Below are 72,089 nucleotides of genomic sequence, written 5' to 3' on the forward strand. Positions count from 1 at the left end.
AGTCCAGCTGACTAAGACCCCGGAATCTGTAGAGCGATTGCAAGATGAACTACAAGAAAAACTTGATCTTGAAGGTAAATTCTCTGTACAATATGAAGACCTAGATTTTGGTAATGCACTTTGTAACCTGATGGACATTGATGAGTTGCCTGTAGAAAGGGCCGTCTTGCACATTCTTTGGAATAATGATGAGTCACAAACACTGTCCCATGAATCCTCCATCTCTTCCCTTGACACAGCCAGCATCAGTTCACAGGCCTCTTCCCACAGTTCCTCCTCAATTATTTGGAGTTATATGTGAAACATTTCACAGTGGCCTACTCCATTTCTGGTCCCCCCTTTCTCATATGATGTTGAGTTAAAGCTCCATGAGGGCAATGATGTATATGAGAAAACTGGAAAAGGTCTAAATGTAACATGAGACATGAAAATGGAAATTCTAGACAAGCTGGCACAAGAGATATTTTTCCAGAGAGCCTACCCTGACAAACATCAAATACAAGCGGTAGTCTCCAAACTTGTCAGCAAACATCCATGCCTTACGGAGCCTGGTGGTGGCACAGGATATGATGGCTGTACAAAAAGTATAAAGTACAAGCTTGGCAACTACCGATCACTGAGGGATGAAGATGTAGATGCGAGAAGGTTTTCCTTGAAAAAGCCAAAGCAGGGTGAAGTCAATCACATTCATGATCATCCTGAAAATTATGATGATGAGGAGAAAAGATGGACCTCACATTCTCCCTTAGGAGAAAAGAGATTGTGGAATGTTGCAATTCATTATTAATTGTCTTTGTGTTTTTGTTTTTGTACTGCTTTTGTGTTTACAAATTTGCATGGAGTTCTTCTGTGTCCCCACCAAGGACCTGTTGAGGACATTTAGATCAGCCTTAGAGAGCCCGTGGTCAAGATATGGAAAACCTTGGATAGACCTCTCTATTAAACAACTTTTTCAAATAAATATCCACATGTCCCAGGCTGTTTCTTTTATAATTGCTTTTTAAGGATGATAAGATTTTTGAACGTGGGCCTTAGTTCCATTTTTGGGTGTAAAATTGATGGTGACAATTCAGCCTGCAATGTAATGAAATGGTGTATTTGTCCATGCCACAAATTGAATAAAAAATGCAACTTAACTTCAAATCTGAAATTCTCTTAATTACTGCCTTAATCAAAAGTCTATTGGTTTCCTTTTCTGATTTTCAGTGCATCAAAGGAGAACAAGTCTGGAAGGTCTTCCCATACTTATTTGTGACAATTCAGAGAGGCTTTTCCTGGCAGTTCCTGGTAAGTACATCCTGGGGCTTTCCCTTTAGTCATGGGTACACTTTAACTGTCATGTTCATACTATTAATTGTCTTCTATGCCTATGAGCTTGGTAAGAAATAGTAGTAGTAGTAGTATGTGCTAGCTGAAAGCTAGAAGAAAGCAGAACTCCCACTGTTGAATGTTCTTAATTTTCATTACAGTGATTGCTGTGATTGCTGTGATGCTGTGATGTTAATATTTATTCTGAATTTGGTACAACTTCCTGTTTTTAACAGGACACTGATCCAGATGATAGGCAGGCCAAGGTTGTCATAATGGGTATCCTCACTGTTCTCAAAGATGATGGTCCACCTTCCTTGCTGCCCACAGTCAACAATATTGCCACTGTGTTAGAAGAGGACATTGTCCTCATAGATCTTCCAGACCTCCCCACTGCATTTGCCTACCTCTTCAGCCTGCTCTACCCCTTGAACAAGGAGTTCCCAAAAGAACATAAGTACACTTCTGAAGCTATTCGGCACATTTTCACAGCACTTTCTACCAGTTGCTCGCAACGTGTCAGAAGCTTGAAAACCAAACTCTTACTCTCCTAATTGAGATTTCAAGGACTTGAGGAAGGAATTTTTGCATGGTCCAAGTTTTGCATTTAGTTATTGTTATGCAGTTTTTAAGATTTTTTAAGACTTTTTTGATGAAAAGGGATGAGAGCTTTCCACTGTACTGGAGTAGATGAACATTTTGGGACCCCTCAAAGAGTATTTGTTTACTCGCTTATTGTTTCTGTCATGGAATATTGGTAAAACATTGCACATAGCACAATGCTAGAATAATTGATGTGAAAGATATCAAACATGGTAATGTTCTATGTAATAGTTAGGCATTGCACATCTTAATGGTAAATGAAATGTCTAAGAAACAATACATGTTGGAGCTGAAAAACTTTTTACCAAGAGTTATACTGTTTTCTCTTTTTTAATTTTATTTTTTATTTCTACAAGATAATGGTTGAGGATTTTCAGTCAGGATTTAGATTGTATCATAGCACAGAGACAGCACTCTTGTTGTCTTGTTAGATCTCAGTGCTGCTTTTGATATGATTGACCATCACATCCTTTTGTAGAGACTGGAGCATTTTATTGGCATTAAATGTACTGCACTAAACTGGTTTAAGTCCTATCTATCTGATAGGCTTCAGTTGGTACATGATAACAACAACTCCTCCATGTACATAGAAGTTATAGACAGAGTTCCACAAGGATCAGTTCTATTCACCCTGTATATGTTTCCCCTGGCCAACATTATCAGGAATCACAATATAAACTTCCATTGTTTTGCAGATGATACACAACTTTATCATTTTCTAATGATGTAGTTACATTAGATGGCATTGCCCTGGCCTCCAGTGCCACTGTAAAGAATCTTGGTGTCAGGGTGTCAGCTCTGAGCCAGGGCTTTTTATTTTTTAGTTCAGTTGTGTTTGTATTATTTCCTGTTTTATTTTGAAATCACTGACTTCCCTCTTGTATCAGGTGTCTTGTCTTCCCCTTCCTTCTGTGCTCCCTCCTCCTGGTGATTACCTACCCCGCCCTAATGTGGTTCACCTGTGTCTCATTGTCTGCCCTGCTCCTGTGTATTTAGTTTCTGTGTCTCCCTGCACTCCCTGCCAGTTCGTCTTGTGCCTTTGCCAGACCTACCAGCCTTCACGTGAGCAACCTGTTCTCTAGTAGCCATAGTTTTCTGACCCTTGCCTGTGTGTTTTGACCTTGCCTCAGCTCTTGTCCTTTTGTACCGTTGCCTTCTCTGACTGCCTACCTGTGTACCGACCCCGCTGGAATAAAGAACCTTGTTTTCTTGTAAACTCTGCCTCTGCCTCCTGTCTGCGCCTGTGTCCACACTGCTACACTTGACACTTGGAGTTATCTTTGACCAGGATATCTCCTTTAACTCACACATAAAACAAACTTCTAGGACTGCCTCCCTCATCTGCATGATATCACAGAAATCAGACATTTTCTGTCTCAAAAGGATGCAGAAAAACTAGTCCATGCATTTGTTACTTCCAGGCTGGACTATTGTAATTCATTATTATCAGGCTGCCCCAACAAGTCTCTAAAGACTCTGCAGTTGATCCAAAATGCTGCAGCAGGATTACTGACAAGAACTAGAAAAAGTGACCATATTTCTCCTGTGTTAGCTTCTCTACATTGGCTCCCAGTCAAATTCAGAATAGAATTTAAAATCCTCATCCTTTCCTACAAAGCCCTTAATGGTCACCATGACACCTCAAAGATCTCATAGTCCCCTACAATCCTACTAGGATATTGTGCTCACAGAATGCTGGTTTACTGGTGGTTCCCATAGTTTCCAGGAGTAGAATGAGAGGCAGAGCCTTCAGCTATCAGGCTCCTCTACTGAACCTTCTGCCAGTTAGGTTCTGGGAGGCAGACACCCTCTGCACTTTTAAGAGTAGGTGTAAGACTTTCCTTTTTGATAAAGCTTATAGTTAGGGTTGGCTCAGGCTTGAACCATCCCTTAGTTATGGCTTCACTCTCTCTCTCTCCATGTTACTAACTCAATATCTTCCCTTTCCCATAGTTTTGTGCTCTTTTCTCTCTCTCTCCTCCTCTGCCACTTTCTGCAGGTACTTCTGCCTCTGGAGCTGTAGAATCTGATCTGTGATGACAAGCCTCCTGCTGCTCCTTCAACCCCGCTCAACACCTGCTGCTATAATTAGAAATTACTAGTACTGCTTCTAGTATTATTGCTACTTTTGCAATTGCTACTTTAATTATCACTGCTATCATTACTACTTCTGTACTATTGGTATCACTTTACGTTTTTTGTTAGGAGGTGTAGATAGGAGGTGTATAAAAACCTCCTATCTACATGTACATAGATAGGAGATTTTGGCATTGAACATTTTGAACTTGTGGTTAGAGGTTGTGTGAATGTCATTATTAATTGTCATTAATTGCTGGTTAATGCTAGACATTTCAACACCATGGCAGCCAACAACCGGCTCAGGTCAGGCAAAAAGAGGCCTCTGTCAAGGGGAATGATTATGATGGAGTTGGCTCTCAAGAAAGGCAAGTAGTGGTACTGATGCATTTTTGAGACCAGTTCCAGTGTTCTAACATTATGATGGGAGCAAATAGGGATATTTGAAACAGCTGAGAATAGCCTAAAGACTGTTTTTGGAAAAAATATGAGGTTTGACACTGATGTTATGTGAGGGCATTATTTAGAGAAAAACTCTGTGTGTCTTGATGGACAGATAACACTGAAAGTTTCAAAGATGATTTAGCACATCATAATACTATTGCATTTCATTTATAGGAAAAAAATGTGATCCCCCTGATGGAGCCTGGTGGAACCTCTGCAAACCAGCGACTGCTTCAGCCAGTCACCCGGTGACTGTGGGGGACCCTGGTATAGCCACCACTTCAGCCTGCTGTCCAGTGACTGTGGGGGACCCTGGTATAGCCACCACTTCAGCCTGCTGTCCAGTGACTGTGGGGGACCCTGGTACAGCCACCACTTCAGCCTGCCACCCAGTGACTGCTGGGGACCCTGGTGCAGCCACCACTTCAACCAGCCTCCCAGTAGCTCTGGGGGACCTTGGTACAGCCACTGCTTCAGCCAGTCACCCAGTGACTGCGGAGGACCCTGGTACAGCCAGTGCTTCAGCCAGCTGTCCAGTGACTGCTGGGGACCCTGGTGCAGCCACCACTTCAACCAGCCCCCTAGTAGCTCTGGGGGACACTGGTACAGCCACTGTCTCAGCCAGTCACCCCGTGCGTTCGGGGGACCCTGGTACAGCCACTGCTTCAGCCTGCTGCCCAGTGACTGTGGGGGACCCAGGTATAGCCACCACTTCAGCCAGCCACACAGTGACTGCTGGGGACCCTGGTGCAGCCACCACTTCAACTAGCCTCCCAGTAGCTCTGGGGGACCTTGGTACAGCCACTGTTTAAGCCAGTCACCCCGTGCCTTCGGGGGACCCTGGTACAGCCACTGCTTTAGCCAGCCACCCAGTGACTGTGGGGGACCCTGGTATAGCCACCACTTCAGCCAGCCACCCAGTGACTGTGGGAGACTGTGGCAGGCCTACAACTACCTTGAAGGCAGGACCCAATGCTAAGGATCTGGTGATTGCAAAACCCCAGACAGCTAGAACTACAGACCTGCCAGTAATCACAGAGGAATTTTGTGGTGAGGAACTTGTGATATTCACATCCATCACTGATTCTGATTTAGAAACATCTCCAGTATCTGATATTGAGTCCCCTCTAGATGAGTCTGACCTTGATGAAACAACCCTACAAAATACAAGCAGGAAGAGACTGAAAGCTCTAGTAACAGCAGTGAAAGTGGGCAAGAGGAAGAACTAGCGGATCAAGTACCTGAACATATTGTGGAGGAAGAAGCACACAGTAGACCTAAGAGAAAGAAAGGTGTCAACTACAGAAAACAAAATGTGGAAAACAGACGGCTGGGAAAAGAGTACAAGGGGAAAAAGAAAGTGGGGAGAAAAACCATTGAGGTTACTCGAAGTCCACGCTCCATAGGGAACAGATGTCATCATGGCTGCAATGAAGGTCAAATCAGAAACAAGGGAGGACAGCAATGTGAGAATAATTCTGAAGAGCAAAGGCAAAAGATCTTCACAGATTTCTGGAAAATGACCTGGGAGCAAAGGAAGGTTTATGTGTTGTCGCAGGTTGAAGCATGCACTACAAAACAAAAAACAAGAGGTGGTCAATCTCGGAAGAACCGAACATATAAGTACAGAGTGCAGGTTGATAACAAGCAGGCACCAGTTTGCCAGACAATGTTTCTGTCCACACTCAACATTGGAGCATGGAGTGAATACCAGACATACTGTGGAGAACATGGTCATGAAGCAGCCAGTGATTGCACCCTCAGAACAGTCTTCAAACAAATTAATCTGAGCTTATTTAAGCCAAAGAAAGACCAGTGCGATGTGTATGTTCAATATGAGGAGGGCAATATGGACAAGGAAGCATATGAGAGGCATATCCAACTGAAGGATATGGCACGCAGGCAGAAGACACTGGACAAGGAAAGGTATGCAGAAGACAAATCAACTGTGGTATTAACAGTGGATCTTAAATCAGTACTGTTGGCTCCAGTACTCAAAGCCAGTGCACTGTATTACAGAACTAAGTTAGCCTGTCACAATTACACAATCTACGACCTTCATTCCCATGATGCCAAATGTTACTTTTAGCATGAAGGTGAAGGGGGGTTAGATGCCGGCACATTTGCAACTTGTCTTCTGGATTACCTGAACAACAACGAAAGGTGCAAAGCAGCATCCACTATAATCATGTACTCAGATGGATGTTCTTACCAGAACAGAAACTGATTCTGATTTAGAAACAAAGTTCTTGCTAATGCACTGTATGACTTCTGCTGCAAGACCAAGAGGGGTAGAGAATAGCGAACGAAGAACATAGCATAACACGGGTTCCGTATCAGGTGTAAGATGAGGCCAGTAATACAGCAGTAGTAATGACAGTAATTATAATTAAAGTATTAACTGCTAACATAGCAATACAACTAATAGTGTAAGTAATTTCTAATTATAGCAGCAGGTGTTGAGTGGAGTTGTAGGAGCAACAGGAGACTTGTCATCACAGATCAGACTCTACAGCTCCAGAGGCAGAAATACCTGCAGAAAGAGACAGAAGAGGAGAGAGAGACGGGAGAGCACAATACTACAGGAAAGGGGACATACTGAGTTAGTAACACTACAATGCTTAAAGGAACAATAGTGTGAGACAGTACCTAAATGGATATGAAGTTAGTATAGGATTTTATGCTAGTCTGTAAGTACTAAGCTCAGGTTTTGAACAGTACTATGTTCAATTTGTTCAGTATTATTGGAGCTTTTGAATAAAATAATAAAAATAGTATTGCATACAACTGTTTGTAGTTGAAAATTAATGTTTTTGCTTCTACAGAGTTTACAGCCAGTACTCATTGTCATTATTATGCAATTAATGAACATTATGGGAAACTCAGCCACATTAATTTCCAGTGGACACCAGACACCAAATTTAAGGAATTTCTCACTTAAGGAATTCTGACCCTAGTATACCACAATGTAGTAACTATTACAGTTACTACAGTTTTGAACCTCTTCCAACTTGCACCAAATGCAAAAGCTCCTATCTACAAAATGATTCAGAAAAAGTGAGGAAAAACCTCCTATCTACACTTTGTAAGGCACTAATACTTAGTTGGTATTGATAACACATTCTACAAGAAAATAGTAAGTTTTTTTTAGTTTTCTCAAAAAAGTAAATTTTTCAGATAGGAGGTTTTGCTCTTCGGCCATCGATATGGGACTCAGGCTTATCCCCACCTGGGTCTGTCACATCATCTTTTGCTTATACTACATCCTTGTTATACACTAAAAATAAGGACTGCTGGGCCCATGGTTAAAACAGTAAGAACGTGGCCTGAGGATGCTATCCCTAAGCTCCAAGACTGCTCTCACCATAAGAACTGGTATGTATTCCGAGGCCAGGGCATGCAGACGCGTGAGTCCCTGGATGAATACACCACAACAGTATTGGACTACATCAACTTTTGTGTAGACTGTGTAACATCCTGGAAGCAGGTATACATGGTAATTAAACTGGTTTTGTTTGTTATCTACAGAAAATAATTAGTTGCCACTACTTAAGTCATTTTGAATCAGCCACCACATTTGACACTAGAGTGTTGTTCCATACACTGCCAACTATTGGCCAGTTAATGTAAGTCTAACACAAATTTCTCAAAACCAAGATGGCCAGACATGCTGAGTAGCTCGCGATTATCTTGCCAATTCTTCTATAGTAGGAGACCCCTGCAGGTAAAAAAAGGTAACATCAAGTAACATTTAAGGAATAATAGCATTGTTAAAATTTCCAAATATTGATTTTATATTAGGAGGAAATTACAATTAATCATCCACTAGATTGGATATCATCCATCACTGGCTATATTTCAGCTACATTTCATACTATTACTGTGACAATATAAGATAATCCTTTATTAGTTTCACAGCAGGGAAATTTACATTGTTACAGAGGGAGCAGGGATTGTAAAAAAAATAGAAAAAGGCATAAATACAAGTAAAATACCAAACAAGATATAAACAAGACAATATTATAAAAATACAAACAAAAAACAACATACACGGGACAATTTAATAAAAATATAAACAAAAGAACAATATACATAGGACTAAGGAAGTTTTTCCTTGCCACTGTCGCCTAGTGCTTGCTCATGGTGGGATCTGTTGGGTCGCTCTCTTTAATTATGATAATCTAAAGAGTACGGTCTAGACCTCTACATGAAAAGTGCCTTGAGATTACTTTTGTCGTGATTTGGTGCTTGTAACAGGCAGAGACGTCCATCAGTACCCCTTCCTCCTCGGCATCCGAGAGGGAGTCATCCGAGACAGAGTCATCTTCATTGGACGATGACCCCTCCTTGTCTCAGCTAGTCGAGGGAGGAGGTGACAGATTCTTTTGTAGGGTTACCCCGGCAGGTGTGGAGGTGTTGGAGGGATGGTCAGGATGGTGACAGTGGAACTCAGTGATCAGCTGCTTGTCCATGATGTGTTGAGCTGGAACCCAGGACCTTTCCTCTGGACCATATGCCTCCCAGTTGACAAGATACTGCAGGCCTTTACCCCGACGGTGGGAATGCAGCAGATGACGGACAGAATAGACCAGCCCTCCATCAATGAACTGGGGTGGTGGAGGTGGATTTGCCAGCACAAAGGTGCTCTCCCGGACCGGCTTGACCCTGGAGATGTGGAAGGTTGGATGTATACACATGGACCAAGGGAGCTGGAGTCTAACAAGTTGATGACCTTCTGGATACAAAATGGACTAATGAATCGGGGTGCCAGTCTCTTGGACTCCGCCTGCGGTCGTAGCATACCAGTCGCTGCTCTGGCCTGGACCCAAGTTCGACGGCAGCAGTGGATGAAGTCCTGAACGGACAGGCAGGAAGTCTCTTTCTCTAGAGCAGGAAACAGCAGTGGCTGGAACCTGTAGGCACATTGGAACGAGGATAGGCCTGAGGCGGAGCTGGTCAAAGTGTTGTGGGCATACTCAAACCACAGTAACTGCTGGGACCAGGAAGATGGATGTTTTGAGACCATGCACCATAGAGCAGTCTCCATTTCCTGGTTTATCCTTTCAGTCTGGTCGTTGGACTGGGGGTGGAATCCAGATGACAGACTGATGGTGGCCCCTATGAGTTTGCAAACTTCCCTCCAAAAAATAGATGTAAACTGAGGTCCCCTGTCCCAGACTAGATCAGTGGGGAGACCATGAAGTCGAAAGATGTGCTTGAGGCCACTGTACTGTAACAGTATTGTACTGTAACACTATAATCTGGTCAGAGACAAGCTACAGTACCGTTGGGGAACAGGCAGGGGATGTGGTTGAGGAGGCAGTAACCGGTAACCAGCAGAACAGGCAGACAAATCCAAGAGGGTCAGGCAGAAGGAGAGTCCAAAGACGGAAGTTAACAGGCCATAAACCGGAGAGTTCTGTCCACAAATATAACAAAATCCATAGGTGACTGGCAGGCTCAGAGTCAGGGACGGAAGGCAGGTTGGCTTACCAGGGAGTAGGCAGAGCGGGTAGGTTGAGAAAGGCAAAGATGACTAGAGCTTCAGCAGAGTCCAGGGAGGCAGAGGCAGGACAGCAGCTTGTGGCTGCAGGCAAGGAACTAGAGAACACAGAGAAATGAAATGAGTCCTCAAAAAACACAGAAGGCTCCAGATAAATATACTAGTAGAATTACTAGAGATGGCTGTAGTCATTACCACTGTAGCAGAACAGACAATCTGGCGAAGAGTGAGGGAAGGGCCAAAGCTTATATCCTGGTACTGATGAGGTGATGAGAAGCAGGTGTGCCACCATGACCACAAGCTATACCCCGTCTCTGTCAAGAGAAAAAACACACAGGGAGGAGATGGTAAAAACGCAGACAAGGAAACATTAGGAAAACACTGGGAAAACACAGGTGGCCACAGGCAGACTGTGACAAGTTAGTGTCTTTTATATTTTGTAGAGCTCAAGTACAGTGCATGATAGAAAGGTCTACAGGACAGTAGAGCAAATACCACCTCAGTCAAATGAGGATGACACTAATGGCAGTGATGATGAATGGCTGCCAGTAATGACAAATGCTAGCAGTAGTGACAGTGGAGCTGAGGATGCTGAGGGAACTGAGGATGCAAAGAATCTAAGGAGTCAGGAGCAAGGTTCAATATTTTTAAATTGCACTGAACAGTATTAAAATATGTGAACACATCAGTTTAACATTATTACAAATTCATATTATTAACATAATATATAATTGTATTGATTGGTTTGTTAAATACATAGCTCCTCAGTTGAAAACTCAAATGCATGCAGTCTACCTGAGTGGATGTGAGAAACTCCTTGAAAAAAATGTGTTTTAAAAATATGAAGTTCAATTTTTTTTTTCATGCCTAAAGAAGAAAGGGTTAAGTAAATGTACTCAGTTACTTTCCACGACTGGCCTTCAGGTTTCCAACATCCTGATCCGTCAGTGCTTCACCTGAACTAAGTTGCTGAGCATCAGAAACACAGAGGAGACTGAAGAAAAAGAACCTCACACCTCACAGTAAGGACTCCTCTGGATTCAGACTGAAACCTGTGCTGCCATCTAGTGGTTGTTACAGGCTCTGCTACACCCTGTACAACACACAGTCGAACATTTCACCTGTCTGAAATATCACAGTACTCATAGTGGTGAGTGGAGCTGCAGTATGTTGGACTAACACACAGCATGGAGCACCACATCATCTACAGCACAGACCAGAGCCACCACACAGGAAGCCAGGATATATACACTGAGTCCTGTACTATAACTTCCTCTGAATGTGAACAGAAGTGATAAATGTGCTTCTGAGAACCAGCAGAATCTGGAGTAAACCTGTGTGTGTTGACCGTCATGGTCCCTGCAGTTGTCAACTAGTTAAAATGGAGAAACTATGGGAAATAAAATGTTTCCTGGTCATTTCACTAGTTTAAAGTCTTTACCTTTGTGCTGTGGAGGTGTAATGAACCCTGATAACATGGGAGGAAATGAGGGTTTCTCAGTCCCTCTGTGTGTCAGGCTCAGAGTGAGCTGAAGTTATGGACTAACAAAGCTCTCAGTGTCGCTCAGAGGGAGGTGGTGTTGGTTGGTGTTTGTGAACAGAAACATTGAGGAATAAGGTTGCAAAATTCTGGGAATTTTTAAAATAGGAAACTTTCCATGGGAATTCAGGGGAATATATGGGAATTCAAGGGAACAGATGGGAATCAATGGGAATAAACTGGAAATTAGCAAAATTGCAGGTTAGCCTGTAACGAGGAACTTAAATGTAGTTGAAAAAACAAGCATAATGTTGGTTAGAACAACCAGATTTAATGCAAATTCAGGTGAATCTCCCCTGCACTGTGTATTCTTCCATCACATGCACAGATCGTTTCTAGAATCCTGCTCACCACAGCAGGACTACTGCATCTGAGCCCATGGACCACATCCAGTCAAGTCAGTTTGTGCCTTGCAAAAGTATTCACCCTCCTTGGCATTTTTTGTTTTCTGTTGCCTCACAACCTGGAATTAAAGTGGATTGTTTGATGGTTTGCATCATTTCATTTCCAGAACATGCTTGCAACTTTGAAGATGTGATTTCTTTTTTATTGAGAAGCAAACAACAAATATCTCAAAATAACAGAAAACTTCAATGTGCATAACTGTTCACCCCCCTAAAGTCAGTACTTTGTAGAGCCACCTTTTGTGGCAATTACAGCTGCAAGTTGCCTTGGATAAGTCTCTATGAGCTTGCCACATCTAGCCACAAAGATTTTTGCCCATTCCTCAAGGCAAAACTGCTCCAGTTCCTTTAAGTTGGATGGGTTCTGCTTGTGAACAGCAATCTTCAAGTCTGACCACAGATTCTCTATTGGATTAAGGTCTGGGCTTTGACTAGGCCATTCCAACACCTTCAAATGTTTCCCCTTAAACCACTTGAGTGTTGCTTTTGCAGTATGCTTAGGGTCATTGTCCTGCTGGAAGGTGAACCTCCATCCCAGTCTCAAATCACTGGCAGACTGAAACAGGTTTTGCTCAAGAATGTCCCTGTATTTAGCACCATCCATCTTTCCTTCAATTCTGACCAGTCTCCCAGTCCCTGCTGCTGCAAAACATCCCCACAGCATGATGCTGCCACCACTATGTTTCACTGTGGGGATGGTGTTCTTGGGGTGACAAGATGTATTGGGTTTTCGCCAGACATAGTGTTTTCCTTGGTGACCAAAAGGTTTAATTTTAGTCTCATCTGACCAGAGCACCTTCCTCCATACATTTAGGGAGTGTCCCACATGCCTTTTGGCAAACTCAAAACGCTCTTATTTTTATCTCTAAGTAATGGCTTTTTTTCGTCACTATTCCATAAAGCCCAGCTCTGTGGAGTGTACAGCTTATTGTGGTGCTATGGACAGATACTCCAGCATCTGCTGTGGAACTCTGCAGCTCCTTTAGGGTTATCTTTGGTTTCTGTGTTGCCTCTCTGATTAATGCCCTCCTTGCTCGGTCCGTGAGCTTTGGTAGCCGGCCCTCTCTTGGCAGGTTTGTTGTGGTCCCATGTTCTTTCCATTTAATGATGATGGATTTGATGGTGCTCCAGGGGATCATCAAAGATTTGGATATTTTTTTGTAACCCCATCCTGACTTGTACTTTTCTACAACTTAATCCCTGACTTGTTTTGAGAGCTCCTTGGTCTTCATGTTTGTTTGTTTTTTTTAGTGTTGCCTGTTGCTTAGCGGTGTTGTAGCATCTGGGTTCTTTCAGAAAAGGTGTATATATACACTGACAGATCATGTGACACTTAGATTGCACACAGTGGACTTGATTTCACTAATTATGTGACCTCTGAAGGTAAATGGTTGCACCAGAACTTTGTAGGGGCTTCATAGCAAAGGGGGTGAGTACCTATGCACACACCAATTTTCAGTTTTTCATTAAAGGAAATAGACAATATACATATTTTTTTCTCAGTTCACTTCACCAACTTAAACTATTTGGCGCAGATCAATCACATAAAATTCAGATTACAAAACATTTAATTTACAGGTTGCAATGTAACAAAATATGTAAAATGCCAAGGGGAGTGAATACTTTTGCAAGGCACTGTATTTGATTTATGGTATTAAAGTTTAATGAGCAAATTAAAATAAAATTAAAGAAAGAAAAAAGAAGAAGAAGAAAAAAAATGTGTTTATACAATAGCTGGCTGGTAAATCAGAGATGCTAAATGTGAGCAAACTAACACCATTTCATTAACAGTTTAAGAGGCTAGCTGTCAGGGTGCTAGCACAGCTGGCTCAACTGTGATGCCGTTTTCTGCCTTCTGTCAGTGTTCTGTTCATTCAAGAATGTAGGTTATAGTCTGATTTAGCAGCTGACTGAGAAGTGTTCATCTGCTCATCTAGTCTGTTTTTATTTATTTATCCAGCATCTATCATGAAATATTTTACAAATTTCTTACCTACAATATTTTCAGAATTCCTCAGCTTAACTTCCCAGGGAAAGTTTCAGGAAAGTTTCCACAAATGTACCCCTTTTTAACCCTACTGAGGAAACAAACACATGAGCATCAAAGGAGAGTTGGAGCATCGTGTTGGGCTGTTTGACAGCTGGAAATGAAAACACTTTCAACTGAGATGTAAGAAGGCTGTTAGGGTTGGTTTAATTAGTTTAAAGGGAAATGGCTCAGACACACTTAGAGCAAGGTTTGTGATAAGTGTTTATGTTGAAGCTGTGAAGAAACTCTGAGACTGTAAACTGTTTTCATAATGTGACACTGAAAGTTCTTGTGTTTTGTTTCTGTTAATGGAAAGCTGCACACCCAGCAAGCTTAATACACAATTTGTGTAGTGTATAACTATGCAAACACAGCGGAAAAGGATGTTTACACCTGTGTGCAGCTCAAAATGACACCACGTATCCTGATGATAAAATAATGTAGCTGTCACAGCCTCTGCTGTGACTGATGACAGGGACTGTTACAACAAGCACGAAAATGTCAGTAATCTGATTTCCTAAGGCAGCTCCATAAAAAGAACACTTCAGGCTTCTTCCTGTACATTGATCTAATCCACAGAGACTGGAAGAACTGGACTGAGGTTTCACTGACTTTCTCCATCAGCACTGTAAATGGTTAGTGAGTGAGTGCAATAAAGACATTCAAGGTTATAACTGTTTGTTCAGCTGAAGCTCGTTGTGTTTGTCTGTAGTTGTGACTTAGATGATGATCCTGTCACATTTTATGACCAGTTAAAGCAGAAAACCAGGTTATTCCACAGGATTCACTGACTTGCTAATTAAAAAAAACCTTCTCCAGTGCTGTTTATAAATATTTTCCTCTGATCAGCAGGAGTAAAGACTGACTGGAGTTAAAGAGAAAGAGGGGTGATGTAATGAAAAGTGCTGCTATGATGCTGTTTGTTTCCCTGTTTCAGCTAAAGTTGATCTAGGGTGTGTGGTGTGTTTGATTTATTGTTATGCTCATGAGTGTATAACTTCAGTATTAAGTGAATTGGTGTGATCAGCACAGGGTGTCCCCACTGAGTTTAATCAGGATTTCTCTGAAACAATTGAGTTATGGCCAGTTTCGGGTTAGGGTAACCCTAACCCTAACTTGGTGTGTATGTTCAGGAGACAGAGTAGGATGTCCCCAGTGAGTTTAATCAGATTTTGGTTAATACCCCAGATCATGTGCACTGACACTTTAGAATTTCTGTCCAAATTGGTTTTAGGTGTTTGTAGGTTGGACTCAAAATGCTTTGGTAGACCTGTTTCCAAACACGGACTAAAATTATCTACCAAGATTTCTGATGATTGGACAATTTAGACAATGTCCTGCTAAGCCCCGCCCTTGGCAACATTTCGTGATTGATGGTGGCCATGGGGCTCCTTCCAGCACATGACAGTCAAAAAGACATCAGATAATAATAATAATAATAATAATAATAATAATAATAATAATAATAATAAATAGTGAATTTCAGGTGATGTGAATTTTGTCCCAACAATTCCCACCATGAACAGTAGTAGTAATAATAAAGGAAAGAACATTTGAATATTTTACTGAGCAGAGTTTTAAATGATTTATATCCCTGACCCTGATCTGGTTTAAACTTGCTCCCTATGAAAACTTTACAGTAAAATGTATCTAACCATCACTTCCAAAGTTCTTATTGTTCAAGATGCTGCATGACAATCATCAGGCCCACTGACACCAGCAGAACTATCTTGCCTCCCTCCTCCTGAATTTTAGGTGCTGTGAGGTTTATAACAAAAGGGCTGAGTTTACACCAGAAGAGAAGTGAGATCAGTGCTCTCTGACTGTGTGACTCAGGATTCAGGTCAGACCACAGCACAACTACATCATGTGGACATATTGTTCATGTTCTGGACAGCCATCAGCATTGTGCCACACTTTGGATAGAAACTTCTTTTCAGGAAATACCAAGTCTTCGTCAAGAACTGATGAACAGGTTTTATTTTCTGGGAGTATTCCTGAAGGTAGTATGGGAGTATCTCTCAGCTGATGAGCTGGGACAGTATAAAGACAGCTGCTTGTTTCAGGAGGAGCAGCAGCACAGTTTGTTGGCATAAAACCATAAATGATCCTGAGAGGAAGGCACCTTTGTTATTTGGAGGTTGAAATCATTAATGTGTTTTTATGTATTAAACCAGGACCTGAACCAAGAGCTGTGAGAGACTGAACAGAACCAGAAAACACATATAAAGCTATAGTCATTACAAGAGGAGACTGACTCTGACTACATGTCCTACCTACTTACTGACTGGTATGAACTGTAGGCCTGAACTGGGCTGTAGATATAGAACTAGTCTGAAGTAGAACACAGGAGACTGCTGCAGGATGGAGCTTTATTCAGATGGCAACATACAGGGAATGTGTGTGTGTGTGTGTGCATGTGTGTGTCCACCACAGTTGGTTAATGAGAGCACACTCCTTTGAATGCTACCTTCACATTCTTCTTCTCTTTCCTGCAGAAAAAAAACAGCAGATGACATTAGAACATTGTAGTTTGATGTACGTGTGTGTGTGTGTGTGTGTGTGTGTGTGTGTGCGTGCGTGTGTGCTCGCGTGTATGTGTGTGTGTATGTGTGTGTACTTATAGATGTGTGTTACCTGTTGTGCAGGCAGAGAACACACTCTGTGCCATAGGTGGTCCCATCACTGCCACAGACTGGATCAAACTCCTTGGTGCAGGGTCCTTCATACTTGCCGCAGGCAGCCTGGACACAGGCAGGTGGTCACATGGTTATTGATGAGCCACATAGTTATTGATCAGTCACTCAGATTGATATCAGCAAATATCAGAAACACCTCTTGGATGATGCAGTTCAACTCAGCAGCAACTCAGACTGGATTCACCTGAGGATTCATTACAGGATTGACATAGATTTAATACTGGCTGCACCTAATAAACTGACCACTGACTAAATGCACAACATCAGTGGAGGTTAAAGGTCACTGAGAAGAGCCAGGTGGTTACATGCTGGATCAGTTCAGGATCTCAACAGTTTAAAGCAGCAGTGTGTAGGATTTAGTGACCTCTAGTGGTGAGAACACAGATTGCCAACTGAATACTCGTCCCCTGAACTTTCCCTCTCTGAGCGTGTTGGAGATTCTGCAGTGGCCGTCAGGTGACAAAATGGTGTCAACTTCCATGTCAATTACTCTGTCAAGAAAACTAAATATTTTATTGATGTTATTATTGATGTGAGGTGGTGTCACATTTTGTTGTCACAGCTGTGTTCATCTCTTCTCCTGAGCAGAGGAGACAGGCTGACGACTTGTTATATTAAGCCCATGAAAATCTCCCATAACTGTTATTAAGATTTTAAATCATAGATGAACAGATATTGACCCCAAACGTCTGAACATGATGACAGTGTCTCTGACGCTGATGACAGGGAAGCTAGTCCGAGTTCTCTGCGAGTTTATAGTGGATTATTATCAGTTATTATACCACTACATGAACCCACCCTGCAAGAAAACCTACCACATCATAACAGTCACCCCAGGTGAAACACTGTATATTTAGATATTGCATTTAGTTGTCTGTTGATTGTGCTGACGTGCTGACATGCTAACGTGCAGCGTGACGTGCAACGTGTTTCAGATTGCTGTCTGTCTCAGTTTATATCATTTTTCTCTTACCAACACTACATCTGTGTCTTCATCACCAACTTAATCTGCACATTCACAGAAGTTGCTAATTCACCCTCAACTCTTTTATTCTGTGCGACTCTTTCGCCACTTCTACACCGATTCACACTATCCTCTGCTAGTGACTTTAGCTGAACTGCTAGCCATGGCTTCTTGCTCTCCTTCTCCCTCTCCTGCTCTCTCTTGCTCTACGTGTCAGATGCTCAGTTACTCCTCTGCCTCATTTAATGATGATGGTATGTGTAATAAATGTAGTTCGTTTACTGTGCTTGAGGCAAGGCTTAGTGAATTAGAGACCTGGCTCTGCACCATGGAAGCAAATTCAGTAGCTCGTGCTAGCCAGCCCCCCATAGTCAGTGCAGACCAACCAGGCATAGCTCCTGTTAGCATTGCTGCGGCAGTTCCTGAGCAGGCTGGCTGGGTGACTGTTTGTAAGGACAGGCATAGTCGGAGGCAAAAGCCCACTGCTGATCACCATTCAGTTCACATTTCAAACAGATACCCCCCACTTAGCGACACACCCGCTAAGGAGCAAACTCTGGTGATTGGCAACTCCATTCTGCGGAACGTGAAGATAGCGACACACCAGCAACCATAGTTTAAATTCCTGGGGCCAGAGTGGGTGACCCAGAATGATATCTAAAGCTGCTGACTAAAGATAAACATAAATATGGTTCGTCTGCACTAATGACACCTGACTATGCCAGTCAGAGCTCACTAAAGTTAATGTTGAGTCGATGTGTAAGACAACGTCGGACACCGCAGTTTTCTCTGGTCCCCTGCCCAATCTCACCAGTGATGACATGTATAGCCGCATGTCTTCACTCAACCTCTGGCTGTCGAGGTGGGCTTTATAGAAACTTGGAGCTCATCTGAGGGAGTCATGGTCTGGTATGGTATGGAAGAGACATTATTCATCCCACTTTCAGTCATCCCCTCATTACCCCATAGAGACTGTACCTGCCCCCCCCCGATCACTTAAATTAACTAAATCAAGGCACCGGCCATGGAGATGGGGTTGCAGCCATTTTCGACTCCAGTTTACTAATTAACCTAAACATAAAATCAATTATAACTCATTTGAAAGCCTTGTTCTTAGTCTGTCACACCTAAGGTAGAAAACACTAATTGCTATTAATTGCTAGTAACTCTCGAACCTGTACACTAAGACAAATATCACACTTGAAATGGCATACTACCAAACTGAAGGAATCCTGCTTCACCTGGCAAGATAGCATTAAAATGTGTAAGAAGGCCCTCTGTAATCCCAGAACTGCCTATTACTCATCATTAATAGAGGAAAATAAGAACAACCCTAGGTTTCTTTTCAGCACTGTAGCCAGGCTGACAGAGAGTCACAGCTCTATAGATCCATATAGATCTAAAATGTTTACTATTAGAAACAACATTCATCACCGCCTGCATTCAACCAGCACTGATTTATCTCAAAACACAGGATACCTAGTAACAGCTGCGAAACCTGACCTAGACTGTTTTTCTCCCATTTGCCTCCACCAGCTAACCCCAACTATTTCTTCATCTAAACCTTCAACCTGTCTCTTAGACCCCATCCCAACTCAAGGGAGCTTTGCTCTTAATATGCAGTTCTGTATTGGATATGTTAAATCTGTGAACATGAACAAGCTATGTGCCACATCCATCTGTGAACCTCTCAAAACCTCTTCTGAAAAAGACTACTCTCGATCCAGACATATTAGCCAACTATAGATCTATATCTAACCCCCCCTCTCTTTCTGAGATCCTGGAGAAAGCAGTTGCAAAACAGTTGTGTGACTTTCTACAGGACAATAGTTTGAGGATTTTCAGTTGGGATTTAGAATGTATCATAGCACAGAGACAGCACTCAAAAAGTTACAAATGATCTCCTAATTGTATCAAACAATGGACTTGTTTCTGTATTTGTCTTGTTTGATCTCAGTGCTGCTTTGGATACGATTGACCATCACATCCTTTTACAGAGACTAGAGCACTTTATTGGCATTAAAAGAACCACACTAAACTGGTCCTATCTATCTCATAGGCTTCAGTTTGTACATGTTAACAACAACTCCTCCATGTACACAGAAGTTAGACACAGAGTTCCACAAGGGTCAGTGCTTGGACCAATTCTATTCACCTTGTATATGCTTCCCTTGTGCAACATTATCATGAATCACTCCATAAACTTCCATTGTTATGCAGATGATACAAAACTATATTTATCAGTGAAACCTAATGAAACCAATCAGTTAGCTAAACTTCAGGCACGCCTCAGGGACATTAAGACTTGGATGACAAGCAACTTTCTACTACTGAACTCAGACAAAACCAAAGTTATTGTACTTGGCCTCAAACACCTCAGAAATACATTTTCTAATGATGTAGTGATGCTAGATGGCATTGGCCTGGCCTCCAGCTCCACTGTAAAGAATCTTGGAGTTATCTTTGACCAGGATATGTCCTTTAACTCACACATAAAACAAACTTCTAGGACTGCCTTTTTTCACCTGCGTAATATTGCCAAAATCAGACATTTTCTGTCTCAAAAGGATGCAGAAAAACGAGTCCATGTATTTGTTACTTCCAGGCTGGACTATTGTAATTCATTATTATCAGGCTGCCCCAACAAGTCTCTAAAGACTCTGCAGTTGATCCAAAATGCTGCAGCACGATTACTGACAGGAACTAGAAAAAAAGACTGTATTTCTCCTGTGTTAGCCTCTCTACATTGACTCCCAGTCAAATCCAGAATAGAATTTAAAATCCTCCTCCTCACCTACAAAGCCCTTAATGGTCAGGCACCTTCATACCTTAAAGATCTCATAGTTCCCTACAATCCTACTGGAATATTGTGCTCCCAGAATGCTGGTTTACTGGTGGTTCCCAGAGTTTCCAAGGAGTAGAAGGGAGGTAAAGCTTTCAGCTATCAGGCACCTCTACTGTGGAACCTTCTTCCAGTCTGGGTCCAGGAGGCACTCTCTGCACTTTTAAGAGTAGGCTTAAAACACTCCTTTGTGATAAAGCGTATAGTTAGGGTTGGCTCAGGTTCGACTGCTGAGAGATTTCCCATGACACACTGAGCTTCTCTCTCTTCCGTCTCTCTCTCCTCTTCTGTCTCTTTCTGCAGGTATTTCTGCCTCTGGAGCTGTAGAGTCTGATCTGTGATGACAAACCTCCTGCTGCTCCTACAACTCCACTCAAGACCTGCTGTTATAATTAGAAATTACTATTATTGCTACTTTTGCCATTATTACTTCAATCATCACTTCTATTATTACTACTACTGTATTATTGATAGCACTTTTTTTACATTAAATCCATGTTATGCTATGTTCTTCTGTCACTATTCTATCTATTTGTCCATTCTGGGTTACTGTAGAAACATGGCAGCACAACATGGCGGACTCCATGGAAGAGGACCCACTCCCTATGTAGAAATAACCTGCTCATTCTAAGTGAACGAAAACACAGTGATGATCAGTTTTAGGTGGTAACATACTAATAAAAACAACACAGCTCTGCTCAGGTCCTGTAGATGTCAGTGATGACCTCACTTCAACACATCCTCTGGCTCATCTACAGTGTTTTACCTCTTTACTCATTTTTTAATAACTGATGTTCTTACTGACTGATTGATCTTCTATTTATCAATGGATTAATATTTCATTTGTAAATTCTTTTTACACTACTCTTTTTACTCCCCAGTAAGTATCAAATCATGAATGACTCTGGAAACAAATGTATTGATGCCTATTTTCATTGTACAGTTAACAATGAATTAAGTAAATACTGTATTACTGTTTCTATGACCCTTGTGATCCTCTGTAGCAGACATTGTGCAGTAGTGAGAGCAGTTTCATTCTGGAAACAAAGCCTCTCTCACCTCTCTGAATTCAGACTCGGGTTCTGGAGCTCCAGACATCATGGTCTCATCACTGTCTGCAAACTGGGCCACGGTCTCATCCTCCTGGGAGAGGACTACACACACATACACACACACACACACACACACACACACACAATACCAGTTTAAAGTCAAAACCTGGAAAGTCCCCCACCACCACCAGCAAAACCCCTGAATATGATCTGGTCCAACATGTCACCTTCACACAACTAGGTTGTAATGTAACAACACAAGAACAACACCAAGTGGGGGGTGGGGGGAGTGAAGTGAATACTTTTTCAAGGTGCTAAACACAGAATATCTGCTGTCACACCCCTCACACAAAACAAGTCCATTATTTGAGGTTATCAAGAGAAATGTGGTCCAGCCAGGTCTCAGCTTCCTCTTGTTGTGTTTTCCTTTTGTTGTGTTGAATAACATGGAAACTGAACATTTCAGGCTGCAGGGTAACTTTAGTCCTGGTACACCATGTCTGCTGCTGATAGAAGTGGTCTCTGCCAACAAACCAGAGCCTGACAGTACACAGTGGGTTTAGGCTTCATGAGGACCTGGTCTGAGGTCTACATGTCTGTTTGATAAAGGTAAATAACACCAAGCTTAACCAGCTCTTATCAGCCGTGAGAGGACAACATGTGAACCACAGCTGAAACCCTGATCCAGCTCAATCCATGTTCTCTGTCCTGCCACAGCTCCAAAACACATTCATTTCTTTTTTAAAATAAAACAAACACCACATCAGCCCCTCCTCTGACAGAAATAACATCCATCTGATGTGACAGAGCAGTTGAATTCATATACAACAACACACTGACAGAAACTCATTCTGACATTTTTATTATTATTCTAGACACAGAGTTGTCTTGTTGGTGTCTCTTTTCTAGAAAATCCTGTTTAATAAGAAAACCGCCCCAGGAACAGTGGAGCCGTCATCCACTTTGTTCAGAGGAAAACTAACTGATTTACTGTGTGAGGTGTTGGTGAACTCACCAGAGGCATAGAGCAGCATAGAGACACAGCTCAGCAGCACAGTCAGCTTCATGACTCCCAGTGTATGAAGGTCTTTCTGTGGGCAACAAGTGTGTGTTTCACACATCATGTTTACCTTTTATACACTGCCTGTCCAACTGCCTGAAGCGCTCCTCCGATTGGCTGCCTTTTAAAGACCAGGTGACAGCCACCAGATCATCTGAGCCACAAGATTACACCAGAGGATGAAATGAATAACAGGAGAAACAAACAGCAGGCGGAGACACTGACAGCAGCCTCAAAGTTCACCTTTAACCTTTAATACTTTAACATGAGTAAAACAATTTTTGACAAACTATGTTAAAGCTGAAGTGAGACTTTTACACATGAATAAAGATCCACTACATTCAAACCCCCACTGCTAGACCAGTTCACATGATGCTGATTTAGCGCTGAACATATTGTTATTTTGGCACTTGGAGTTGCACTTTGACTTTCATTTCACAATAGTGCAATGACAGTAAATGAATTGAACTGAATTTAATATTATAGTATACTACTATATACTGTATTATACTACTCCATGCTACTATGTACTGTACCATACTACTCTGTAGCTACTATACTATACTCTACTATACTACTCCATGCTACTATATACTGTACTATATTACTCCATGCTACTATATACTGTGCTATACTACTCTGTAGCTACTGTATACTGTACTATACTACAGTCTTAACCATCACTAACTTTACAGGCAAGGTGCACAATATTATATAGTTCCCGTTCCAAATTAAGAAACAAAATATAATTTTTATGGCACTGTTGTTACCCTTCATTAGATTATACCGATTCTCTAAATAAACTTCAAAAGATAAAATAATCTACAAAATAAATCTTAACAAAAATAAGTGTCACTGCTATATATCGTACAATACTACTATATCCTTTACTATACAACACTATACTGAATTACTGGTGATTTATTTGATACTATACTACTGTATACTGCACTATACTAGTATATACTTTACTATTCTACTCCATACTACTATATAGTGTACATACTACTATACTGTACTATACTACTCCTTTTTATGGCTTCACAGCTAAAGAATCAGAGTCAGTCTGTGTATTCCTTGGATATTCTTTAAAACTGCCATAGTGGCAGTCTTATTTTAGGCCTTGTTGATATCGTTGAGGACTGCACCAAGGCAACACAGCATCCTGTTTCATTTCTGTTACAGAATTGAAGGGGGCTGTAGTTAAGGGAGGACATCTAATATCTGATACTTGTGGTGAGTACTTAAAAGGCTTATTACAGTACAAGGTCTACTACTTTCAGGGCAAATAAGGACATTATAGATTTGTTTTGTCCCAACCACAGACCCAGAGAGGGGTTTGAAAAATGAAATGGTTGTTTAGACCTTTACATTGGGAAATAGCATTCAGACACAATATGATTTACAAGTTAACAGTACATAAAATGTGTAAAAAAAAAAAAAAAAAAAAAAAAAAAAAAGTAATTTATTTTTTTAAATTAATTTTATTCTAGTCTGGTCAGATGTTTTGGAGTGGGGGTGGAGGTACTCAAACCACTATAATCCACAGCCTTGTGGTGTGATGAACTTCTGATAAACTCAGTGTTCTATTGCTCAAACTGGACTGTCTGGATTGTATGTGATTTTCTCACTTGTAGGCTACCTGAAGCAACATGCCCACACCAAAGTACCTACTCCACCCTTATGTTGCATTCATGCAATGTCGACAGAATTAGAAAAACAGGAAAAACCTCCCTTAACTCTGACTTGAGAATGTTCACACCTTATTCCAACATGGAAATGTCTGGTCACACTTTCTAAATCAGCCTAAGTTATCAGTGAGTGAGTATATAACCCAACAGAAGTTCAGTAACAAGTGCAATCAGACACTTTAGGCCTATAGCTCATTTTTACTAATATTAACACTGGGTCTTATTTAAACTGCCAGTGACAGTAGCTTTGCTGAAACTATGGTTGGTCTCACCAAATTAAAGACACTGCTGAAAATTTCTCCAAATTTACTGAATTTCAGCCAAGAGGCCGTGGTCCTGCTTCTAGTCTCGACCTGAGGTCGTTCTCCTGCTTACCCTGTCTACCCATGAGTCACATTTATTAAATGTTGATAAAGGTGCATGTCCAGGCCTAAATTTCCACGAGATACCGTGTAGTCTAAACGGCCCTTTGTATTTGTTATGTTGTCACTGTGTTAATAAAACTATATGTATATTGCGGGGGTTCATACATGAAAAACAGATGAAGAAAAAAGAGGTAAAGGGTGAAACTGGGCTGCCTGTGAAACGCTGCGGTGGACGCTGATACCGGCAGACATGACGCAGCCTGACCTAACGTCAGTCGTAAATACCACCTGTGGGTGCATTCACGGGCTCTGTGGTCGAACACGACAAAACACACATCATGTACAAATAATTAGCTACACGGTCTTCGGTGGCAGTGACGGCAGCTCTCTGTTCTCATTTGACATAAAAAAAAAACGGTGACAAGGACGCACACGAGGGGAAAAGTGCAAGACAGAGTACACACAGTGGATGATAAATAGTATACTTAATAACCATTGTTAGCCAAAAATCGCTGCATAATAAATCACTTTTTTAAAATTTTGCAGGTGTTGACTACGTATACTGTGAACATAACAGAAAATACATTTTCTCTTCCAGTCACAGTTAGGCTACAGTACATGGAGTTCACGCAGCTTGATTATATTATCCCTGACAGCACTTGAAGGGGTCCTAGGATATCCAACCTTAGCTAATCGCCTCCAACGGAAACCAGCTGAGAGAAAGGGTAGAGAAGACAAGATGGCGGAGTGAGTGGGTTGCGCTTTTTACAGACGGTTGCGACCCTTGGAGTTTGTCGAAAACGACCGAAAAGGACTGGACATATTGAAAAGGGAACAACACCATCGAACGTGTAATTGAATAGGGAGCTCTTGCCTCTCAGCACGGAGGAGGTCCGGAGAGTTTTTCCGCGGCGGTCCTTGCGACGGCGTTAGCTTAATGCTAACGTTAGCCAACGTTTGATTCGACTAGCTGCTACTTCGAGGTAGCTGGGTGGTTGTTGAGGCCCCAGGTTTTGTCGGATATAGTTTTGGATGTATATACTGCGATTCAGACACGACGCTCTGTGTTTCTCGGTGGAGGTTTTATTTTAGCGGAGATCTGTTGTAGCCCGTAGCCTATGAATAAAGGGAATAACGCCAGGAGAGATCTATTTTCCAACTTGCCCGTTCCGTTCGTTGTCGATAATATCTGGAGTAACAGTTAGTCCATTTTACCCTCATCAACACATTGGTGGACATTCAGGACTCTGTATGATCTGCTGACAATCGGGCCAGACTGCCACACACATTTTCCTAAAGTGAATCGTCATTTGGTGGATATTATGGCGAGCAGCAGTGGCTCTAAAGCCGAGTTCATAGTCGGTGGAAAATACAAGCTTGTCCGAAAAATCGGATCGGGATCTTTCGGCGACATATATCTGGCCATCAACATCACAAATGGAGAGGTAATTTATTGCGTTTATATTTGTCCGTTTTCTGGTAGGGAAGTTTGTAGACAGTTTTCCTGTATGAATGCAGCGTTGGTGGAGTCGACGTATCTGAGGCAGATTTCACCATAGCTCTGTAGGTCTGTTAAATTGTTCGGCTAAAGCTGCTACACGATTACACGGTATACTAGGATTTCTGTCTGTACTGGCGCAGTGACCACAGACCTGTAAATACTTAAAAATAACCGTAACCATTTGTTGTGTATGCATTTTTTTCTTCAGGAGGTAGCTGTAAAACTGGAGTCACAGAAAGCCAGACATCCACAGTTGTTATACGAAAGCAAGCTGTACAAAATCCTACAAGGTGGTGTCGGGATCCCACACATCAGGTAAGGGGCTTTTCACGACGAGCTGTCCTTATCAACAACCAGCTTATCATTGTTCATCTGTATTAGTGTGGTAAAGTTTGCTTTGGTAAAGACACAGTAAATGTTGAAATGGCAGGGACGGTGTTGGCATGAGGCCTGCTAATCTGCCTAACATTACTCGGTCGATTCTACTAACGATGTATTTCACAAAAACGCTTAAATATCCATTCGTGTTTTCACCTAACGTCTTCCTTTGCTCTGAGTCGTCCCCGTTTAGACATTGGTGGTGCTTTTAAAGTGGCTACCAGCTGGTAAAGGTGAGGAAAGCGACTGTATGGTTGGAAATGGCCGCTCCTCTTTTGTTGTGTTAGCTCTCAACATGTCTTCCTCTACTCTGTTAGAAAATGGCGGCGGAGCACAGAAGCGAAAACAACAATCCCAGCCCCACGGTAAAGCTGTGTTTTCACCGGGTGATTTAAGCCCGCGTGTGGCCCTGCTTTATCCTGGGGCGGACCACACGAAGTGTTTCTTGTGTTGAAGTATACGTAGTTATCGGGGTAAAGTCCAGCAGAGCATGTGGTAATGTTGGAGAAACCCACTGTATACCACAACTACAGAATATATACCATGTACAACTAGTCTGTGTTACCTTTAATCTTGTGAAGAATGAGCATATAAACAAACCTGTCTCTGCAGGGCAGTTACTGACACTGTTCAAGACTGGCATTCATCTGTTTGTTAATTTATTGATTATGTACACACCTTCATCATTGGTCACTAGCTGTGGAAAAGTGGAAGTACTTGTAAACATATTGATATGGTTCAGTGCGCAGTATAACAGGGAAGTAGTACACAAGACTCACATCAGTGACAAGAAGTCAGTTGTAATTAATGTTCATGAAATGAAAGTTCATTTAGCAATTAACGAAGAAATAGTTAATATGTGTTGTATAGTTTTGACAGAAGAATTGTCTGGTATTTTAATGTGTTGTGTGAGAGGTCTCAAGAGCTTGAGTGACTGTGTGCTTATCTCTTACTAATTTTGATTACAGAACAAAGCTATAGAGAGGTATTACCGTAGTATTCATTCCCAGTCTTTGTGTCCTCCATTTATTTGGTCCTACAGATAAATCACTGTAACAATCGTCAATTCCTCTTCATTAAAAACGTATTTTTCTTTCTTTTGATGGCCACATAGAAATAACACCAGTGACATACATTACTATATGATATGTTTAGTATGTTAAGGTGATTGTTGCGATAAGGTTTTACTCAGCATTAGTCAGAATTATCATAGTGCATTTTGTGTGTGTGATTGATTTCCTTATAGATTTGTGGTACTTATTGTGTAGAATCTTTTTACTTTATATCTTTAGTACTATTTTAAGGTCTTTTTTGGTGTACTGAACTTAAATGAGCTCATTTACAGCTCTTTAGGTGTTGTTTTAAAAGTGCATATAATGTTTCTGACAAAATATTAAATATTGATATAGAAATAAACTTAAAAACTGTTCTCTGGTTGTTGGATAGATAAATCACCTCAGAAGCATATCTACTAAGACATGGTATCCTCCTGTGTATCTAATAGAATTGCTGACAAGGAAACAGACAAAAAATACCGACATTTAGCTGGTGTTGATTTTCCTTCCCTGTTCTATATCTGGCTAACAGTACTAACATGCACAGCCATATACAGTATACAGCACAGATGGCACATGGCTGAACAGAGACAATGACTGTGGAGCCACTAAGCATGGTGACTTGGTTGAAACCCGAGCTCTGAACACACACACCTTCTTCACAAATTAGACCTGTTGTATAATAAACAGCAGGAAAATAAAAAAAATAACTTAGACTTGCAAGGTTACTTCTGTCATCAATATGAGCACACATGGCCTCAGAGCCAATTGTGCGTTTTTTGTGTGCACCTCTTCAAGAGTCCTTTTGCTGGCAACTTAAAAGACTTGTAGGCACCAGGAAGTAAGTTGTAATAATGGGTTGTAAAGCTACTATCACCTGATGAATATGTCAGGGTTTCATCTTTGACAGAGGGCAAGTGGAGAAAGAAATCAGATTAAATCTTTTACATGCTACACTTTTTCTTGTCATGGGTTGTGAAAAGGTTTACTCCTCTGGTTTGGGCCTGTTTAATCTGATTGAGGTGTTTATGTGGCGCAGTTTTATTCTGTTTGGGTTTTTAAACAGATTATAATCAGAATAATTGCCCCTTGACACTAATGGGAGTATGGATGTGACCTGTATTCAGGCACTGCTAATGTACTGCTGCTGTTGTCAGCATGCTGGATAGACCAAGTTTCTTCTCACAGGACAGTGAGTATGAGCTGAGGCTGAGAAAGTCAGTTGTGTTTGTGGTTATTTTGGTCCATTCTTTCTCTGCAGACTTTTAAAGCAAAGCTTTTTGAGCTTTACCATTACACAAGCAGGGGCTGTTGATTGAATCTTTGTACTGTGTTGGCTTCATGTTGCAGAAGTCTTGTTAGAGCCTGTCCAACCTGCCAGTCCTGCTGCCCCTCCTCCACTTTGACTTCAACCTGAGTTTTAATACAGTCACCACCTGTCATAGCTTCAGCCTTTTAAGAAACTGGGCCCTGTGTTATTTTTAATTTTATGAAGATAAAAGTAAGGTTGTTTATATGGTGTAATGCACCTTTAAAACAGTGCTGTCCGTGTGTGAGTATGGGTGAGCTTCCTTCTCCCCACACATCAGCAGACTTGGATATTTTAGGTTGAACATATTTACCATGTTTGAGGGAGGAGAAGCTGTACCTTTTGTCTCACTGTGCTAACAGCTCAAAGATCATGTACAAGTTGTACCAAGCAAAGCCCCTCCCCCTTATCCAGCTATATTGGTGTTACGAAGACCCCTCATTACACATTATGCTTGTTCACATTTACTTCACCTTTATTCTTTCTAATGTGCTGTGTGCTGTGGAAAATGACAATCTGTGTGTTTTTCTAGATATTATAGGGATAATGGCCCAGTGTATATTTTTAGTTAAATAAACCCACAGGAGGTTTTGCATCAGCTCAACCTCACAGCGTTGAGGGTGTTCATTACACATCTTGAAGAATAATGTTTTACTCTGTCATCTTGTTTGATGTTGTAGTGATGGTGAAACTTGCTCCAGCTGTTGTCTGAGCAGCCGTATCGGTCACTGCCCTGTTCTGCGTCTTGTTGATGTCGTTACTAATGCTGTGTTCAGGATAACAGATACGTAGTAGTCTTTGGCCTCTCATGAAGCTATAGCTCTGGGGGTGTTTTGTGTTGAATATACCACCTTTACACACTCACTTACACACAGCTGTTTTCTGGTTAACTACAGACAAGGAAGTAGTTCATTTCTTGTTGCACAGGTTGTGTTTTTGTGGTAAGTGTTGTTGAAACTGTTATAGTACAACAGACTCATCAGCACTGTGGTTCTGTATCTGGGCTAGATGTGATCCTCACTCTCCCACACCTCTGTGCTCCAAGACTGGTCTCAGAATGGACTGTCTCCACTGAGAACAGTAATAATGATCGTATATCATTAACAGACTACACACATCTCTGTGTAGACTGTGTAATTCCATGTAAATCTATTAAATGCTAATAACTAGGAATGCAACAATATCACTTTTTTCAAACCGATACAATACTGATACTTGGATCTGAGTACTTGCCGATACCGAGTACCAATACGAGTACTTATTAATGCCATTACACTTCGTACATTTACTTGAAAACGTGTTTTATGTTCATCAGATATTGTTTTATTCTCTGGCTGTAAGAAATTGCTGTGACTGACATTTGAACATTCCATTATATATGGCATTGCCACACATTTTACTCAAATAGAAGTACTGTTAAAATACTATTATTGACATTTTAGCATTCAACTGCATCTTTTTTTAGAGAATATCTTCAAGGCAGGAGTAGGCCAACTATTTTCTGTCCGACTGCCACAGCATCAGCCACGATCCTCTGTGCTAAAAGCCCCTCATTAACAGCCAGCTGGAGGGTGTGTGCACTCATGGCTTTGATCACATTTTTCGCATTATCACGTACAGAACTTTTAGGGACCCCCCATGTCTGAAGCATGTCATCAAACACACCTGTGATGGCTTGGCTGGTGTGTGAACCCCTAAATTGTTTTGCATGCAGGACGACTCTTCGCAGAGCAAAATCCTGCCAATCTGCTGTGCAGTTAAACTGATGAGGGACACTGGGCTAACGCTGCTCGTCCAAATATCAGTGGTGAAGCTGAGGGCCGAAATGTCTCGCAACAGGCTGCGCATGTGCCTCTTCACAAAGTCATGTAGCTTTGGCAACACTGTGCCAGTGATGTGGTGTCGGCTAGGGATCTCATACCTCGGCTCCAGTACGCTGAGAAGCCGTCTAAATCCCATATTATCAACAACCGACAATGGCTGGTCATCAAGAGCAATGTACTGTTATTTTCACTGCGCGCGGGTTGTCTCTTAACATCTTCTCCCTCTTCTCCAGAGTTTGCTGCAAAGTTGGTTGTTGCTGTTTGCCATTATTAGCAAAGTCTTTGAACTCAGCGTCGTGTTGTTTTTTTAGATGTTTTATCAGATTGCTTGTGTTGAAAGTACTCGCTTTCGTCCCTCTTCTTGACAGCTTTGCAGAGCATAATTTGCAGTCCACTTTACTTTAGTCACCATCATCCACTTTGAAATACCTCCACACCGCCGACATTGCTCCTCCTTGCTCTCAATTAGCATCCGACCACCCAAGTGAACGTCACGCTGCCGTAAAGTGGTATTGGGTGCTGTGGTATCGGAACACTTTCACGAGTACGAGTACAGGGACGGGGTATCTGACCAGGTACCCAATGCTGGTATCAGTGCATCCCTACTAATAACAAACTGCCATTAACAGGAACATGTCAGCATTTGTTTGTAGAGTTGTGAATATTATTTAAAATGTTCAGGGAATGAAAACGGCGTCTGTAGACTCTGTACTTTAAGATGTATATCGATTGAAATTCTATGATCAACAACAGTTTAATTATTTTGGAGGTCAGTAATATATTGGCCACTGATATATTGTGCATCTGTGAACAATGAATTTGAAATATAGAAAAATTGTTTTAATTCCTAAATGGATAATATGATATTTCTGTTTGCATGTGGTAATTTAAGAGGCTTTATTTCACATGTATTGCCTGTGTTATTGGTCCTGTTTTTGGTGGATCTCTTGTGATGGGCTTTTTATTTATTTGATTGATTAATTGATTGTATTATCACATCGCCTTTTTGTTATTGCTTTCTTCCAGTTATTGACCAAGCAGCCTCCTGATCTCCACTAATGTCATCTTGGAGTTTGTGATAGTTTGTGTGTTGGTGTTATTAGTGTGACATATCTGAATCTGAATAGTGTAGTTTTTGTCATTGTGTGTTGGCCAAACTAGTTTCCCCTCTGAGGATCAATAAAGTTGCCAATCTATGCATGTATTGATAGATTCCTTTCCTTATAAATATTTGTAAATCCTTTCATAAGAAAGCAGAGCAGCGTGAGATCTGTGTTCAACCAACAACAAACCCTCCCTCATAACATCACTACTGTGTCATCAGGTGGTATGGCCAAGAGAAGGACTACAATGTCCTAGTCATGGACCTGCTTGGACCCAGTCTGGAGGATCTGTTCAACTTCTGCTCTCGCCGCTTCACCATGAAGACTGTCCTCATGCTGGCAGACCAGGTAGCTAACACCTACACACACCCACTTGTTTAATCTTCTGAGGCAATGAACATGCCTGAGGAGCATAGTTAAACTCAAGTAGGGTGGTGCTGCCCCTCAGCAACAAGGTCCTGGTTCCAACCTGCTAGCTTTTGTCTCTGTGTTGAGTAAGTGGTAGTAGCAGCACGTCATAGCAGGAAAGCACAAGTGTAACATAAAAAAATGCTGTGTTGGCTGTGACGTTGTGCATGCTGCTCTATTGGCAAGGCTAACTGAAAAACTTCAATCAATGTCATTAGTTAAAGTGGCAATGATAATTTTTTCCTACATTTCCAACTGACATTAATGTTGGTGAATATAGTTTCACCACCGCTGTGGCAGCTGTGGCTCAGGAGGTAGAGCAGTCGCCCACCAGTCGTAAGCTTGGTGGTTTCATCCACAGAAGTTATTCCACTGGTGTTCTGGCAGAAAATATGAAAAACCAATGACAATGAGAAGAGCACCGTGCCGAACCAATCATGTGGCTGGAACAGAGTTAGGGACACATCAGGTTAGATTGCACACGCGCACAGCAGAGAGCGCAGGAGTAACAGAGGAGTAACAGAGGAGTAGCGAATGTGTTAATGCACTGCAGCCGTGCGCAGCAAGAAGACGCCTCAACAGACACAGCCCCAAACAGAGGACTAATAGGTACAGAGATCCGGTACAGACAGACACAGCTGATAAAAATCATGTGTCATTTGTCCAAGTAGGAAATACAAAATACATATACAAACCTGACTTAATGTTAGCTACTATTTGTTCTCTGTCTTTTATTTCTCTCTCTCCCTCTCGGCTCATCCAAGCATTTTGCAAATTTATAATAGGCTATTGCAGCAGCGGCAATAACTGTCCCAAGGCAGGCCGCTATAAAATGTATGTAATGGAGACACTGCAGGCATTAAGTTCTAACTCCACAGTAAGGTACGTGGTTTGGTCATCAAGATCTGATTGTAAAGTTTACAGCCTGTCACTCTGTTGCTCCTGCAGTGCTGTGTGTGAACTGTGAGGCAGCTAAAAAAGGCTAACAACTTGTCCACTTATATTCTGTGACTGGAATCAGGATCTTCCCAACTGATGCATCAAATGGTCGCCATTTAGGGGGCAGCCCTAAAATTGACCTTATGGTATCTTCACATCTCACTCAGGAGTAAAAAGGAGCCTCTAATTTCAACAGAGAGATTTGATTTATATCAAGATATATATATATCGACCGATATGAATAGAACGAATGATTTAAGATATCCCAGCCTTACTGCTAGGAAACCTGTTGTTTGTTTAGATTATCAAACAGGCAATGAATCATTTGTTTGCTTCTGGCTGCTAGCGTTAGCATTAGCAACATAGCTACCGCTATCATCCTAGCTACTGAAGGCAGAATAAAACACGTGGTTGTATTAATAAGTTGTCAGGTTTTGTTACTCACTGATTTAGTAAGAATATTCCAACTGACTGTTGGGTTGGAGCTCTCGTCTGGCCTTAAGAACTATAGAGTGGCGAGCCAGTGGACTGTAAAAAATCCGTAAAGTCAGTACCAGAAGTCTAGGTCTGACCACAACACTCTACATGGTCAGGCTCTAGTTTTACTGTAGTGGTGTGCTTTTGCTTGGTGGAGTTCCCAGTTTCTCTGGTTATTCCACTGACCACCATCTGCTCTATCCAGGAAACGTTTCTGATGGCTACAGAGGAAAACAAAAGCTCTGTCCTCTCTGTTTTGGTTCAACGGTGACACTTTCTTTGTGCTGTAAATGCAGGCTTCGTTTTTCTGTGAAGATTCATGCTGGGTGTTAGACAGAACTGCAGAACTTTTTTTTTTTTTAGGGAATCTGTCCTAACAGTATCACTCATGCTGTAGCCACTACACTGTGTAATTAACATTTATTTCATAATAAATTGTAACAAAAAGTTGTTTATTATCATTATAAGAGTTCATCCTGCTTTAACACATCCAAAGGTCTGTTGCTGACTCCTAATTGCACATATTTGAAAAATGTCATTGGGAAAGCATCCTTCTGTAAGCCCCTCCTACATCCACAAGCAGGATAAGCTGTTTGTCTACAAGTTGAATTGATGGGATCATTTTCATTATTTGAATTAGGGTGGTGAATAACTCTGAAATATTTAACTGTGGCCCTTTTTTCATCTTCAGATGATCAGCAGAATTGAGTATGTACACACAAAGAACTTCATCCACAGAGACATCAAACCAGACAACTTTCTCATGGGCATTGGCCGTCATTGTAATAAGGTAAGATCTGTCTGGATCCTGTAGGTAATGTACGTTTGGACTTTTGATGGTGTGTGTAGAGCTCTTGGCAGACAGCTGAATGTCATTGTAGCCATGTTAATTCCACAGTCCTAATCCTAAACTGACCTACAAATGTAGTTTCAGCCATGGTGATGTCATATCTTTACTCAGTGCCTCTAAAAGAACCTTTTCATGGCTCTGACTGGACCCACCTTCTAAATGGCACATAATCCACGGTATTTTATTGTAAGCATGCAGTAGTAACTAATGTTATATGTTGTACACTTCTTTGACTGAAAGCAACATTGTCTGGTCTCAACACAATGATAAACAGTTACAAGCTTGTATAAAAAATAGTCTAGTATGGAGAGAGGACATAACATGTACTAAAGTATATTAATCTGCTCTTAGAGGAATAGAGGAATTCTGAAAAAGTGCTACATTCATGGTCCACTGGAGAGTTTGAACTCAAGTTAAATAATACTACAGAGTAATACTCATTTGTACGGTTTTATTTAAAACTAAAATCTGCATTATCAATGTCTGTATCATGAGTAAGGTTTCCACAGTTTCTCTCGCAAGTTTCACGACCCTCAGTTTTGTAATCTCAAAAATCTGTCACATCAAAGTGTTAATGGATGCCTGAATGTAAATCTTGAACAGATGACAATTACAAACCCCCTGATCAGCCACTTCTCAGTAGAATGGATTCAGAGTTGCAGACTGCGGAGGAACACTGATAGATACATGATAGATGTAGTGAAAGTCATCATGCAATGTGTGATCAGTCAGAGTGGAACAAACAAGGCCTTGTGTTGGTAACTTTACCTGAAAAAGTTTGTTAGCCACAACTAATGTAATGACTTGAGCAAATAACACCATTAAGACTGAGCACAGTGTAAACTCTACAGCATTAATATGACATAAACAAAACTAACTGTTCTGAATCACTTTAACAACATCACTTTAAAGGCTTAGCTTGTGCACCGAGCTGTTCATGGACCGGTGTTAAAATCCAGTTTAATCAGACTAATAATTTAGAAGACATAGCTGCTCTCCAGTGACACAAATCAATGATGATGAATGAAAAGAAAATCTAAATCCATATTTGTGTGGTAGTGCTTTGGGTCAGTAGAGAAAATGTTCTGGGTGTAATTGAGTGAACAGGACTTTTAAGCATGTCCACACTAATATAAGGTATATGTGAATGTACACTCGTCAAAAAACACCCAGTCTAATTAACCACAGATTTTGTGATGAAGTGTTTGGTTTTCAGTACAGTGGGTCACACAGCACACTGAGCTCCCCAGTTTCGTACACAAATGTTGTGTAACCCCCCCCCTTCATTTTAACCAGAATAGTTTAGATGTAATGTAAAGGTTGCAGGGCGGTGTAGCCCAGTGTCTTCATACTGGATTCTCACTGGAAAAATTGATGCATGATGGACAATGATGCTGGTTTTCTCAATGCCCAAACAACAAAAACACTCAAGTGATTTTATCTCTTTGTGATGTCATTTGTTTGCATCTGGTTAGAGGTGTGTATAATCAAGTTGCCTGATATCAAAATTGAATATTTTGTGCCCATTATTTTGAGCCCTTGCAGACAGGCAACGTTTGGTTAAGTTAAAGCACGGGGTTTAGATTTCACCAACGTCCCTGCAGAGCAGGTGTGCAACCCAACTTCCATTTCCTGCTTCCTGACTATAGATGCAACAGCCTTACATCCCTGACAGTGCAGTAAACATTAAATCTAATATGGAGTATCTCAAATAAATGGCGTTGTTCTCAGTTAATAGTTTAGAGGATTATTCCATCCCAGAGTCAAGGGGTAAAAATCTTGGTAAAATGATTCGATAGATCACTTTACAGTTATATATCAGAATATATCATATTACAAGTGTTTAATTCATCTTTAAACCCGTATGCCCATTGTATACCGTAAAACAGTCTATCTTAAAGCATATCAGAGGTTACAGGTTTGAAGAGAAGTCAGCCATCATGTCCCTTTCAGACAGAGTTCACAGGCCTGTTGGCTATCAGTGTTCAGTGTTCAAGTCAAACTGTCAACACCAGACCCAAGGCAATGCAAAGGATCAGTCAGTTAATGTTTAGGGGAGATTTTAATTTTTATATCACAGATATCTGACATACCATAATGGTAAATCTCTCAGCTAGCTAAGCCCATCATTGGATGATGACCTGTTGTGACTTGAGTGTGTACTCAAAAAAATTAATTTTCCGCTCTATGAATTAACCTGTGTGCCAGGTGACACAGGGTGTGAATAATTGTAGTTTTAGAATTGAATTGCAACAAGTTTCTAAATGAAAGCAGTTCTACTGCAGAAGCAAACAGTGTGTTTGGTGTCTCTACATATTGTAGGAATTGAAGCCAGATGTGGACATGCAGCGTTAAATATAGAGAGAGCAGAGCTGTGTGTTCAGTGTGGTGTGGCTGTGTATGAATCAAATGAATGTTTGTGGTTGAAGAAGGCAGAATATGACTGTTTAACCCCATTGAAGGGTTAGGGTGTGAAATGCAGTCAGAGGGCTGATTTGTTGTCATGAGTAGATCATTTTTAGATAGAATAAAATAATCCATTGATAGAATGTCCTTGTTTTACTCCAAACGTCTTACACAGTTGGTCATAAACCCCAGCAACACCACCAGTGACTTTTGGATGGTGATCTCCATTGTCTTATTGTCTCAACTGTATAATAGTTGAAGAGCTGAAGTGAAAGTGGAACTCACATATAGTAAAACAACCTCATTCTAAATCCCACTGACGTTTTTAAAATCCAGTCTTGGAACAGAGTTGGACCACTATGTTCTGTGACTTTCTTCATTTATTTGGATAAGGACAGTAGTTTTTCTTAACAAAAACACCATTTCCTATAAGCCCTAGATGTTCTTGTGGTAAACATCATGGCTGGAGAGAAGAGGTGAGTCCATCAGTGAACTGAGGGGTTACGGCTAGTTCATGTCTGTGATTGCTGCACAGTTACAGTTGAACTTTTGCAGTGTTTCTGCTGGTGATTTTTTTCTGTGGGGGCCCACCATGCCAAAAAAAAAAAAAAACACCAATCAATCAGTCATCTAATCCAATAACTTGGTGACTTACTCAGGTAGCCCAATTCTTGCCCCAGACCCTGTGCACGTATTACTTATAGCTTAATTCAGATTTTAGTTAGGTTGACACATCTCTCTCCTGGTCCACGCTTGATTAAGATAGCTCTTACCCTGACTTTCCTCCCTTTCAGTAAGAACTACATTGTAATCTGTGGGTTTACCTTCACACAAGAAACATCAGTGACGGTAATGGTGTACACTTCTCTGTGTCTGTGGCAATGTGCTGGTTACACTGACCTAGGTGCAGTTAGGCTATAGTTGAGTTGTTGAGTGAAGCCCTGGAGACAGGCAATGAGTTAATGTATTAACTGCTAATAACTAGCCTGTATTAATTCATTCAGAACATTTTAAGAGTTTAACTCCATAGAAAGAGAGGGAACATGGATTACATACGGAAGATGAAGCTCATTTTTTTCAGCTGCCACATCTGGTCTCATTGCCCCCACACCAGACCTCTGTATCCACAGGAAAACTGGGCTGTGGTTAGTTCAAGTGTCTGTAAATCAGCAAGACAGTCCAATGTCTGTTGTAAGTCCAGGTGTCTCCAAAAACAGTTGGACAGTCCAGCATCAGTGGTTAATTCAGCTGTCTTTAATAACAGTGGGACAGAGGATTGATCAGTGTAGAAGTTTGCAGACAACACATTACAACTGGAAAGATGAGTTAAAGGAAACCATTCGTAACTGTTATGAATTTGGATAAAAGGTTTCTTTCAGTGGGAGAAGTAATTGCTGTTTGGAGATTGTATTTAGTTACAGTAGCTAATGGAACAGGCTAGCCCAGATGTCACAACATCTCTCTATCAATCATCCCCTCTTTTCAACGGAAACTCGCTCATGATTTTCCAGTTGAAGTTCTTAATTTGTAGTGAGCACTCTGCTGTGTTTACCTGTAAATGTTAGCATTGCAGATAAACAGCAAACAAGAGGCAAGTCTCTGTGGACTCTTGCATTTAAAAATATATTGCTGGGTAACCCATGTTATTTCATATAGTCTCTCTGCCGTTGGTTTTTACCTTAACATGTACACATACAGTGATTGTTGTCATGATTTTCATGTCTGCCTCTGGCTTAGGTTAGGCTAGGTCTGAGAACGACTCAGGGCTCTCCGATGCTTCAGCTGTAAATCCATCATCCACATGTCAGACTTGAGGGGGTCTGTTTTACACAGAGACAGGGCAGTGTGAAGACCCACAGTTTTTAGTTTGGTTAGAGAATTGCAGAGCATAGGCTTGTGTTTGTCGGGAAGCTGGGACTGTTGTTAGTCTGTGATTGTGTATGTGTAGTAGGAAACCGGATATCACATATCACAGCTAACTGTGTGGAGCTCTTGTCCATCAGCAACAGAAAAGAGATCAGAGTTGGCTAAATCATAAGGCTACAGTGTGAATCAGGTGGATGTCAGTTACACACTTTACAGCTGGCTTATCATCAACTTCTCTCCAACAGTACCTCAACTGTAGTGTAAATTTAACGCATTATTTGTGTCTGTTTCGTGGCATATGATTTAAGTTTTTCATGTAAATAGGAGACAGGAACTCTCCCTATGTTAATGGTGGCCTGTGTGATTAAAATAATACTGCCTTAACAAATTCACTCCTCAGAGGCTTCTTACAGCCTTCTTAGTTAGCAGATCCATATGCAATTCTTTTGCTGGTGGAGAATGGACAACCATGGGCTCCTGACCATGTGCTGCCCCTGCCCCCCTGTCCCCCAGGTCTTTTCTGAGCCATGGTGTTGCCTGTCTGCACTGGCCTTTACTGTCTCTGTCAGACTTGATACTGAAGTTTGAATATCTCCACGTTTCCAGAGACATTTTTGGCCTCTTGGTGTACAGGGTTGATCTTTCAACAGTCGTCCCGACAGAAGACAACCACAGTCATGTGGTTTCTTCTTGACTGATGGCCTGAAGAATCATATCTGTACCACAAAGATTTAAAGTGGATTTCTTTGCCTGTGTAGGTCCAGTCTTGGAGGTGCCTATCCTAGCTGCACAGGACACTGTTAGTTGTATCAAAGGGAGCAAACCATGTGGGTGCAACCAGAAGTGCCTGTTGTACTCATGCTAACTGTGACTGAAGGTGGATAGAGGCTGTGTGATTTTGACCCCTGCCCCTCTACTGTCTGCCCTAGTGTTTAGACTCGTCAGTGGGGAAGAGGAAAAGAAGCTTGGCTGTTAGCTCTTCTCAGGACCCATCTTTCTCAGGATTAAACCAGGTGTGACCTTTACCACAACACCAGCTGCCTCACAACAGCAGTTGTCGCTTTGCAATCATACCTAACTACACTGGTTTGAAGTCAATCAGACCACCAGCACCCATCCTGCACTCAAAATACCCAAAGTATGTACTCCTCCACCCAGTGTGCACTTCATTATAGTGGGAGAGGAAAGTAGACTTTTCATAAGCATTGCCAAGGGAGTAGCTATTGTCCCTATTTGTTGTAAAAATAGGTCTCAGTCCCTCTAATCAAATGGCTTCTTCTCCTGAATCAAAAACAGTTCCTGTCTCTCTAATGTGATGTTCATGATTTATAAAGTATGTACATATATCTATTTACATGACTCCCAGCTGAGCTGAAAGCTACATGTTGGAACAGACAATACAGAGCCATGGCAGCCTGTCCTGGGCTGCTTAAAGACAGAGAGCTCACATTCAAATACCTAGTGGCAGGGTATTTCACACTGTCATGGTATAAAGATTAGAAAGCAGCCTCACCTGTATCCCTGATGGGAATATCTGAAAAAGAGGTAACGGCTGAAAAAAACAGGTAATTTAAAGCTATACAGAAGACGATCAGGTTAGTGACCATATTCATTCTATCGTTAACTATGTTAAATGTGGAAAATTAATTTTAAATAGGTGAATCACAGTCAAGCCACCACTTAGATGAAGAATCAAGTTACTCTCAAAGATCTGTCATCAGTCCCACTGGGCTTTCATCAGGCAGCTGGTGAGCATTGAGCACCACACCCACGCTTGTAAAGTTTGGTGAAAATTGTGTGATACACCCAACCACAGTACTCCCAAAGGTTTGTCAAGACTACTTTCAGGCCAATGTAAATATTGCATGCTTTACCAGGAATTAGCCTCTCACATTGGCTGCTGCTGCTTCTGCTTTTACTGCCCAGACATGGGTTGATTAGGTCCTCTTTGATTAAACTGTATATGTATTAACTGGATTTTCTGTTTAAATTTGTTTGATTTAAATTTTATTGGTGTGGTGCATGATGAGTTGGTGAAATTGTGCAAATGATTGTGCCCGTCAGCAGCACTGTAAATCCATTTTAGAAAGCCTAAATTATCCAAAGTAGAGAGCTTAACTCCACCTGGGGCTAGAAACAAACTAAAGTGTACATAGATTAACAGGTCTCTGAAGCAGCCTGCAGAGTTATTAATGAGACAGTGGTGAGTCTGGTGATGTATTTCAGGTGTAACGTGGAGGAGGTGCACCTAAAATCTCAGAAATTCAATCTATTCACACCTGTAGTTTGTCTGAATTGATGGTATGGTATGGTCACATTTGGTCGCAGTGTGTTGTAATTAGTAAGGATGGGGACGTGGCAGTATAGTTTGTGGAGAGGGGACTTGGTGATGTCATTTCACTTCTGGTTGTGTTCCCTTTGACCTGCTGGGGCTAGAAATCAGCTCTGTGCTTTAGTGTAGGCTGTCAGCATTTATTCTGTTGTTCTTAAAGATTGTAGCTCTGGTATCAAGGTTTGTATGAAGATCTTAATGTGAACATAATAGAAGATAGTATGGCACACACTGTTAGCAGTTATGACAGATATGAATAAAGTAAGACACTTGTGTGAGATTGTTTCTTCCTATTGTTTGGATTTAGGTCAAAGATGAAACAGTCACTACATGTATTTGCTGTAGAGCTCTTGTCGACCTTGTATTGATGATGTGTGACATTAATCTAAAGCTAATTGAAGGATCTGAACAGACTGTCACTGCAGAGGTCTGTTCTGCCTCTCTGTAGTACGCTGCTTCACAGTGACTGCTTTGGCAAAAATTGACTGCCTGTGGGTCATGGCCCAGTGGGGTTTGTCTTGTCTGCTGCTGGATGAGCTGAGGAAGGACAACATGAAGGCAGAGCCCTCAGCCTGTCATTCTGTGCCCTAATGAACTCCTGCCACACTGAAACCGATACTCCTGCTGTTCAGCAGTTAGCACACAGGCAGGGTGACGTGGGGCTGGGTTTAGTGTGTCTCTTCGGTTTCTGATTCATCACTGACCGTACCTTGGATGTTTATTGTGATTAATCTTCTGAGCCACGAAGACTTACACATGACATTCAATTAGATGGAAAAATTCAGACTGAAAACCACTGATCCACATAACACAGCCTGTCAAAATTAGAATGTAACTAAGCAGCGCAGCTGTCAATAACACAGGAGTCGATGGATGAAGAGCACAGTTTCAGGAGACTAAGCCGCCCAGTGCAGGGGTTTGAAACTGGGCAGATTGATGTTGAGTGTGTAACTGAGCAACCTCACTGTCATATAGTGGATCAGCACTGTTTTTTACTGCTGAATCTCTGACATGCACAAATCATAAGAACAGTCCTCTGTACCCTCTGCACCAGGCAGTTGTTTCAGCCATTAAAAAAGGACATTTCACTCGGTGTGGTCTCACAGCCTAACAACAATGAAGCTGATAACTTGAGTTTGTATTTCTCAGTCATATTGTACATTAATAAAGTTCAGATCAAACCTGTGTGATGATCTGGAGGTGGGCTAGTTTTACCACAGTGTCAGAGTACTGTGACTTCATCTTTAGGGACATAGTTGTTGACATGACACTTCTTCTCCTGTAAATGTTCATGTTGTCACAAGGATCTCCTCATATTTGTTTTACAGCAGGAATCAGCTAATGTTCTGTTGTGTTAAAGTAATTGTCTACAAGATGTTTGGTGTATCACTGACAGATAACCATCACATGTTCTCTCCCTCTCTGTCAGTTGTTCCTTATTGACTTTGGTTTGGCAAAGAAGTACCGAGACAACCGAACACGACAGCACATCCCCTACAGAGAAGACAAGAACCTGACTGGCACAGCACGCTATGCCTCCATCAATGCACACCTGGGCATTGAACAGAGGTCTGTACACGCAGTTATTACCTGATTCTAAGACACAACTTTCAAAGAAATAATTTTCTGTCTTTGTTTTAAATGAAACATGTATGTTCTTGGCATTTGAAAACATGGGAACTGGTTTCTCTGGCAGAGTTACAGTTTATCCTGATCTAAGTGTCCAGTATCCAGTGCAGCCTGTCACATCATTTTTCAGTTTTCATGACAGTGACAAATGAAATATCTACTGCGCATTAGTTAGTATCACATGTCAGAGAGGGCATGATGCCCAGTTTCCTCTACTCAACAAATAACGTTGTTGTCTGCAGTCGCCGTGATGACATGGAATCACTAGGCTATGTGCTGATGTACTTCAACAGAACCAGTCTGCCGTGGCAGGGATTAAAGGTATGAACATGGTTTTCATCCATCTCTGTTATCAGACTGATATTTGATGTCTTTTTGCATGTTCTGTTTATAGCATATAAACCTTTAATGGTTATAACCAGTGTTCATATAAGTGTTAATAACGTCTCCTGTGAGCACATTATATTTCAACTGTGTTTTACTACATTGTTATCAGTTTATACAGCAGCCTCCAGTGATTGTGGGTTTAGAGCTGTTAATAAACACTTAGATCTGCTAACAGTTACATCACAGTCTGTTGGAAACCAGTTATTAGATTATATATTGCTTCTGAATGCTAAACGGGAATTTAGCAGTTTCATTTTTATTGATTTTATTGGACCCTTAAATACACTTTCACTTCAGCGTTAATGTCAGTGACTGTCTGATACTTTTATTTTGCAGAAGCTAATGTTGTTAGTGTCATGGAGGGTCTACAAAGACGTCTCAGTGGTAGCATGTTGCATTGTTAATGTTTTGTAATGTGTTTATTAAGGCGGCCACGAAGAAGCAGAAGTATGAGAAGATCTCAGAGAAGAAGATGTCCACTCCTGTTGAGGTCCTCTGTAAGGTAAGGACATATTAAACAGGACCAGTGGTGCAGCTTATCCATCTCCTCTTCCACATGACTCAGTTGTATGAATGCACATTTCCAGGGTTTCCCAGCAGAGTTTGCGATGTATCTGAACTATTGCCGTGGCTTGCGCTTTGAGGAGGCTCCAGACTATATGTACCTGCGCCAACTGTTCCGCATCCTCTTCAGGTAAACAATACACACACACACACAACAGGAGAGAGGCCTTCTGGGTCATTCTGTGTCAAATCAGATAATGTTTGTATTTGAAGCGAAAATAATGATTAATATCATATTGATGCATAAATAGGTTTGTAACACCTTCAGTACCACTCTCATTTAGAAATGTTGTACCACTTTTATCCAAATCTAAGGCCTTAAAGAAAACCAATAGGCTGCAGTACAAACTATTAATGGTTGAGTCACTGAGAGCATGTTTGTCTTCAGGAATAACATATTAATGCCAAAACATGGCTTCACTGATAAAATGTTTTAAGGACCAAAAATATATAAAAACAGTAGAAGTGAACAGAAATGTTTTAGAGGCCTTAGTTTGGGACCCAGGCATTATAAAGATAAGCTTTGAACGTGTGTGAAAGTGTGGATTCTGTTTGATCTGACGCAGAATGACCCTCTGTGCTGAGGCCATGTTGATTCAGGTCTTTCTTCTGTACTGGTTATGACAAAATGAACCTGAGGACATGTTTACAAAGTGGAACAGTTATAGCTTCTGTCCTCACTTTGCTAAAATGACAACTGTCACTGTCACTTTGAGCTAATCAGTGTTAAACCCACAAACAACTGTAGACTACAGAGAAGTGTCTGTGTTCTGCAGTTAGTATATGTTTCCAGTAGGTTCTGCCCACCCCTCACTACAAGAGAGAAGAAAGCTGGTTAACACTGAGCCTGAATGCTTATACTTCTCTTTTTGTCACTTCTCCACTGTTGTTCTTTTTGTTCACTGCTATTTCTGGACTATAAATACATAAACCGTTCAGGCTGCTGTTTGTATACCATATAGGAATAAGTCTCTTTTCTTCTCTCCGTTCTACGTTTGTTCCCTCCTCGTCCTTCCGTCTGACTTTGTCCTCCATCTCCTGCTTCTTTCCCTCTGCCAATAGTTTCATTGCTTCATTCCTTCTTTTCTATCCCACTGCCCCTCTATTACCTGCTTCGAACAGGTGATTGTTGGGAGGATGCTGATGACATATTTGTGTGTGTTGTAGGACTCTGAACCACCAGTATGACTACACATTTGACTGGACCATGCTGAAACAGAAAGCAGCCCAGCAGGGGGCCTCCTCCGGGGGCCAGGGCCAGCAGGCACAAACCCCCACAGGCAAGCAAACTGACAAACCCAAGCCTAACATGAAAGGTTAGTAGCAAACAGCCAAGCGACGTTTTTTACAGACACCAATTGCTCATATATTCATTCAGTATTGTATTTAGGACTATTAGATATTGTTTTATTCCCTAACCCACACCCCAGTGCCCCTTTTTTAAAAGGAGTAATACACCAAATTGGAAATGAAAAGAAAAAAATTGTATTATTCCTCTTGGAATGATGAAGCCAAACAGCATTATAAGTTTGAGGAGGCACCCTAAAAGAACAGAAAATTCAAAATCCAAAAATTTGATACAATTGGTCTGTCTTGCAGAAGCAAAGACGTCCTTGGGGAATTTGACTACTAACTTTGCTGCCATGCTATTCTGTTCCTCTGTCGGGGCTGAAGGACGGGCTGTCTCCGCTGTGACTCTGTTTTAATGCTGAACACCTGACTCCTCTGCAGTTTCTCTTTATTAACATTCCTTCTCCAAACTGGATAATGTTTATTCTTCCCTTCTTATTTAACACTTCCTGTTTCCTGGTGCTGTTTAACTGAGACATTAATGATCTACACCTGGTGTCAGGCTGATGGAGACCAGGTGTGGTCCATTAGGACAACCCTATGAATGTTGCTCCCTCTGGACTGGATTAATGCATGCGATTTAATGCAGAGGTTACCACCTTCACTCTCCTAAGCAGTAAACATGGAACACATGACTGAAACGGCAAGAAACTTAATGACTGAAAGCAGCTGTCACATAGAGTAAGTGGAAACTAGTTTGTCCTGATGCTCAGTCTCTAGATCAGTTTTTGACTGTAGGGAAGACAAAAGAGAGACTAATCAGACGGCTAATTTTATGACTATTTATATTACTTGTTCAGTTAACAGTGTGAGGGTCTGTGTTTAGTGTAGGTTTGTCACTATCAGATGTCAGACAATAAAAAGACCAATGTGGATCAAGGCCAGGTCCTAAATATCACCACTGTGATTTTATTTTGAGATTGGACCAAAAACAACTACTGCCTACAACTACTGTCTTTGCTTTATTGATGAGGGTTTCCAGTTAAATGGACTGTACTCATGTAGCGCTTTTTTGGTCAAATCAACCACTCAAAGCACTCTACACTAAGGGTCTCATTCACACACATGTTCATACTATATGTGAAGCACTCTAACATCCACACCCTTTCACACACTGATGATACATCAGGGGCAACATGGAGTTCAGTATCTTGCCCAAGGATACTTCAGCACACAGACTGGAGAAGCTGGGGATCAAACCACTGACCTTCCAATTAGTGGGCGCCCTGCTCTACCTCCTGAGACACTGCCGTCTCACATCAGCTGTCGCCCCTCTGCTGGACTCTCCTCCAGATGAACCTCTGGGATGATAAAATACCAAATGTTTTTTCTTCTTGACACAGGCTGTAGCTGAATATCTGCTTCTCATCAGAAATGTTTGGTCCAGGGTCTGACCACATTAGATTTTGGAGAAGAAATGCTCACACAGACATGTAGGAGAGGTCCTCAGCTGCTTGGTGCAGGGGCTGTGGAGGGGGGGGGGGTCAGACATGTCAAACGTCCAGTCTAGCCACACCTTTCCAAAAGCAGAATGTGCACTCCTGCCATCATCACTGATAAATCCATGTAATCGGCATGTAATCAGCATCTACTGCTACCAGAAACAGAACGTTTATCATTCTAATGTTGGGATCCGAACAGGTTTCCATCTATTGTGCCTGTGCAGTGAGGGAAATCCCTGTGTCTGTCTGTAGCTGTCTTTAATGGTGGTAAATACTTCTAACATGTTTATTCTTATGATATTGTAAATGCTGAGGTAAAAAAAATAATCAGACGGATTAAGGACAAAGAAAAGTGGATCTGCAGTAGTATATCTAAAAAATCTTTAAAATATTTTCTAATGCCAGTGTTACGAACAAGAATAGTTTTTGCTTCCTTTTTCTGTCAGTGAAATGTTGTGCTTTAGGTTGTGTTGCATTTTGTCAAATGTAGCTGTGTTTTGCAGCTCAGGCCTGCCATAATTCTGTCTGTCTGTCTAAATGATACAGAATTGAGCTTTGGACATTGGTCATGTGTTTATTCCCTACTCAAACACATTCAGTCATGTGTTTGAGTTGACCATAGTTGGCCAGGTAGTTCTGTTACTGGTGTTCAGTTAAAGGACAACTTTGGTATTGCAGTATTGATCAAGAATAGTGTAGTCAGCCACCACCAACAGCTGCTGCAGTGTAAACAAATGGTTCATGGGTCCAAGTTGAGTTTTTTCCCACTGATAGGCTCAAATTGTTATTATCAATGTCTGACAACATTATGGATAGGATTCCTACAGAGAGAAAGCTTTTTATTAAAGACTAAGATTATTTTTGTTTAATCAGAAACATCACTACATATCACTACCAGACTCCATTGACAAAAACAGAACACATGAGCTTCTATTAGTTAGTGTGTGTTACTGTTTGATAACTTATTTAAAGGATCTGATTACCTCTTCCTCTGAAAGTCAGCCAGTGTGTTTTTCTGGATCAGACATGAACTATCATTGGCACACTGACTCTTCTTATAATGTTATGTACACTTTATCAGTCTTCAACTCTTCACTTATATGGTTCACTGTTTAAAACTGATGACATAAAAACAGATGCCAAAATGAGACATAATGATGAAACCAGATGTAAGTAGTGTGAACCAGTCTTAATGAATCACAGCAGAGGACCGATCTCCTCTGACTTGTAAACCTCTGAACAAAACAAAAAGTTCAACTTCACCTTGGCCTTGACCACTGAGGTGTTTGTTATGAGCTGAAAGGAAGTCATGTATCAAAACATGGACAAAATGTTGTGGAGAACTCAGCAGCCTTCAGTAGTGTAATGCAATCACGCTGCACCTGCAGACACACCTGTATTATACTGGATAAAGAATGTTGTCTGATGGTCTTTAATCATAGCTTTTTACCATGCTTCAATTTGCAGGTTGTAGCTACAGTTGGCACTGTCCCTGTTCCAACCAGACTGTGCTCCAGCAGTGTATGTGTGGCTGTACTCCTCTCAGTTTAAAGGTAGATGATGCAGGGTTTGTTGGTTGTGGTGTTAGTGACAAGAAAGCAGTGCATCAGAGAAATAAAATGTTACGTTCTAAAGAACAAATAAAGACAGCCACACCTTAATCAACCCCTGCAGGAATGTGCCACAGTGCTGTGTCCTGAATAAATGCAGCTAAAGCTCAGGCTTCTTCCTGTCAGCTGTGGCCTCAAGACACAGACCTACAGCTCTTTATCCATGACATTGACAGACAGGAGAGAGACAGAGGCCACCATGTAACCTGCTCTCTTATTATACACCCTGTGTTGTTATTGGCTGAGGGCTACCAAAGGTTTCAGCCCAGAAACGTCCCTGACAGCAGAGGGCACATAAATACACCACCACACACTTCTACTGGGTCATCAGTGATAACTGAGGGATTATTGTTGCTAGGAAATAATTTTCAACAAATCCAAATTTTAAAAAGTGACTGTGATTGTGATGATATTAGCATCTGTAATGTCTCTGCTGCCTGTCGCACAGTTCTTACTACCAGGGCTGAATGTGAGCGGAGTCCAGATCAGCTCATCTGTGTGCTGACCTCATCTGACTGACAGAAATGTGTCAGAAATAGAAACCAATGCCGAGCTGAAAAACAAACAGGACTTTACAGTGAAGTTGCTATGGTAACACTGTTTGTGTTCATTTTAGTTCAAACCTGTCCCAAGTTGTATATGCCGTTAAGAAGAAGAGGAAAAGCTATGTCTGATGTTTGTTCAGTTCATCAGCTGTTTATAATTTTTTCCATTTGACCCATGAAGACAAACACGTGATTGTTGGTGTTTGTTACCTGAGGACTGACAGCGTCTGTATATGGTGATGAGTCTGTGTCACAGCAGGTGACGTACAGCTGTGGTGATCTGTCGGTCATACTGAGTGTGTTGGTGAAGTGTTGATGTTGTGCAGCACTCACTAACAGCTGGTGTGTTAACATGCCCCCACCTTTGTTTAGGCCTGTGTACATTAATAATGCTGTTTTACATGGACTGTAGATGAGATTATGATGGAGGAGTGTTGGATGTTTCCCATGTTGAGACCTGAGGGTAGACACTAGGACATCTGATGTAACAAAGACCACACTGCCCTCTGTTAGTCTTACAACACTGATCTCAGATCACAAACCAGCTGTTAAACAGTTGGATCAGTTGTTTTCAATATAATTTGGCAATTGTTCTTCATTTATCCCTGACATAGATGAGTGTGGTTGGTTGTTGTTCTTCTCCTGTTTGAGCTCATCACGTCTCACGTTTAAAGAAACAGCGGGGGAAATGAACAAGTACAAACAGTGATGAGAATATTCAGCTGTGGCCTGTGGAGTATCTCTACCTGAGAGAGAGTGACAGGCAGGCTTGGGACAGTGGGTCAGTTTGTGGTGTCCTGATGCCGTTTCTGATCCCTGACCCGCTGTTTCTTCTGTTTGCTGGTCTTCAGTTCTGACTCTCAGACTCTAACCATGCTCTGGTCTAACTGCGAGTTAACTCTTCTCCCTGTGTCTGTGTGTGTCTATAGGTTTTTGAGCGCCCTCTGCCCAGATCAGAGCTGCAGAAGAGTTGGTGACCAGGACCAACAAGTCTCTTCTTCCTGGACAAGCGACAAACAGAAAGTCTGTGTCTTTCCTTCCATAATAACTATCTATGTAATGGAAATGTATAGATTTACACATGCCTTTGTCAGCTGTGTTATCTATATATTCATATGTATATATAATAAAACTCTCCACTCCGAAAGAGAAAGCAGTTTTTTTGGATGTGGAGGCTGTAGCCCCCTGCCCCACCCTAGACACACACACACACACACACACACACACACACACACACACACACACACACACACACACACACACACCCCTACCCCTCCCCTTCCATCCACCCCGTCTCTGTCCTTCTCTCAGTGTTGACTTTTTGTAAGGTTTCTCTGGAAACTGAATTTAAGAAGATAGTCAGCTGACCCTCTGTTTTCTCCCCCAGTGGAAACATCTCAGCATCTCTCCCTCTTCACTCCTTAATTATTTCACTCCCTCCTTTTACCAAGCAAATGTTAAAACATGTAAACCTGAGAACTGTTCTCCCTTTTTCTTTCTGAAATAATTGAATGATGCAACCCTGGATGTTATTTACTAAAAAATCAAAAATGTTTTTTTTTTTTTCTTGTTTTCTTTTTGTTTCCTATGGTGATTAGGAGTTTGCCTGTTGACAATATAAGCAGCTGATGGCAACAGTCAATGGTAGAATGATACTCTGGCTCTCTCCCTCTTTCTTTAGAGCTCTGAATTATTATTAAATCTGTTGTTAAACTTATGGTCTTCTCCAAAAATACCAATAAAAACATTACATAACTCAGACTTGAAGAACAAGTTATTGTCACACACCTGCATGATGACAACAAACTGTGGTGTTTGAACTGATTTATGTCTTCACATCTTCCCATCAGCAGCACTTAATACACTGACAGTACTGTTCAGCTTTCTAATGAGCTTCCTCCTCTTCCACTGCTGAGGTGTGTTCACGTTAAACTGTTACACAGCAGCACTGAACATTACACAACAAAAACACACCCGGTCCTCATCCTGGTTAAAGAATATGTCTGACTCTTCTCCTCAGTGTGTTTGGCTCTGAATGACATACATCAGACTGAGTCCACTGCTGCTGCAGAGGATCTGTTCAGAATTCATCCTTTTCACACTGCTGCATCATGACTCAAAACCTCACAGTACTACTGTCTACATTCACTGAAATCACTACAGACTGACAAACCTTGCAGCGACCTGTCGATTTCCTGGAGAGATTTCTCAGTGTAAACTCAGTTCATGTTGAACCAGTACAAAGTATTTATTTGTTCATTCTGATCTAGCAGGAGTTGACTGCTCTGCTCCAACACTGTCAGGACTGAGTTCATTTGAATGCTAATCTGCATTCAGTAAATGAACAGGTGTGACTCTAGCACAGGACTGTTTCTGTTCCAGCTTCAAGGCTTCTCTGGACAATACACAGACAGAGAGATGACTAAACACAGGACTCACAGTCTGTATATGAGGACAGGAGCAGGTCCATGTGGTCACTGCTGAGTCAAGATGTGTGGGGTGTTTTGGGGTGGTGTATTAGAGGTGGTTAGATGAAAGTGCATCAGGTAAACAACACACAGTTGTGTTGCTGTTCCTTCATCAATGTGATCATTGCTGTTCACAGCTGTATAGTGACAGACTGTCAAACACAGATCTCAGGTCTGCTTCTCTCAGCGTCACCCCATCTGATTTATATTGATCAATTATCAAGTGATTAATTCCACAGTGAATCATCAGTGTCCACTTTAATGTGACTGCACAGCTAACTTCATTTTTCAGACATGTACGTTGTGATATCAGAGGTTTGCAGCAGATCAGATCAGTAAAGGATCAGTTGGATGATTTTCTCGGTTCTTGTTGATTGATTGTTCAGACACAGACCAACACTGACTGTCTAACTGTATCTACCATCAGCACACACTCAGTCCACACGCACCCTGCTGCACACAACACTCACTACAGCACCAACTGTGATCCATCCACTGCTGACATAGTCCTGAAAACAGCTCAGGACGACTGAGCAATCTAAATGAGGTGGGAGGAGGAGTTGTCTTCTACCTTGGAGCGTCTGTCAGACAGAAGATGGACAGACAGACTAACACATGGATATTTTTGTCTTTTCGTGGATTTGTTGTCAACAACAACAATGAGAACAACAGCTGCCTGCTGTTTGATTGTTGCTCCATGACAGCAGCATCATCCTGCTGAGGTACAACATGCTGCTCTGCTTTGATTGGTCACGTCCTGTCTACAGCTGTTAATGACCACTGTATGTCTGTACTGAATATACAGTGTAGTCCACCTCAGTGTATTGTGATGGCCCCTATGAAACTGTGGACCATGACCTCAGCTGAATGACCTATTTACAGTCATCTACAAGGAGCCAATCTCCAGTCACTGTTTGTCACTGCAGCCTTTAGTCTCAACAGAACACAGCCCGAGTCCACAGGTTCCTTTTCTTCATCAGTCACAATCATCTTCTCAGTCAACAGTCAACTCTTCAAAGTCCACAGCCAAACAGTCAGAATGAGTCACAGACACTGAACCAAACAAACAGGCACTGTCAAGTTGGAAATGTTAAAAAGGGAACATAAGGCCATGTGTGGATCCTTTGCCAATTGTGTGAACACTGAGTCTGGTACAGACCAGAACACATAGGAAGCTACCAAGGCCAAAGTGTCCCACTGGTCCACAGAGTATTTTCAAATGTTAAAGCTCGGAATCTGCACACACCTGTCACACACATCACCTGTCCACAAATCTCCACTGTGTCGCAGTTCACTTCAGACCTGAACCACCGATTCAGTCAGAAATGCATCCCCTGAAATCACTGCAGGTCAGAGTTCACTTCTGATGTGGTCTGATGCACTGATATGTGGTAGTGATGTGCCATCACTCTGACACAGGAAGCATCATTCAAACCTTTATTTATACTCAAGAATTTGGCAATCATTTACAGGAACACTCACAAATAATCACAAAAACAAACAGCAGACGTGAGCACAGTTCATCACAGTTAATTCATATAATAACTCATTCAAATGACAAGCGCCTGTATACCTGGGTGAAATGGTTTGTTATTGGAGATTTAAACTGTTAGTGTGTTGGCTTTATAGGTTAAAGGTTATACTACAGGAGCTAAGAGCAGATTTTCCCTGATTGAGATTCTGTGGGTCCACCACATCAACACTGACGGTTCCTACACACTGAAAGTGTAGGAACCTAGGCAGGGAAAGGGAAGAGAGAGAAGGTGAACAGAGTGAACATGAAGATAAACTGATAGATTAGATACTGTATTAATCTGCACGGGAAATTCACAGTTCCAGCAGCATCAACAGACTTAAGATGAAAGGTCAAAGGCATGCAATAAATACTGGGAATAATAATAAAAACTCTACTGGTAAAAAACACAGTGAAAAAACTTCAAGTCCAGTGCAAAGTCCAGTCCAAACAGAACGACATATTTAAGGTGCATGTTGTACAGTGTGTGTGTATGTAGTGTGTAGTCTGTCAGAGCAGATGACATCAATGTTTTCCCCCCTCGTGGAATTAAAGAGCTGCATGGTGTGGGGGAGGAACGATCTCCTCCATCTGTCCGTGGAGCAGGACAGTGACAGCAGCCTGTCACTGAAGCTGCTCCTCTGTCTGGAGATGATGCTGTGCAGTGGATGTAGTGGGTTGTCCATGATCAATAGGAGCCTGCTCAGCATCCGTCACTCTGCCACAGATGTCAGGCTGTCAAGCTCCGTGCCCACAACAGAGCCTGCCTTCCTCGCCAGTTTGTCCAGACGTGAGGTGTCCCTCCTCTTGATGCCCCCCCCCCAGTACACCAGTGCGGAGAGGAGGGCGCTTGCCACAACAGTCTGACAGAACATCTGCAGCACCTTCTTGCAGATGTTGAAGGACGCCAGCCTTCTGAGGAAGTACAGTTGGTTTGTCCTCTCCTGCACACAGCATCCGTGTTTGCAGTCCAGTTTATCATCCATGATAGTAAAACGTGAAGTTTATTATAGCGATTGACTAAAGAGCTCACTGTGTTTAACATTGTTCATTAGTTAAGGCTTTTAAAGCAATTTTAGAAAGGTTGCATTTCCACAGCATATCTGATGTACAACAGAGTTCAACATAACAGGAAACTAATTTCCCTGAATGTGTCATTCCAGTGCATACTAGAAAGGTTTCTAATAACAGCTGTACCTGCAGTCACATGATTAGCACTCATGGTTTTAACTCTATTCATTTTACCTTTATTTAAACTAGGAGTGCAACAAATCAGTCTGATAAACTGGGGGAGAGTTAACAATTATTTTAGCCTGGATTAATTAAACCATGTTCTGAACAAAGTGAGGCTGTTTGAGCAGTAATCCAGATGTGACCCTACAGTCTGTGAGAGGCACAGAAGAAACCTCCACCTGGTCCTGAGAGGAGAGACTCTCTGGACTGACTGTCTCTGACTGACATTAACCTGCTGAGCCTGCAGGTCCTGTTCTCTGACAATATGACTGTTTCTTCTGTATCGCTCTGATATGAACCACAGCACCATGAAGTAGCTGTGTGTGTGTGTGTGTGTCCTTAGCTCATCATGTGAATCAGTAGACTGAACAAAAGAAAACCTGAAATGAAAGGAAATTAATTAATGTCCTGAGGCAGCAGATTAACATGTTCTGCTTCTTAGGTGTTGACTATAAATCCAGATGTTTGCTCCTGGACTGACAGCTGTTAAAGTCAGTCCAGTGTGAGTTGTTGGAAAGTGAGCAGCTCAGCAGGTGACACAGACAGAGGATGTGAGCAGAGCACTCAGCAGGTGAACTCACCTGTAACCTGCTGCTGAGGTGAATGAATCTGTCACACAGAGTCACACTGACATCCTGGCTCTGTGGAGATCACACACACACGCCAGCTATCTTTATCCAGTGTTTACTGGTTTACACACCCCTCTGTGCATGCAGTGTTGTAGGTCTGGAGGGTGGTGGTCATTAATCATTATTAATTATCTGGTACATTTTTTTTCAGTGTGTAGACTTGGTGGTGATCACAGGTGGGGGTCTCTGCTGGGGTCTGCCTCCTTACTGCCACCTGGTGGTATAAACCTCTTGAAGTCAGTGTTTGAGTGCTTTATGGTGAAATAAAGAGTTTTTAGTAGTGAGCTGCACTACTGTGAGAGCACTTATGTATAGAATAAGTGCTGTATGAATATGTGTGTGAATGTGAATGTGATCTGTAGTGTGAAGCGCTTTGAGTGGTCATTCCGACTAGAAAAGCGCTAAATAAGTACAGTCCATTTACCATTTACTCCACCAGTCCACTGAGTGTGGGATCAGAGGAGGAGCCTGGATGCGGTGTATCCAGGTCCTGGTCCCCTCTGGACTGAGCTGTAGGTTTAGACCCATGGGGGGGTCTGTGGTTATACGTGGATCCACAGGATCCGATGCTGCCTGGACTGTGATGGTCCCTCTGATGGTTTGTGTAGATGATGTGGTTTGATATGTTCCTCAGTGCAGTCTTATAAACACATTTTATCTAACTCCCCAGCAGGACACCACCCTGTAAGATTGCTGAGGGCCATAAGAAACTGCCTATCTGGTCTCCATGTATTTTGTAGACTTGGAGAGTGGGTGTGTCCTTCAGGAAGTCTTGTGGGGGTACAGGGGGACTCCGGGGTACTGTGGCTGTTGCTGCGGAGAAGTCAAACACATTTCCAGGCAGTTTCGGCCTCTGTCAGGGTTGTTCATTGAGACTGATCCTGTTTGTGATATTAATGGACAGGATGTGGAGGCTCAGCTGGGGGGAGGAGTGTATCTGGTCTGGACCTCAGACTCACCTCACTGCTTCTGCAGATGATGTGGTTCTACTGGCTTCATCAGACTGAGACCTCTAGCTCCCACAGGCTGTAAAAAGTTGCTAATGAGAATTCGTGGCCAAGAGCAGGAGACAGTTTTCAGCTGCTCCTCCGTTTCTGTATGTGTCCTACACATGTGTACAGTCAGTATGTTCAGTGTTGTATTGCATAAGTGGAATCAATTGAGAATCGGGCCAACTGAGGCAGCTGCAGCATTTCTGCTTCATCTATGTAACACAGACTGATCCTCAGATATGGATCCGGATATGACATTAATTGTGCTGAGCTGCATGTTGGGAAAGAGAAGAGGGTCAACAGTGAAACTCAGGACACAGACATGTGGGATAACAGCTGTATAAAACCCAAGTGTAATACAGACATCAACTGTACACTGTAAGTTGTGTGATGATAAAAGTAGATAGAACTGATAACTACATCCTGAAGCACTGTCTGTTATGTTCCCAAATATGATTCTGACCAGGATTGGTGTTGGGGCGGCTGTGTCTCAGGAGGTAGAGCTGGTCGCCCAGAGGATCAGTGATTCAATCCTCTGCTCCTCCAGTCCACATGCTGAAGTACTGTATCTTTGGGCAAGATACCCCAAACTGCCCCTGATGTATCATTGATGTGTGTCAATGTGTTAGAGACTTTATGTGTGTAGAGCACTGTATGTGTGTGTGTGAATGGGTGAATGTAGCGTAAAGTGCTTTGAGTGGTCAAAATGACTAGGACAGTTCTATATAGGTGCAGTCCATTTATCATTAATAGAGATGAATGTGTAAAGCTGATGATATCATAGAATGATTATAACATATTCTAATGAAGAGGTGATTCTGCTGGTGGGAGCCACTGAACCTGGGTCTGACCTGAGAAAAAGCTCTGTGTTCACATGATCCTTCACAGGATGTAAGTGTACTCTGTGTGTGCATGTGTGTGTGTGTGTGTGTGTGTGTGTGAGTGAGTGAGTGAGTGTTGTGAGTCAGTGAAAGTTGCAGAGCCACACCCAGAAAGGTGCATTTCTGTTGGTTTAAACACACACACGTCTGAGGAAGGATAGATTAGATAGATTAGAGTGAGAGAGAGAGAGAGAGAGAGAGAGTGTGTGTGTGTGTGTGTGTGTGTGTTCCTGGCCACTCCTCTCTGACAAATCCTCGCACTGAGTTTCAATAGACTTCTTGCCTCAGGTGTGTGTGTGTGTGCACTGTGGGACATGCTTTTACCTGCAGACACCTCCTCACACACTTTGACACACATCCCTGTGTAAAGTTGTCTAACCAGCTTTGTATAGTTGGATCTGTACAGAATGTGTTTCATGGAAAATTACTGCTGCATCTCTGCTGAGTGTTCCAAAGTCCAGGACGTTTCTGTTTCTGTCTCTGACAGGTGCTTTCATGCTTTTGTCCACCATAACGTATGAATGAGGAATAAGTGAAGGCACAATTGGTGATAGAGAAGCCTCAGTGTGAGTCAACATGAACTGAGGACATTACTACATGACACCATCTGACTACAGTAAACAACTGTTCTGATAACAGTTGGATCATATCTGATCACATGAACAGTTGATAGGGCAGCACTGTGATGCAGTTATTAGCTCTGTCGCCTCACAGTAAGAAGGTTCCAGGTTTGAACCCCAGTTAACCCAGGGCTTTTCTGTGTGGAGTTCTCCCTGTGCCTGAATGGGTTCTCCAGCTTCCTCCCACAGTCCAAAGACATACAAGTTAGACATGCCTGTGATAGAGTGGCAATCTGTTCAGGACTTTACACTTTACTTTTTAATTGTATATTTATGTTCCCTATAAATATAGTTCTTGCTTCTGTTCTTCACTCTTTTCTTTTACTATAACTGACCTTAGCACCAATATACCAAGACAAATTCCTTGTATGTGCAAACTTACCTTGGCAATAAAGTCTATTCTGATTCTGATTCTGAGGATGTACCCTGACTCTCACCCAGTGTCAGCTGGGATAGGCTTCAGCACCCCTGCTACCCTTAACAGATAAGCAGTATAGATAATGGATGGATGAATTTGTTTTGCTAGCTAGTTATGCCGTTGTCCCTACAAATACATCTCCCCTGAATGCCAGTGAGTTTGTCATCACCTTTTTTACATTTTCAAAGCCATTAAGAGGAGGTGCATTCATTTAGTGAAGAGTCACACTGATGGAGAGCTGAGGAGCACCACCAACACCTGTCTCTGCAGTGACCATTTCACTCCTGTTAGTTTTTAGGATTTAACCAATAATCTGCTGTCACTTTTGAACGGAGCCGAACCGACCATCTCCCTCCCCGGCATTCACCTTTCTGTCCTGCCGACTTTGCTCAGTGTCTGTGTGTTTATGTGTGTGTGTGTGTGTGTATCCTCTTGAAGATGAGGGATCAAACTGGCTGCAATAACACACTTGTTATCCCAAAGTTAGTTTATTATTAACAAGACATCATACTTTATTTTACTATATTAATAAACATCACTAATATGACTGTATAGACTTGTTTGTTGAGGCAGGCCATTTGATCAACAAAACTGTATTTCTACACATTACAAATCAATAAGTTAATGTTGAGTCGGTGTGCAACTTTGCAAAGACAATGTTGAACACTGTAGTTTTCTCTGGTCCCCTGCCCAATCTGACCAGTGATGACATGTATAGCCACATGTCTTCACTCAACCACTGGCTGTCGAGGTGGTGTCCAGAAAACAATTTGGGCTTTGTAGATCATTGGAAGAGCTTCTGGGGGAGACCTGGTCGGGTTAGGAGAGACGGCATTCATCCCACTTTGGATGGAGCAGCGCTCGTCTCTGGAAATCTGATAGAGTTTAATAGAAAGCCAAAGCCCTGACAATCCAGAGTTCAGGCCAGGAGACAGAGTTGCAGCCCTACATGCTTCTCTGTGCCTCCTTTAGAGCAGTCATCTCCCTGTTACCCCATAGAGACTGTGTCTGCCCCCCAACCACTTCAATTAATTAAAGCAAAGGTCAACAGAAGAGGAGTTAGCCATAATAATCTCATAAAAATCAACACAGCCAATACAAATGCACAGCAAATAAAATCATTAAATGTGGACTTCTAAATAAGTAGTAAATGATTTGCTTTGAGAGTATCATCTTGATTTATTCTGGTTTACTGAAACCTGGCTCTGTCAGCATGAGTACATGTTAGCCTAATGAATCCACCCCCCACCCCCAGTCATATTAATACTGATATCACCCGAGACACCAGCCGTACAGGTGGGGTTGCAGCCATTTTCGATTCCTGTCTATTAATTATCACCAAACCTAAAGTCAATTATAACTAATTCGAAAGCCTCTTTCTTGTTTGTCACATCCAAAGTGGAAAACACTAAAGCCAGTTCTATTTGTTGTAGTGTATTGCCCTCCTGGCTCATACTCTGATTTCTTATCTCAATTTCTACTCCTATTGAGTTTTGTCCTTAGAGCATGTGCTGTCACCTGGCCTGTTGTTGCCACCTACTGGTGATTTGTCATATCGTTAAATCCCCTTAAGTTTTGTTTTCCCTAATGTTCCTTTTTCGTTCTCCATGTGGTTCAATTGATCAGCTAGCAGCCTGCAGTGTGCAGCATTTTCTTTACAGTCAAGCCTTGGAACAGATTTGTCCGTGAGTACATGATGTAGATATTGTTTAAATTCATATTTTTGTGTTTATTAAAATTCAGGGTGATTTAAAAAGGACAATATCCTTTACAAAATGGTAACAAGTGTTTTGAAGCCATAAATGTTTACATTGTCATTATTTCATGTATGTATATCTATCTTTGACCACTGATTGTTTTTTTGTATTGTTCAGCTTTACAGAAAACAGTAAACCATATAGCAAAATGACAGTTGTGGGTCTGTCTAGCCTTTTCCAGATACGCAAGTGTGAGGACAGAATAGAGCAGATAAAGTCATTATAGTAGGTGATTTTAATATTCATGTGGACATCAACATTGACAGCCTTTGCTCTGCATTTACGTCAGTATTGGACTGTATTGGCTTCTCTCAGTGTGTAAATAAACTCACTCACTGTTTTAATCATACCCTTGACCTTGTTTTGGCCTATGGCAATGATATTGAATATGTAATAGTCTTCCTACAGAATCCCCTTTTATCAAACCACTATTTAATTACGTTTGAATCCTTATTACTGGACTACGTATCAAGCAGTTGCAAAACAGTTGTGTGACTTTCTACAGGCCAATAGTTTATCAGTCAGGATTTCGATTGCATCATTGCACAGAGACGACACTTGTGAAAGTTGTAAATGACCTCCTGATTGCATCAGACAACAGACTTGTCTCTGTACTATCTCAGTGCTGCTTTTGATACAGTTGACCATCACATCCTTTTACAGAGACTGGAGCACTTTATTGGTATTAAAGGAACTGCACTAAACTGGTTTAAGTCCTATCTATCTGATAGGCTTCAGTTTGTACATGTTAACGACAATTCCTCAATATACACAAAAGTTAGACATGGAGTTCCACAAGGGTCAGTGCTGGACCAATTCAAGTCAGTTAACTAAATGCCTTAGGGACATTAATACTTGGATTACCAGTAATTTCCTACTGCTAAACTCAGACAAAACCAAAATTATTGTACTTGGCCCCATACACCTCAGAAATACATTTTCCAATGATTTAGTGATGCTGGTTGGCATTGCCCTGGCCTCCAGCTCCACTGTAAAGAATAGTGGAGTTATTTTCGATCAGGATAAACTTCTAGGACAGCCTTTCACCTGCGTAATATCAACAAAATCTGACATTTTCTGTCTCAAAAAGATGTAGAAAAACTAGCCCATGTATTTGTTACTTCCAGGCTGACTCCTGTAATTCATTATTATCAGGCTGCCCCAACAAGTCTCTAAAGACTCTCCAACTGATCCAAAATGCTGCAGCACAATTATACACGGGGACTAGAAAAAGAGATCATATTTCTCCTGTGTTAGCTTCCCTACACTGGCTCCAAATCCAGTCAAACTCATAATAGGATTTAAAATCTTCCTCCTCACCTACAAAGTCCTTAATGGTCAGGTACCATCCAATCTTAAAGAGCTTATAGCTTTTCAGCTTTCAGTTTTCAGGCTCTTCTACTGTGGAACCTTCTACCAGTTTGGGTCTAGGATGCAGAAACACCCTCTGCACTTTTAAGAGTAGGCTTAAAACTTTCCTTTTTGATAAAGCTTATAGTTAGGCTTGGGTCAGGCTTGCTTGAGCTGCTCATGGGAGGAATTGTTGGGTCTGTAAATATGATAATATAAAGAGTACATCTAGACCTGCTGTATATGAAAAGTGCCTTGAGATAACTTCTGTTGTGATTTGGCGCTATATATAAAAAAATAAATAAATAAATTGAACTGAATAAGACATTGTCCACAGGCTCTGAACTGGCTCTGGTGGCTCAAACATGGACAGCTGTACAACTCCAAGGCTGCTTGTAGAGCTAACAGGGTGCTAACAGTGTGCTGTCACAGTGCTGTCACAGACACACCCCCAGCACCTCAGAGCAGAGAGCTTATTTTGTCATGATTTCAAAACCCAATTTTATATATTATATTATTTTATGATTTTTTTAATCATCAAATTTAGCTGGGTGGTTAAGAGCACATTTTTCGGTGGTGTCCTGTGTATGTATTACTGCTTGACACAGACTTTAAATACCAGATACATTAAAATGTGTAATTGCTGTTGTTATAGTGGGAGTGATTCAAAAGAATGAAATAAAAAATAAGTGCAGCTGGAGAGTGGACTGACCTGTCAGTGTGTGCTCAGTAGATTACAGGGTGGTGTGGAGGATGTAGTCTCCTGATGGAAACTTTACTGGACCTGCTGATGTAAACCAGGCCTCACAGACTAGATCTCAGGGACTCAGGATGAAGAACTGTTGATGAACATGAAGCTGAAAGAGTCACAGAGTCTCAGAGAGTTTAGATTCATCACTGCACAGTCACGCAGATGCGATTCCACCTGTGTGTGGGTGGAGCCTCAACTTGTCTCCCTCTTATGTAATGATCTCTCTCTCTCTCTCTCTCTCCCTCTCTCTCTCTATGTCCAGATCCTCTGACCAGGATTCACCTGTCCTCTGTGTTTCACCTGGTCAGGGCCTCTTGTCTCTTTTAGAATCCAGAATAGGTGTTTTAAATCAGTCTGAACAGGTGTAAACCAGGTCCACATAGAGACCAGACCTTCAACATGAATATGTCCCTCTGGGGGACCTGACCGGTTGGTGAAGGGAAACAACTATGAGGTGGTGATACTATTTTTTTTTCCATTTATACCAGTCACTAGTCAAGTCAGTTTTATCTAGATATCATAAAATCACTTTTCATAAAGAGCAGTACAGTCTAGTACTCTTTACATTAATTTATTTACAGAGTCCCAACAGTTCCCAACATGAGCAGCACTAGGCGACAATGGAAAGGAAAAACCTCCTTTTAAGAGGCAGAGACTTCAAGCAGAACCAGACTCAGGGTAGGCGGCCATCTGCCTCGACCACTAAAAAAAGATTAGTCTTACACTTGTGAATCCAAAAAAATGCATGGCATTGAGTGGCCAGATCTTGTTGAGGAGCCCAGGTGCAGATGGCAAGAAACTGTTTTTGTAGCGTGAGGTCTTGGTTTTGATGGACCACAACCTGCCAGGAGGGAGTGTCCTGAAGAGTTTGTGACCAGGATGTGAGGGATCGGTCATGATCTTTCCTTCCCATCTCAGGGTCCTGGAGGTGTACAGGTCCTGGAGAGAAGGCAGGTTACAGCCAATCACCCTCTCAGCAGACCGGATGACACGCTGTAGTCTGCCTCTGTCCCTGGCAGTAGCAGCAGTGTACCAGATTGTGATGGAGGAGGTGAGGATGGACTCAATGATGGAGGTGTAGAAGTGCACCATCATTGTCCTTGGCAGGTTGAACTTCTTCAGCTGGCGCAGGAAGTACATCCTCTGCTGGGCCTTCTTGATCAGAGAGCTGATGTTTAGCTCCCACTTGAGGTTGTGGTATATTTGATGGTGATGATGTGAAGATGATGAAGAGAAGATCTCCACTGACACTGTCTTGCTTGCATATAGAAGTTTATTGCAAAGAAGTTCAGCATCAAAACAAGCACTGCAGTAGCTTGTGAGAGGATCCGAGCCAATATGGATCTCTCTCCTAACAGCTCTCAACATCAGTGTATATATATGTTAGTCGTCTTTACGATTTATAGCGAGACATCAATGACCTCACTTTTCCAAGAAACAGAGAGAGGGGAGGAAAGGCCCTCTCCCTGTCCCTTATATGTATATGTTCATGGCTACTAACCGAAACATGAGCCCAAAGAATAGAAAGACATACATGGAGCTTCAGGCATTCCAAGAGAGTAAAAACCATATATGGAACGTCAGACACTACAAGGTCCTGGGTGATGATGGTCCCCAGGAAACGGAAGGACTCCACAGTTCTGAATGGGGAGTCACACAGGATGATGGGGGAGGGTGAAGCTGTGTTCTTCCTGAAGTCTACAACTATCTCCACTGTCTTCACAGCATTAAGCTCCAGGTTGTTTTCACTGCACCACATGACCAGTTGGTCAATCTCCCTCTCTCCCAGAGATGAGCCCAATGAGGGTGGTGTCATCAGCAAACTTCAGGAGTTTGACAGACTGGTGACTGGTGCAGTTGTTGGTGTACTGTTGGTCAGGTTGTGTCTCTAGCTGCTGGATTCAGATGTCTCTGTGAACTCACACTGTCTCCACCTTCCTGTTAATACTTTAATTAATATAATATATAATTTATATAATTCACAATGTGTAGAAGATAATTTTTTTGTACGAGTCTGGTAATTTAATGCTGAAAGTACATGATAGTCAAGAATCATCAATTCTTTATTGTCATTATTCACCACATAACAAAATTTTGTTTGGTAGCTTTCGGCATAAAAATGACAACTGGTTTATGTATGTGATTCATTGTGATACCCTGTTGTTTGGTGCAATCAGGGCCCACCTTTGTAATTTGTGTTCAGTTTGTAGTATTGAATTTTGAATAAACTTACCATGATAATGGTACTAAGTGCATTTTTCATTAATTAGGTCACACTGTTACCTTATTTTTCCAAATCGACCATATGCCTAACAGGACACCTTGGTGAATTTGTGTTTTCAGTGTTATTAAAATTGGTAAATGTGTATGACAACCATCTTAGGGCAAGAGCTTCATTGATGCTTTTGTTGTATATTAAAAACTGCATTATTTCAGTGACACCAGAGCTGTAACTATTTTAAAAAATTATAAATAAATTACAGCTATGGATCTAGATAAAGATGAACTCAACTGTCACAAGACAAGTTTGCATAAGAGATAGTTGAATCCCAGTAACAAGTACAAATTATGTATGTCAGGATTTTGTTGGATTTTATCAAACTTGCAAAGCTTTAGAGGGGCTACAGGGTTTACAGGAGTTGTAAGGAGAAATTAAGCGGATAAGCACAAGTGCCAGTGTGTGCTTTTTTTGTATGTATTTCTATTTTAAGACCATGTTAACATATGATCCCTGAATAATATTTATGACTTTTGTCTACCTTAAAGGACAGTGAAATTATTAAAATGTAATCTGTCTCTTCTACTGTTGCTAGTTTTAGTATGAAACATTAAATGAAATATCCCACTGTAAAACATTTGACACCCCTACACTTCTGTCCTGAATTTTTTATGAATGTTTTTTGGTTCAGCTGGACCCCTCCAACTAGTGCATTGTTGAGGTGGATGCCTCAGATTCAGGAGTTGGGGCCGTCCTTTCCCAGAGGTCCAGTAAGGACAATAAGCTGCACCCTTGTGCTAATGCCGGCGGAACGAAATTATGATGTTGGCAACAAGGAACTCCTGGCTATCACATTAGCCGTCGAGGAGTGGAGACACTGGTTGGAGGGGGCTGCACAGCCCTTTATAGTTTGGACAGACCACAAAAATCTGGCCTACATCCAGAATGCGAAGCGGCTGAACTCAAGGCAGGCGCGGTGGGCCTTGTTTTTTGGTCGTTTTCAGTTTACTATTTCCTACTGCCCTGGCTCTAAGAACATCAAGCCTGATGCCCTGTCCAGACAGTTCAAGCCAGCAGAGTCCCAGCCAGGTGCTGAGACCATTGTACCCCCCTCCTGAGTGCTCGGTGCACTCACCTGGCTACTTGCGGAGGAGATCCGGAATGCCCAGGCACAAGAGCCTGATCCAGGCGGGGGCCCTCCTAACACACTGTATGTTCCCAGGTCCACCCGCACGAAGGTTCTTCAATGGGCCCATGCCACTCGCCTTACCTGCCACCCTGGAGCCCACCAGACTGAATCTTTTCTCCGCCGTCGTTTCTGGTGGCCCGGCATGGCCAAGGACACCAAGGAGTTTGTGGCGGCCTGCCCAACCTGCTCCCAGTGCAAGGCTAGCAACAGGCCGGCGGCCAGAGAATTACAGCCACTCCCTGTGCCAGGCCGGCCATGGTCCCACATCGCCCTGGACTTTGTTACAGGTTTGTTACAGGCCACCCTCTAAGGGAAAGACAATAATTTTAACTGTGGTAGATCGCTTTTCCAAAGCTGCGCACTTCATCAGCGGTGCAGGCGCATCTGGAGGGAGGCCCGGGCTGCCCTGCTCCGTTCGTCTGCTACCAACAAGAGGCTGGCTGACCGGCACTGCTCTGTGGCACCCACCTACACCGAAGGTCAGTCTGTATAGCTCTCCACCACTAACATCAAGCTCCGCACAGAGTCCAAGAAACTGTCTCTTAGATTCATCAGCCCCTTTGAAATCATAAAAGTAATCAACCCAGTAGCTGTCAAGCTCCGGCTCCCCAGATCCATGAGAATCCACCCAGTCTTCCACGTCTCCCAGAAAAAGCCACATGTCACCAGCCCCCTGCGGACTGCCTCAGTGCCACCTCCACCTCCACGGCTCATCGACGGTCAGCCAGCCTACACCGTCCACAGACTTCTGGATGTCAGACGACAGGGCAGGGGCTACCAGTATCTTGTTGACTGGCTAGGATATGGCCCTGAGGAGAGGTCTTGGGTACCCACGTCCCAGATCCTGGACGACACTCTCATCCGGGACTTCCACCGATGTCACCTAGATAAGCCAGGAGGTGCGCCAGGAGGCGCACGGGTACTGTCAGGGTGTCAGCTCTGAGCCAGGGCTTTTTATTTTGTAGTTCAGTTGTGTTTGTATTATTTCCTGTTTTATTTTGAAATCACTGACCTCCCTCTTGTTTCAGGTGTCTTGTCTTCCCCTTCCTTCTGTGCTCCCTCCTCCTGGTGATTACCTACCCCGCCCTAATGTGATTCACCTGTGTCTCATTGTCTGCCCTGCTCCTGTGTATTTAGTGTCTGTGTCTCCCTGCACTCCCTGCCAGTTCGTCTTGTGCCTTTGCCAGACCTACCAGCCTTTGCGTAAGCAACCTATTCTCCAATAGCCATAGTTTTTGACCATTGCCTGTGTTTTTGACCTTGCCTTAGCTCTAATCCTTTTGTACCTCAGCCTTGATCCCTTTCGTGATTGACCTCAGCCTGTTTGACCGTGCCTTAGCTCTAGCCTTTTGTACCGTTGCCTTATCTGACTGCCTACCTGTGTACCGACCCTGCTGAAAATGAAGGACCTTGTCTCTGCCTTCTGTCTGCACCTGTGTCCACACTGCAACCCCTGACACTCACCCCTTGACTGTACACTTGACACAGTGTTTACATGGCAAGTTTGTTTTTTAATGCTTGTCATTTTGGTTTTAGTTCTTTGTTGCCCAATTCTAGAAATAAATATACTGCTGTATGGTCAGGAATGTGAGCTTCATAGACCTGGGATACTAAACCCTTTTGTGCAACAGCTATTTTGATGGTAGAATTGCACATCATCCACCACACTGGATTCTAGAGTACTGGCCACTGGCCAACTTGATCATCTTGTAGACAGTGTTGGCTCACTACATACAACTCTAGACTCTGTTGCCCCCCTAAGCAATAAAGCAAAAGAGGCTAGCTCAATGTTTTCACTCTCTTTCACTGTGGGCTTGAAAGAATATGGCGTACCACCAAACTGGAGGAATCCTGCTTAAGCAAGATAGCATTAAAACATACAAGAAGGCCCACTATAATGCCAGAGCTGCCTATTATTCATCATATATATATATATATATATATATATATATAAATGTGTGTGTGTGTGTGTTATTTATGTTCAATGAAACATGTTAAAAATAAATGTTCCTTTAACTTTATGTGTGTTTTTCTATTATTATTTTTTTTTATATATATACACCTTTTTAGAATTTTTTCTACCCTAGATGGGCAAGGAACCATATTCAATTCAATTCAATTCAATTCAATTTTATTTATATAGCGCCATATCACAACAACAGTCATCTCAAGGCACTTTTCATATAGAGCAGGTCTAGACCGATACTCTTTAAAATAGGTATTTACAGAGAGAGACCCAACAAATCCCACCATGAGCAAGCACTAGGCGACAGTGGCAAGGAAAAACTTCCTTTTAAGAGGCAGAAACCTCAAGCAGAACCGGACTCAGGGTGGGCGGCCATCTGCCTTGACCGGTTGGGTTAAGAAGGAGAGAGAGGGGGAGAGGGGGGGAGAGGGGGTAGAGAATAGCGAAAGAAGAACATAGCATAACACAGGTTCCATATCAGATGTAAGATGAGGCCAGTAATACAGCAGTAGTAATGATAGTAGTGATAATTAAAGTATTAACTACTAACACAGCAATACAACTAATAGCAGTGTAAGTAATTTCTAATTCTAGCAGCAGGTGTTGAGTGGAGTTGTAGGAGCAGCAGGAGACTTGTCATCACAGATCAGACTCTAAAGCTCCAGAGGCAGAAATACCTGCAGAAAGAGACAGAAGAGGAGAGAGAGACGGGAGAGCACAATACTAGAGGAAAGGGGACATATTGAGTTAGTAACATGTAACATGGGATATGAATCCATATTGAGTGGAGAGAGGGAGGGAGAGAGGGAGAGAGGGAGAGAGGGAGAGAGAGAGAGAGAGAGAAAGGAGCTCAGTGCATCATGGGAGATCTCCCGGCAGTCTAGGCCTATAGCAGCATAACTAAGGGATGGTTCAAGCCTGAGCCAACCCTAACTATAGGCTTTATCAAAGAGGAAGTTTAAGCTACTTAAAGGTACAGAGGGTGTCTGCCTCCCGGACCGAAATTGGGAGAAGGTTCCACAGTAGAGGAGCCTGATAACTGAAGGCTCTGCCTCCCATTCTACTCTTGGAAACTCTGGGAACCACCAGTAAACCAGCATTTTGGGAGCGCAGAGTCCTGGTGGGATTGTAGGGGACTATGAGATCTTTAAGGTAAGATGGAGCCTGACCATTAAGGGCTTTGTATGTGAGGAGGAGGATTTTGAATTCTACTCTGGATTTGACTGGGAGCCAATGTAGAGAGGCTAACACAGGAGACATGTGATCTCTTTTCCTAGTTCCTGTCAGTAGTCGTGCTGCAGCATTTTGAATCAGCTGCAGAGTCTTTAGAGACTTGTTGGGGCAGCCTGATAATAATGAATTACAGTAGTCCAGCCTAGAAGTAACAAATGCATGGACTAGTTTTTCTGCATCTTTTTGAGACAGAAAATGTCTAATTTTGGAGATGTTATGCAGATGAAAAAAGGCAGTCCTAGAAGTTTGTTTTATGTGTTTTATGTGTTTTATATTTTACAAGTGCCGTCTCTGTGCTGTGATACAATCTAAATCCTGACTGAAAATCCTCAAATAAACTATTGTCCTGTAGAAAGTCGCACAACTGTTTTGCAACTGCTTTCTCCAGGATCTTAGAAAGAAAGGGAGGTTAGATATAGGTCTGTAGTTGGTTAATATGTCTGGATCTAGAGTGGGCTTTTTTAGAAGAGGTTTGATTACAGCTGTTTTATACGACTGCGGAACATAACCTGTTAACAAGGACAGATTTAACATATCTAATACAGGACTGCAAATTAAGGGCAGAGCTTCCTTAAGCAGCCTAGTTGGGATGGGGTCTAAGAGACAGGTTGAAGGTTTAGATGCTGAGATAATTGATGTGAGCTGGGCTAGGTCGATGGGAGAAAAGGAGTCAAGGTTAGGTTTTGCAGCTGACTCTATGGATCCTGTGTTATGGCATAAATCTGTACTGATTGAAGGCAGGATGTGATTAATTTTACCTCTAATGGTAGAGATTTTATCATTAAAAAAGTTCATAAAATCATTGCTACTGAGGGTTATAGGGATGCGTGGATCTATAGAGCTGTGACTCTCTGTCAGCCTGGCTACAGTGCTAAAGAGAAACCTGGGGTTGTTCTTATTATCTTCTATTAATGATGAGTAATAGGCACTTCTTGCATTACAGAGGGCCTTTTTATATCTTTTGACACTATCCTGCCAGGCTAAGTGGGATTCTTCCAGTTTGGTGGAACACCACACTCTTTCACGCCTACGTGCTGTTTGTTTCAGTGTACGGGTTTAGGAGTTAAACCATGGAGCTTGCCTCTTTCTCTTTATTGTTTTCATTTTTAGGGGGACGATGGAATCTAAAGTGGTACGTAATGAGTCTGCAACACTGTCTACAAGATGATCAAGCTGGGAGGGAGTAGCTTCTGCAAAATTAAGATGAGGCACTGGACCTAAGTTAGTGGGAATCATTTCCTTGAATTTAACTACTGCATTATCGGAAATATTTCTAGTCAGGATGTTTTTTGCTGATAATACATAATCCAGCAATATAAAGTCGAAAGTGATTAAGAAGTGGTCTGATAGAACGGGATTCTGTGGGAAGACTGTTACATGTTCAATATCAATACCATAAGCTAAAACAAGGTCGAGAGTGTGACTGAAACAGTGAGTGGGTTTATTTACACACTGAGAGAAGCCAATACAGTCTAGTAAAGAGGAAAAAGCAGAGCTAAGGCTGTCATTGTTGACATCAACATGAATATTGAAGTCGCCTACAATAATAACTTTATCTGTTTTAAGAACCAAACTCGACAGGAACTCTGAAAATTCAGTTAAGAAATCAGAGTATGGACCAGGAGGACGGTACACTACAACAAATAGAACTGGTTTTAATGTTTTCCACCTTGGGTGGGACAGACTAAGAACAAGACTTTCAAATGAATTATAATTGAGTTTAGGTTTAGGGTTAATTAATAAAGTGGAGTTGAAAATGGCTGCGACTCCACCTCCACGGCCAGTGTCTCGGGGAATGTGAGTATTAATATGACTGGGGGGGGTTGATTCATTCAGGCTAACATACTCATCCTGACACAGCCAGGTTTCAGTCAGACAGAATAGATCAAGATGGTGATCTGATATCAAATCATTTACTAGTACAGCTTTGGATGAGAGAGATCTGATATTGAGTAATCCGCATTTAATTACTTTATTTTGCTGTACATTTGAGGTGGATGTGCTGATTTTTATTAGATTATTGTGACTAACTCCTCTTTTGTTGATCTTCGATTTAGTTAATTTAAATGGTCGGGGGGCAGACACAGTCTCTATGGGGTAATGGAGGGGTGACTGTTCTAAAGGAGGCACAGAGAAGCGTGTAAGACTGCAGCTCTGTCTCCTGGCCTGAACTCTGGATTGTCAGGGCTTTGGCTTCCTAATAAACTCTGTCAGATTTCTGGATATGAGAGATGCTCCATCAAAAGTAGGATGAATGCCGTCTCTCCTAATCAGACCAGGTCTCCCCCAGAAACTCTTCCAATGATCTACAAAGCCCACATCGTTTTCTGGACACCACCTCGACAGCCAGCGGTTGAGTGAAGACACGCGGCTAATCATGTATCACTGGTCAGATTGGTCAGGGGACCAGAGAAAACTACGGTGTCCGACATGGTCTTTGCAAATGTACACACCGAGTCAATATTAACTTTAGTGACCTCCGACTGGCGTAGTCGGGTGTCATTAGCGCCGACGTGAATAACTTTATTATTATTATTATTATTATTATTAATAATAATTTTATTGTATCTACGCTTATCCTTAGCCAGCAGCTTTAAATAAGATTCAATGTCGCCCGCTCTGGCCCCGGGAATACATTTAACTATGGTCGCTGGAGTCGCTATCTTCACGTTCCGCAAAATGGAGTCGCCAATCACCAGAGTTGGCTCCTCAGCGGGTAGTATCTGTTTGAAACATGAACTGGGTGGTGGTCGGCAGTGGGCTTCTGCTTACGACTACGCCTGTCCTTACGAACAGTCACCCAGCTAGCCTGCTTTCCCGGCTGCTCGGGAACTGCCGGGGGAATGCTAACAGGAGCTATGCTAGGCTGCTCCGCACCGGCTACAGGGGGCTGTTTAGCACTAGCTGCTGAATTAGTTTCCATGGTGCGGAGCCGGGACTCTAATTCGCTAAGCCTCGCCTCGAGTACAGAAAACAGACTACATTTATTACACATACCATTATCATTAAACGAGGCAGAGGAGTAACTGAACATCTGACATGCAGAGCAAGAGAAGGCAGGAGAGGGAGAAGGAGAGCGAGAGGCCATGGCTGAGAGTTCAGCTAAATCAGTAGCAGAAGATAGCGTGAATCGATAAAGTACCACACAGAAAGTGGAGAAAGTTGGTGATTTAGCAACTACTGTTACTGTGAAAGTGCAGATTAAATTGGTGATAGAGTCACAGAAGTAATGTCGGTAAAAAAGAAAGTATCTAGTCTGAGACAGGTATACACCAAACGATGATCTCCAAACACCGGTAACCGGAAGTGACGGAATACGCTTACCGCAGTACGTCAGCGTATATGGTAACTTCATTGATTTTGTTTTTCTACATGAAAATTTCATATTTTCACAAATGTCACAAAAGTAAAAAAGTCTTGTTGTGCCCTGCTATGACACTCTAGAGTTGAAATTTTGAATTTCCAAGTATTTCAATGAGTGCCCAACAAAGGGTTAAGGCCTTCATGAGGCCTTAGTGTGAAAAGTTTGATGTTCCATTGAAGGGCATGTCTGTGGTGCTGTGGCGAAGTTCGATGTTTTAGCATTAACACTGAACACACACATGGGTGTTGCTTATGGGCATTTTTTATCATATTGACCTCAAACTTGGTCAGGATACTCTTGAGGCCTTTGTGATTAAACGTTATTAAAAGAATTTGTTGACGTCAAAAGGTGTGGCCATGGCGGCACCTCAAATTTTGCTGCCTTGCCATGAAACAGGAAATTGCGTTTAACTTGCTGTAACTCAGCCATACTTTATTCAATCAGACCCTAATATTCACAGTGATGATAAGTCTAAATCTACGGTTCCCAACATGAACACACCCACATGTCAATAAATACAAAAAGTTATAGCGCTACCTACTGGATACAGGAAATGTTTTAGACTTTGACGTCCTGTTATTATCAGGTTGATGTGATCCACTTCAGACTTGATCATGAAAGCCTTAAGAACTTTATGATGCCTTATTGTAAAAATTTTGATGTTCCGTTGAAGGGCGTGTCTGTGGGGGCGTGGCAAATTTTGATGCTTCCCCATTAACCAGGAAGTTGATGTAACTCTTACTTTGTCTGATCTGCTTCAAATTTCACAGGTTTGACAACAGACCTGTCCTGAGCACATCTACATTAAAATGTACAGATATTATAATAGTGCCACCCAGTGGAAAGAGGAAATGATGCGTTTTATCTAAGTAGGTTGATCTGATTGACCTCATCATAATGGTGCTGAATTGTGAAGACTATGAGTCTTCATGGGACACCCTTACTGTATTGCC

At 42.0% G+C, this 72,089-nt stretch overlaps 2 protein-coding genes across 5 annotated transcripts; one reads left to right on the top strand and one right to left on the bottom strand.

The window, feature by feature from the left end:
• Window positions 1–16,262: 16,262 nt before the first annotated feature.
• LOC108875487 (serine protease inhibitor Kazal-type 1) lies at window positions 16,263–22,648 on the bottom strand. The gene is made up of 4 exons (XM_018664461.2): window positions 22,480–22,648; window positions 21,472–21,566; window positions 16,545–16,651; window positions 16,263–16,399 (listed from the first exon to the last, which is right to left on the bottom strand). Exons 1-4 carry the CDS (start codon window positions 22,586–22,588, stop codon window positions 16,348–16,350), a joined length of 363 nt encoding a protein of 120 aa, XP_018519977.2. The 5' UTR covers window positions 22,589–22,648; the 3' UTR covers window positions 16,263–16,347.
• Window positions 22,649–25,274: 2,626 nt separating this feature from the next.
• Window positions 25,275–50,313, top strand: csnk1a1 (casein kinase 1, alpha 1). 4 transcript variants are annotated; one of them, XM_018664484.2, is made up of 11 exons: window positions 25,275–26,025; window positions 26,290–26,396; window positions 31,971–32,097; window positions 34,265–34,363; window positions 39,625–39,708; window positions 42,457–42,596; window positions 42,899–42,977; window positions 43,471–43,545; window positions 43,631–43,737; window positions 44,775–44,923; window positions 49,484–50,313. In XM_018664484.2, exons 1-11 carry the CDS (start codon window positions 25,903–25,905, stop codon window positions 49,489–49,491), a joined length of 1,098 nt encoding a protein of 365 aa, XP_018520000.1. In that variant the 5' UTR covers window positions 25,275–25,902; the 3' UTR covers window positions 49,492–50,313. The 4 variants fall into 4 exon arrangements, with proteins under 4 accessions (XP_018520000.1, XP_018520001.1, XP_018520002.1 ...); XM_018664486.2 differs by having other exon boundaries at window positions 25,276–26,025; window positions 44,775–44,887; XM_018664485.2 differs by lacking the exon at window positions 49,484–50,313 and having other exon boundaries at window positions 44,775–44,928.
• Window positions 50,314–72,089: the final 21,776 nt, after the last annotated feature.

The sequence above is a fragment of the Lates calcarifer genome, unplaced genomic scaffold, assembly GCF_001640805.2.
Source record: "Lates calcarifer isolate ASB-BC8 unplaced genomic scaffold, TLL_Latcal_v3 _unitig_5673_quiver_385, whole genome shotgun sequence".
NCBI classification, from domain to species: Eukaryota; Metazoa; Chordata; class Actinopteri; family Centropomidae; genus Lates; species Lates calcarifer.

Excerpts from the sequence above, each read along its gene's own strand:
- LOC108875487 (XM_018664461.2), bottom strand. The coding sequence starts at position 22,588 with ATGATGTGTGAAACACACACTTGTTGCCCACAGAAAGACCTTCATACA. Across the intron at positions 21,567-22,479 it reads TATGCTGCTCTATGCCTCTG|TCCTCTCCCAGGAGGATGAG; the intron begins GTGAGTTCACCA and ends ATGTGTGTGTAG. Across the intron at positions 16,652-21,471 it reads CCGAGTCTGAATTCAGAGAG|GCTGCCTGCGGCAAGTATGA; the intron begins GTGAGAGAGGCT and ends GCCTGTGTCCAG.
- csnk1a1 (XM_018664484.2), top strand. The coding sequence starts at position 25,903 with ATGGCGAGCAGCAGTGGCTCTAAAGCCGAGTTCATAGTCGGTGGAAAA. Across the intron at positions 26,397-31,970 it reads GTCGGGATCCCACACATCAG|GTGGTATGGCCAAGAGAAGG; the intron begins GTAAGGGGCTTT and ends CTGTGTCATCAG. Across the intron at positions 42,978-43,470 it reads TGCCGTGGCAGGGATTAAAG|GCGGCCACGAAGAAGCAGAA; the intron begins GTATGAACATGG and ends GTGTTTATTAAG.